The 72,089-nt window shown below is 38.5% G+C and overlaps 4 protein-coding genes across 13 annotated transcripts in view; all 4 read right to left on the bottom strand.

The window, feature by feature from the left end:
* LOC103708688 (glutathione S-transferase F9-like) overlaps positions 1–63 on the bottom strand; it is a 1,118-nt gene extending 1,055 nt beyond the window's left edge. The window contains exon 1 of the mRNA XM_008793738.3: positions 1–63. This exon is cut by the window's left edge and continues 157 nt beyond it. The gene's annotated coding sequence lies outside the window, so the exon portion shown is untranslated.
* A 3,968-nt stretch (positions 64–4,031) lies between these two features.
* Positions 4,032–17,011, bottom strand: LOC103708726 (mechanosensitive ion channel protein 6-like). The gene is made up of 5 exons (XM_026805265.2): positions 14,559–17,011; positions 11,258–11,381; positions 10,865–11,158; positions 10,572–10,774; positions 4,032–4,709 (listed from the first exon to the last, which is right to left on the bottom strand). Exons 1-5 carry the CDS (start codon positions 16,490–16,492, stop codon positions 4,424–4,426), a joined length of 2,841 nt encoding a protein of 946 aa, XP_026661066.2. The 5' UTR covers positions 16,493–17,011; the 3' UTR covers positions 4,032–4,423.
* A 6,874-nt stretch (positions 17,012–23,885) lies between these two features.
* Positions 23,886–25,476, bottom strand: LOC103708686 (hevamine-A-like). The gene has a single exon (XM_008793736.4). It carries the CDS (start codon positions 24,986–24,988, stop codon positions 24,095–24,097), a length of 894 nt encoding a protein of 297 aa, XP_008791958.2. The 5' UTR covers positions 24,989–25,476; the 3' UTR covers positions 23,886–24,094.
* Positions 25,477–25,731: 255 nt separating this feature from the next.
* On the bottom strand, positions 25,732–66,464 carry LOC103708687 (serine/threonine-protein kinase STY46-like). 10 transcript variants are annotated; one of them, XM_039123833.1, is made up of 17 exons: positions 66,022–66,464; positions 65,248–65,362; positions 62,681–62,781; positions 62,391–62,510; positions 60,515–60,569; positions 55,817–55,927; positions 52,392–52,442; positions 47,829–48,004; positions 47,615–47,722; positions 41,963–42,036; positions 41,645–41,865; positions 37,039–37,134; positions 32,591–32,671; positions 32,413–32,466; positions 27,111–27,245; positions 26,933–27,040; positions 25,732–25,884 (listed from the first exon to the last, which is right to left on the bottom strand). In XM_039123833.1, the coding sequence occupies exons 1-16, from the start codon at positions 66,189–66,191 to the stop codon at positions 26,966–26,968; spliced, it is 1,743 nt and encodes a 580-aa protein (XP_038979761.1). In that variant the 5' UTR covers positions 66,192–66,464; the 3' UTR covers positions 25,732–25,884; positions 26,933–26,965. The 10 variants fall into 10 exon arrangements, 9 of the variants coding, with proteins under 9 accessions (XP_038979761.1, XP_038979760.1, XP_026661064.2 ...); XM_039123832.1 differs by having other exon boundaries at positions 25,733–25,884; positions 26,937–27,040; XM_026805263.2 differs by lacking the exon at positions 25,732–25,884 and adding an exon at positions 26,693–26,810.
* Between the last annotated feature and the right edge of the window lie 5,625 nt (positions 66,465–72,089).

Genomic DNA, 72,089 nt, shown 5'->3' with positions numbered 1-72,089 from the left:
CTCCCTCTTGTTCAATCTCACAAGGGCTGCAACCACCAATGAGGATTACACCTCAAGGGGGATTTAAAGTGATGATGATTTGTGGAATTGGATGCTTTCTTGATTAATAGGATAAAACGAAAAGGCAAAAGAGAAAGAATGATGTTAAAGGAAAAGTTAAAGGTTCAAAACTTGAAGCAGACAACAGGCATAAGATGTATATCAGTGGATTTACCGAAAGAAGATCTTACAGCTTTTCTCTCCTTTTGAGTACCTCCTTATTCATTTCATATTATGGTATGTCTTAACTATACAATTTCTAAAAAACCGAATCCGCATCAGTTCTAAAAGATCAACTTAAGATTTCAATATCTACTTAGAACTGTTGGATGTAAACAAATATAAGAAGTCTAAGGCCCTGTTTGGGGAGCTGTTGGCAGTAGAGCTGTTGGAAGTAAAGCTTTTATAAAAAGCCGTTTGCTGTTTGGTAACTACATTTCTAAAATATTGGGGCGCTTTAACATTTGTTTGGTAAACAACCTAAAAAATTACTTTTGTATGACAAAATGACCATAAAGAACATTATTAGTATTATACAACAAAGCATAATAAAATCTAATATATATTTATACATAAATATATGATACAGTATAATATTAATGTAATATAATATAATATTATTATAATTTAGTATTATAATATTATATACTATAGGATAATAATTTAATATAATATTAAATTATTTAACATAACATATCAATGTATTATGATAAATTATAATATAATATTATATTTATAGTATAATACAATAATAAATGTATAAAATATTATAATTATTAGTATAAATTATTTTTATTCTTCTGATGACCATTTATCTCTCTAACAAATTTTCTAACTAGGTGATAAAATTGATTAAATATTTACTAATATTTATTTTTATTTATTTATTTATTTATTATTTTATTTCATTAAAATATATTTATTTATTATCTTATTTATTTATTCGTTCATTTATATACATATTTATTTATTTATTTATTTTCTTTATTTTCTTTTTCTTTCCTTTTTTTTCTTCTCTTTTTTTTCTTTCCTTTTCTTTCCTTTTCTTTTTTTTCTTTTCTTTTTTCTTCTCTTCTTCTCCTTCCTTCCTATCTTTCCTTCTTCTCCTTTTTTCTCCTCCCGCGAGGCCAGCGGCGCCGGAAGAGGGCCGGGCTGCGGCGGCCGCGGGAGGGGTTCGGGACAGCGGGCCACGGGAGGGGGCCCAAGAGGGGACTGGGATGGCGGGCTGCGGCGACCGCAGGGGGGTGGTGCGGGAGGGTGCCGGGACGGCGGGCCGCAGCGCCTGCCGGGGAGGCGACGGCCATGGCTGCCCCTTCCTCCCATTCCTCTTTTTTTTGTTTGTTTGTTTTGTTTCCCACCGCTCGACAGCTGTGGTGGGTCGCAGCGGCGAGCCGGACGTCCGTGCCGGCTCACTGGGGCGACAGGCCGCAGCGGCGGCTGGGGAGGCGACCACGGGTGGTGGCCAGCGTGGTGGCTGCCTCCCAAAACCAAAAAAAAAAAAACAAGGCCAGCAGCGTGAGAAGAAGAAGGAGATAGAGAGGGAGACAGAGAGAGAGAGAGGGGGGAAGGGTGAGAGAGGAAGAGGCACTGGGATGGAAGATTTTGGAAGAAAAAAGGAGCTTTTAAATAGAGGTATTTTTGTCAAAAATACAGTTTTCCGAAAAAGCTGAAAACAGCGTTTTCGGAAAGCTCCAAATTAGAGCTTCTCCCCAAAAGTTGTTTTCAGATTTCCGAAAAAGCTGAAACAGTTTTCCAAAATTTTTACCAAACATCATTTTTTAACAGAAAGTACTTTTGGAGAGCTAGAAAGTGCTTTTTGGCCCTCCAAAAGCTCCCCAAAAATGGCCTAAGTGATTAAGAGTTGGTTTTAGCTAGAGTTCTTACTTGTTTAGGAGTTTTATTTTTGTTAGGTTGGTAATTGGGTTAGTTTAGATTGCATTAGAATTATATTAAAAGTGGTGTCTTTGATAGTGACCCAGTTGAAATAGGATTCGAATAGTTTATGATAGGGGTTGAATAGAAGTGGCATGTGAAAAAAGTTTTAGATGAGCAAGGATTTGTTTAGAGTTGGGAGCTGGACCCATATATATATGGTATGTGGTGGCTGGTTCCCCTTTTGAAGCAACGTATGTTCTTTTAGGCTGAATTGAATTCCCATCATGGCATCTCAATTCCTCTCTCTTCTACACTATTCCACTTCTCCAAAAAAACCAATCTAGAGGCTTGTTTTTCTAACAGTGGTATTAGAGCCTTTGGAAGAACCAGGGCATGAGATTGTAGGCAGCATATCCGGCCGCAAGCATGAGCGAATTGGTGGAGATCAAGACTAGATCATAGCTTCAAATAACGGTATGATCCAGCTTCAACTGCCTCGATTCAGCAGGAAGAACTTCAATCAATGGAAGATCCAGATGCGATGTCTCTTCAAATCTCAAGATTTGTGGGATCTTGTGGAGACTGACTTTTCAGATGTAGTCGGTGCAGAGTATGAGGCTCCCACAAGCCAAGAAGGATGCCCCAAGGAGATGCGAAAGAAAGGCAGCCGACCGTTGTTCTTTCTTTTCCAAGTTGTGGATGAAATCGTGCCGGAGAGAATCATCAACGCTACCACTTCAAAAGAGGCGTGGGAAATCTCGGAGAAGAGCTTCAAAGGTGCAGATCGAGTGAAGAAGGTGCATCTTCAAACTTTGATAAAAGAGTTTGAAGGATTGAAGATGACAAGCATAGAGTTTGTATTAGAGTATTTTGGCAAAGTGATTACTATAGAAAACAAGATGCAGATGAACGGTGAAGAATTCACCAATTTGAGGATCGTGGAGAAAATCTTGAGAACCGTTCCACCTAAGTTCGATCACATTTCAGCCGCAATCGAGGAGTTCAAAGAACATTGAAAAGATGTCCGTTGAAGAGCTCATGGGTTCATTGGACGCACATGAGCAACGACTCAATCAGAGATTGTCATCATCAGTTGAACATGCTCTCAAAGCTCAATTGGTGATAGGCGACATATTTGATAGAAGATCAAAAGGAGGACAAGGTGCCGGCTGTGGTCATGGTCGAGGACGAGGTCGTGGTGAAGCACTTGTGGTCAGCGAAGAGAAGCGTTACAGTAGCACTTCATCAAGGAGAAGAGCGCGTGGTCGACAGACAAGCTACCAACAAAACAAATCACAAGTCAAGTGATTCTATTGGAAAAAATATGGCCACTAGCAGTATGAGTGCAGGAAGAAGATGACTGACGAGGAGAATAATGCCAATTTTGTTGAAAACAAGGAAGATTCAAGCTCTCCCATATTACTTGTTTGTAATGTTGCAGAGGCTTGTGAAAGCAGCACATAGTATTTGGATTCAGGGTGCAGCAATCATATGTGAGGAAAAAAAGAGATGTTTTTGGAGCTAGATGAAAGCATCACCTCTATGGCAAAATTTGGATATGATCGAAAGATTCCTATAAAAGGAAAGTGGAAGATCTTGACTCAAGCACGCAACGGTGATCATCTTTTTATCACCAATGTGTTCTATATACCAAGGCTGGAATGCAACCTGCTGAGTATTGGTCAATTTCAAGACACCAATGAAAACTATCGGTTTTTTGGATATCCTCTAATCAACCAATCCTTGCCATACACATCTACAAATCTCTATAGATACACATCATACTCACCTCTACTCTGTCAACAATGGGTGCAGATGTAGTGCCAGTGATGAGAACGCAAAGTTAGTGAGATGCTAGAAGCAGCACGCCTGGAGGGGAACTGGTTAGGGATTTTGATGCCCAGCAGCTTTGACAAAGAAAATAATAAAGAGATTTACTTAATTTTCTTCATGTTCTCAGCTCCAGCTGCCAATCTTTCTTCCCTGATGTTTGATTGTTATGTATAGACTCTTTTAAGCCTTTTTGCTCCTGAAATAATGAGGGAAAAGGAAGGGGAGGAAAAACTGTTCGCAAAGGCGTTGCAAAGTTACAAACACCCAAGAAACTGGGTGTATAATGAGTAAAAGTGAAGAGCACTTCAGATTTTTTGTGTTTGTTGCTGAAGACACTACCATAACAAAAGTACCAAAAACTCGAAGGACACATCAACTCTTGATGTTGCAGCTTGAACTATAATTACAAAAAATAAGCCCATTATATACAATGGCTCTATATGTAAATAGGCTGATCCACACAATTAATTAGTGATAATTAAACATGTGACATCAGAATTCAAGGGCGAAGGGAATGCAAGAAAGCAAAACCCTAAAGCAGATAAGAGAAAAAAAAATTACATACCCAAGCCCCTCTTCTGGTTCCGTAATCCTTCCCTAGTTCCATAGTTTGGATCATATCAAAGTTCGAGATCAACTTCAGCACAGGATTGGAAGTGTGACCAAGGGCATGGTATCAGTTGAAAATTGACCAACTGGACGGTACACGTATGGAGGTAACAGCAGGCATATCTCGGACATTCACATCAAGAGGCAACATCCGGTACTCGATGTCAAGATCCCTCAAGATTCTTATTGTCTCCTCGAGCACAAGCTCTCTCCTTTCCCACCGGAGCCCCATATTTTGAAAATTGATGCGTTGCCTCATCCAGATCGATATTTTCAATCTGTTCATGTCATCCACATCTCTGAGAACAACTGAAGGACCAGGGTACCAGTGTTCCTTCTTATTCTCCATGTATCTGCGCAACAGTGCAAGTATAAATATCACTCAACTCAGTAACTAAAATTTACATTTTTTGAATATACGAAACAAGAGGCTTGACTGAGAAAAAACTCGGGTTAGAGCAACAAGATCAAGAACAGGCAATTTCTGAGGCTGTTTGGTCGTCGGGTTTTAGAAAAACAGGTTTACACAAAACCTAAAATAAGAAGTTTATGGAAAGACTTGATTGGTCACTTTCCATAGAATTGATTTTGTATAAACTGCAACTCATAAAACTTAAAAAAGAGATTTCGTGCAACACAAGTCTTCACATGTTTTTTTTTCTTTGATAAAACCTGTTCTACAGAAAATCATGCTTTATGATAATGTGTGAAGATAACTCAGATACAAATGGCCTCTCTCTCTCTCTCTCTCTCTCTGGGCAAACAATGGTATCATGTACTGCTCTTAGTTGAAACCAGATTTACACCATCCATTTAGAGCAGATGAACTATAGATGATCACAATGATAACAATTACTAAAAACTCTGTATTAATTCATAATAATCAAAGAGACCCAGATTGCATGAAGTGACATTCAGAGTCATACTTAGGAACATATTTAGACATGAGATTTCTTATGACTGAACATTAAGAAAATTCATTGTAAGAAACCAGCAATTGGTGTCTGATGAAACTGAACCTCTTACCGGATAATTACAATTTTTGTTGTGATAATATAATGGATGTTGACATCAGGTATAGCAGAACAAGGTTTCAAGGAAAAAGTAGAAATCATGCTTACAAGAATATTTAGACATGGCATTTGTTATCGTATGAACATGACAATTTGTTCTAAGAATCAGGTGTCTGACAAAATTGAACCTCTGACCAGATAACACCAATTCTTGTTCTGATAACAGAATGGATGTTGGCATCAAGTATAGCAAGACAAAGTTCAAAGAAAAAGTAAAGCAAGGCACAGTAACAGGCTAAACTCTGAAGTGAATTCTGATTCAGTTGTCCAACAAGCTTGATCTGATATGATATGGACTTTAATGGTGTTGTGACTGAAATTTTATAAAACCATCATCAGATGATCATGGCTTATCTGATATGTCTATGGTAACTACTGGTAAGAGATATTGCATTCAATTGAGGAGTCTTATGACATACCAACCAAAATAGTTAATTGTCCTAAAATACTACTGATTATGGGCAGTACATTACATACAAAAACAGTATGACAAATTTCTGAGGTGGTTAAAAGTAGCACAAATTTGTCAGCGGACAATATGAAAAAATTATGTCAATTAACAATATCAGGATTGAGGGTCCAAGTCAAGATTGCAAGCATGAAGCATGCATAGGCAAGAAAACATTATATTTTAAAAAATTAAGTTCAAATAAATAAATAAATAAATATTATACATAAACACAACATTGATGTTGGGGCCATATTCACCAATACAAGCAGTTCTTTACTAAAGGACTTTTGGGCAAAATAATGAGTGAATCTTGAAGTAGATAAACCTTAAGATCTGTATCCAGTGTTTAATAAATTATTACATTGGTTTTAGGGTTTGATGCAGTATTGCATGGACAAGGATGTGTGAGTCAGATTTAGACACAATGCAATAAGCATCATTCTCATCCAAACTCCAAAATTAGCTAAAAGAATACAAGAAAGATGATATTTCAAAAAGTTATTTCAATGTTTACATGCTCATTCTAGCTCTATTAAAAAAAAAAAAAAACCCTGCTTATTTTTTGGACATTAAACTGTTGAAGCTAATCCAGACTCCTAGCTTCTTCAAGTTTACCTTTATCTTTATGTAGTTGATGAGGTCTATCTTTATCTAGGATTAGATGTTTATGTTTTAGTTGATCTTATCACTTGTAAAACAAATGTTATAAATACTTGTTGGCTCTCATTTGTACCTGTGGGGCCAAACTTAATAAAAGTTTTTTAGTTTCTCCTCCTTAGTTTGCTCTCTATGTGTTTGTGAGTTTGCCCCAACATAAACTACTAGCTAGAAAAGGCAAAGCCTCCATTGATCTTTAAAAGTTGCAAAAAAAAAAAAGATTGATAACTATATCAGAGTCTAAAGCACATCTGACTCATAGAAATGTTTCAACATAATGCAAAAGCCTAGATAACATAGTTTTCATGAACTCTATAGCCGTTTTCTTAAGAAAAGTTAATTGTTTCTCTTTTTCTTTTTTAAACATATATTCTAATTTGTTATGCTCTTTCTTTTTTCTTCCTAATATACATCCTACTATGACTTCTCATGTCATTTTCATGTAGAATGGCAATGTTAGTTCCAATTTGTTGGAGAGGCAATAAACCATAGTTAGCGACTCCCCATGATTTGAAATTCAGGACTCATGTTTTTATGAAGATTCAATTAGAGTGGCATGCTTGGATATTGATTGCCAGATTTGGTAGTTCGGTATATTATTTTACTGCAACTTTAGGTTAGTAATACTTGCTTTCCACATATTGATCAAAATCTTTTTTGTCTTTGCCTGATGATGACAACAACAAAGAATAGTGATAACTTCAGAAGCAAGTTATGCATGAAAATACCCTTCCATGAATCCCATATACTAGTCATATACAATTACAAGACTCAAACCTGATGACGTCAACACAATAAGAGTGCATATGATTTATGTAGGGAACACAATCAACATACTCATAAGAACACTTAAGATTACATTAATGAAAAATATGCATATGCATCTAGATTGTAATGTATACGCACAACGTATGGGCCACATTGTATAGGTGATCAAAGATCGGGAGTTGGTACATGATGCAAGACAACTTAAGGGATGACCTGCTTGTGCATCGATGGGCCTAACATGAGGAAAAATATCGAAATAGAGTAAATGGATGGTAGAAAAGAGTAGAGAAAATAAGAGAGTGGAGAGGAAGCAAGGAAAGTGTAACAGTGAGATGAGAGAGGAATTGGGGAGGGAGAGGATAAGAGAAGAAACTTTTTTTTTCTCAACAACAAACTCACAATACAAGATTCAAATCTATCCACCTTAGCTATCCCATACACCATACTTGTAGCCTATCTTCATTTAGGGATTAGGTAGATAAATTAGAAAAAAGGTAACTTGGAGATCAAGTAACTTAAAGGCTTGGCTGCCAAGAAACTTCAAGTCCAAGTTACTTGAGGAGAAGCCTTTTATTTTTTATCTACCTACCTAAGGCCGAAGTCATGTGGTCCAAGTTATGGAATAGTGAAAAGAGAGTTATGAGTTGTATTATTTGAGATTTTTTCTTGAGTAAGAAAGTGTTCTCTCCTTCCTCTCCCCCCCCCCTTCCCCCCTCCTCTCTCTACTGTCTTCTTCTCTACTATCTCTTATTATCTATTTCCTTTATCTTCTCTTCTTTATTCATCAAATTGCTTTTTTAACATGCAGAAATCTGTAGTGTGACCTGAATTTTGATGTTAGGTCAATATTAAGCTCATATTTTTAACCTTAAAATCCTAGAAACCCTCTTCCTAACACTTTCAGTAGACCCTAGGAAGGACATAGAAAGCCTGCCTCTTACATGCATTTTTATCACATAAATCACATATGTTGGAATCTAAAATAAATGCAAAATATACAAGTTTTCAAATTAAAATTAGCAATTGAAAAGCAATAAGGTTACTAGATCATTAAACTAGCTCCAAGGGACTATTGGATGGTTGCATTTAGTGGATGTAGATGAGGGAAGACCAAAAGGAGCACCAATCGACTCATGAACAAGATATTTTCTCAGCTAGATATTGTATTTTCTCTGTTCTTTATAATAAAGCTTTTTGAATTTCAATAGCAATTTTTGAAATAACTATTCATAAATAAATTACAAATCTTCTGTTTTGGAAAAAATACATCTCAAGTGTTAGATAATTATAGTCACTTTTACCACCTTTAACAAAAATCTCCAAAAGTTCTAGACTTCTTTACTATATATCAATCCATTAGTCGTAACTGTTGGTATGCCCCTCCTATATAGATTTATAATTTCTAGTAATTCAATTACTTATCAAATGCTAATCTTTACATCTATATGTTATAGATGTCATTTATATAGTGTTTGATGTTATTATTTATGCGATAAATATGTAAACTTTTAATTTCAGCATGCAGAGGAAACCATAATTAGGTTAATTAACTCGACACTCACCTATTTTCTTTCAAAAACATAACATTTGGATAAGAAAACAGGATAAGAAGCCTAAAACTAGAGTTTGGAAGTCAAAGAGGGGCATGCCCTCAGTGTTTGGGGCATATGCACGTTATTGCTGCTCTTTTTTATTTTATTGTATGATCCTCAGTTCAGCACATAGTAAACCCTCAATCAGTACAGATTCAGTCCTCGATTTTTCAATCCTCGGTACTTTCCAAACAGCATAAACTCATTTAAAGATAATCATTACCAACTAAACATTAGGATGCTAGAGACTCCATTGGAAGGAAAAGCGTATTCTACATAATAGAATACTCATCATGCAAGGTGATATAAAGCAAATCCAAGCTAGCTAAAAGACATAGTAAAAGCATATGATAGGGTGAAGAGACACAGTTAGATGTCAAGTTCCAGTTCCATTCGATAAAGAAAACTTCATGACATTGGATAGCACATACTCAGAATTATCTAAATCAAAGAAAGTATGTAATCAATAAGACTACATATTGACAACTTGAAAATGCTGACAATGATTTTGAAAGAGCTTAAACAACATTAAAATTGAGTTTGGGAGAGGAAAAAGCAAAAAAGATGTCAAAGGCCAACTTTTGGTCATAAGAGGAACCAATTTAGTTTCACTAGTTTGCCTTGGGTGACTACTATTAGCAAGGGTTGTTTCCAAATAAGAAAAGATCAAGATTCTATCTACTGATATAGTGGTCTAAATAACTTACAGGGTTTCAATTTCTTAATGTAAGATCTCTGCACAACTATAATGGATATATTTGTAAGCATAATAAAATAATGTTAACATTTGAATCATTATCATCATTTGAATCATCACCACAACCATCTAATTACTTTCCCATCAAAAGCCTGCTATAGAGCAACAGTCAAAGTTGAAAATGAAAATGTTATTCAAATGAATAAGAAGTTAGTTTGAATAATGATTTCATTGTTTTAAGCTCCAAATGCATTATCTACTACAGAGATTTCAATATTTTTATACCACTTCTTTTTTTCCTGTCCTCTCCTCAAAGTTCTTTCTAATTAAAATCTTATTGGAGATTCAATGCACCATTGGCATCATAGATTGGTGCTTGCTGCAACATATTTTACTAAAGCATGTAGTTCTACTGCTTTGAGTATAATCTTCTTTTTCTTATTCATACATTGGAAGGACAATATGAAGTAATTTATTACATTAAGTATGGAATACATGAATTTATACATTATAAATAAGAGTAAAAAACAAGCCAAGAAGGAATGTGATTGGCATTATCATCAATTTAATCAAGTAGTGTAACCGATGTCTTGGGTTCATAAGTCATGATCAGCAGTGAATAGTCCGACTTGGACATAAGACTTTTATTTATGTAAAAGTTTGCTTAATCAGTTCAGATTTCATTTACTCAATTTCTTCTTATTGTAAGTTCTCTAACAAAATAGCATGATGACATTGCACCCATCCAAAAGATTATGTTACTTGAACCACAGTTTCAGCTTTGAAGGTTTAACTAACTGGAGCAAGGATGTAGAGACAACAGAGTTATACACTCTCCAGATTGAAAACTCCTTTTTATTTCTACTCTATAGGAAGAATAAAAGTGACAAAGGATATACTAAATCTAATAAATATTAGTAACTGACAGCAGTCACCTAAAAATTTTAGGTCAGAAAAGCATTAACTCTTAGTCTTACCCTATTATCCTTTCCCTCATTTTGGCGAGTTTCTCGACTGGAGTTGCAACATGAACACAGAAGTCAATTGACTCCCCCATATCTGGGCTTCGATAAAAGTTGCCAATAAATTTGGTAGCTAGTACAGTGTTTGGATAGATTATCTTCTGGTTGTCATACCTCAGAAAAATTGTTGTCAATATATTCATCTCCTCAACAATCATCTGAAAATTAGAAAATAAATTTCAGTAACTCATGTATGAGAATTGAAACAAAGCCACAAGTAAACATGATTAATTTGGTGCCTTTTTTACCTGAACACCTTCTATTTCACAACGATCACCAACATCAAAGGGATGCATCACAAACAAGAAAATAATAGCTTCAAAGACCATCTTCAAAGTGTTGCCAAAAATAAATACCACCAATAAAAGCTGAGAACTAATGAGATAAAAGAAATGGGTGGTTGCAAGGCCCAGAATAATTAGCCACAGAGCAAATATAATGATGCCCACAGTTACATTTGCCATTTGGTGGAGTTTGTTCACTGCAGTTTTCGTGTCATTCAGTGTCAAAGAAAGGGCCCTGCGTTCTCTAAACGCATTAATCTGCACACCAGGAAACAAAATTTTATAGCATCTATGCCTAGTCTTAAGAAAACTTAATGCAATGAGATCTTGTGAAGGACAAAAGGAAGATATCATTACCACCCAACTCTTCAGAGCCTTCCTGCTAACCCTTTGTTTTTCTTGAGCTCCTTCAAAGAAGCTCATTGTCCTCAGAGCTTCATCTTCCCTCATGAATCGCTTAAGGTCCTCCAAGTAGATATACCTGAAAAGTACACCTCAACCATGCCATTGATGAAGCAACAATTGACAGCCAGATAGAAAAGGGAATAAACTATAATTCAGAAAAGATGCTAGCGAACCTTCTATCTATGCCACATTGAAGAGCATTCCCTTATGGTTTCTTCCATTTTTAATTACAGAAGCATACAAGGAATTTATGAGAATTTAAATGTCCCAAGGATTCTTGAAAATGAAGAATATCTTTAATAGTCATGTTTACTACATATTTCTATACTCACCACGAAATTTTGGACCATGTTGGCAGAGGTGATGAAACTTGTGGAACAAATGTATGGATTTATTCTCATCTCCAAAAGGCATCAATCCATCCCCTACAGTCCCCCCCTCTCACATACACAAGATCAAGGTTCACCATTTCTGTACCAGATTCCGTACATGTGCCATCCTATTATATTGTTGGTACGCTCAGTACGGTATCCAGTTTGGCGTACTAAGTGATGGTACATCTTCTGTACCACATACCGATATGAAATAGTACAGCCGTTATGCGCGATACTGACTGGTATGGCTAACAAAAAAGGTAGCATTGACTACACAATAATGAGACTTGTCGCATTCACATTGTAGACTCCACACACAATACATTTACCAATTTACGCAATGATTAAATCAAGAAAGGCAGTACTAGAACAAGCATCCGTGCCGATTGGCTAGTGGGATGGTACAGTAAATCCCCGTGCCATATCGTCCCAGTGTGAACCGACAGGCAAAACCGGAAGGAAGAAGGAGAGAGAAAAAGAGAGAGGGAATGAGAGAGAGGGAGGAAGGGAGGGAGAGAGGAGAGGGCGGTCGGAACAAGGGCGAGGGAGGGGGAGAGAGAGTTTGAAGCCCTCTCTCCTCTATGTATTGGAACGGGGTCGGAGCTCCTATTTTGAACGAAACAGAGGCTTTTGCCCCTTTTTACTTTTTTTTAATTTTTTAAGTGAAGTCGGCAACCACTGCAAACTTCACTTATTTTTTTTTGAAATTTTTTAAGTGAGTCGGCAATGTGGAAGCTGATTTCGCTTAAAAATTTCAAAAAAATAATATAAAAAGGGGTGGAAGCCCCTGCTTTGCTTCGAAATAGGGGCCCCCCTGTTCCGACGCACGGAGAAGAGAGGACTTCGAAACAATAGGGGCCCTCTGTTCCAACGCACGAAGGAGAGAGGGCTTCAAAAGCCCTCTCTTTCCCCTCCTTTGCCCCTCTTCCAGTTGCGGCCAGCCACTCTCTCCCTCCCTTCCTCCCTCTCTTTCTCTTCCTCTCTCCCTCTTTCTCCCTCCCCCCTTCCACCAATTTTTCAATCTGGAAGCCAGTCGTTCGGCATCATTGTCACATTTCTTTTTAAAAAAGAAATTGGAAACAGAAATTCTATTTCTATTTTTTTCAGATTTCTGACAACAGAAAATATGTTTGTTTCATTTTTTTTTACAATGAGGGTCGGCGATCTGATCGGCGACAAGATAGAGGGAGGAGGGATGGGGCTAGCAATGTGGACAAGGAAAAGGCAGAGCTCGACGTCGAGCGAAGAGGTAGTCAAGGGAGTGGCAAAAGAAAAGAAAGTGGGAATGGAGCGAACGATGCAACTAGAGACGAGGAATAGCTCAACGTGGGACGGAGAGATAGTCGGCAAGGCCCGAGGAGCTGGTATGGTTGGGCGAGGGCGACGGATCCAAGGATGAGATTGGGTAGAAGAAAAGGGGATGGGAGGAGAAGGATAAAAACCCACTTTCAAAAGAAAATGGAGGTGAAATTTTTTCACTTTTTCTAGAAATAATGGGAGTTGTTAAAAAACATAAAAACAAAAATAGGGTAACCAAACATATTTTCAGAAATGGATTTCATGTTTCTGTTTTTTTTTTTAAAAAAAAACATGCCCTAAGTTTCAAGGAAGTCCAATCAAGGCCGTTACCACATCAACCTAATAGATTCCCAAGACTTGCTTAAATATCACAAATTATACTAATAGTTTCCTATTATAATTCCAGCATAATCATTTAAATAAGGCATTAAATCTTAACAATATATTTACAACAAGGATTAAAGTGCCCGACACTTCACATCCCCTACCTAAAAGAAAAACAAAAAACAGGGGGCACCGGTTTCAGGTCACCTGCTTGGAATTGAGCTTCAAGGTGTGTAAACACTATTTTCCCCCTCTTGTCATCTATAGCTTATGAGAGAGGATTGCAACTGCGGGAGGCCTGGTCCAAGTTGGATTTGTGCAGATCGCTCCAAGAACAACAAGAAATCAATGTGCATAAGCCACCAGTGCATAGCTTACAACGCAGTGTCACAAATGCATAAAAAAATCAAGAATTTTGGAAATCATAGGAAGGGAAACGAGCAATGGGAGACGAACAGAATAATAAGGTGCATATTTAGCAAAACTAATAACGACTAGAGAAGAAAAATACAGTACAAAGAAAGCCTAGGTGCAGCACCAATAAATATCGGAGGAAAGGGAAATTGTTTGGTCTGATATGATAGCTCACTTTATACACCAAAGATGAGACCAGAAAGAAGGGTCTGAAATCAGGTTAAAATGTCATAACAGAGAGGTTAGCATCCAGAGAAGATTATCTTTGACATGAAACAGTGGCTAAGTAGGAACAACTAATCCAGGCTCACATATATGAAAAAGACTTGTTGTCTCTTATGGTACATTGTTTTGGCTGCGTCCTCTATTAGCCTATCAAATAATAAATAATAAAAGAGCACAAAGCAAAGCCACAAAAATTTAATTAATAACAAAGGAAATTACCATGTTGGAGCTCATTATGGTGATAAAATTAGTTAAATCAGTAAGGATACGAGGATATTATTTTCCCTTTAAGCTTGTTAAGACAGTTTCTCGCAATATGGCCTCTATATCTTGATAACTAAAGAAGCACTAGCGAACTGTGAGATTGTTGGGAAGAAGGCAGAACACATCAGATGCAATGCATGGTGATGGATTTGATGATTCACTTACCAAGTTTCTAGGAGATAAGAAAAAGCATTTTTTGTTTCGTAGGCTGCAAAAACACTTTACTAGCACAGTTGATTCGATCATTCATGAACAAGCAGGTCAACCAAATGGAAAGGGACAGCCTAACAGCCGGGTGCACAAAGATGCTTGATAAAATGACAACCAAATTAACAAGTAAAGCAAGGACTTACTTGGCACCAGGCCTGGCCACATTATTGAAGATCTTCTTGGCAGCGGCCTTTGCCTCGTACTCGCTCTGTATCTGCATTGCTGCTTCGTCCATCCCCCTCTCCTGTGCAGCCTGCTCATCGAGGGTCGTGAGCGTCCCGTGCCTTACGATCCTCATCAGCCTCTTCATATTCCAAGCCGAAACGTTTTTCTGGTTGAGCTTGTGGAGCTGGTCAATCGTGAAGCCCTCCTCCTGCTGTTGCTGCTGCTGCTGCTGCCGGCTGGCATCTTTCCTCGAAACCGGCCCCGAGAGCTTGATGCTCTTCCCGATCTGCATGCTCCTCTGCGTCACCTCACGGCTAGTCCCCCCGGTCCCGATCACCCGGCCGCTCTTGCTCGGCAGCGCAGCTGCCTGGAGGTCGCTCGGTATGGTGACGCCTGCATTCTGGAGCTTCTGGACCTCGGCCATCATCCGGTCCTCCTCGTACTGGGCATTCTGGAGCTCCACCAGCGGCGGCCCGGAGAGCGTCTCGATAACATACTGATTGAAAAGGGCTTCATGGATGCGGTCGAAGTAGGTGCTCACATGGAAGGACGACGCGAGGACCTTGACGAGCAGGGTCTTGATGAGGCGGAAGACGCAGGCCACCAGGAGGCAGAAGAGCACCTTGGTGACATAAGGGAGGGTCTTGCTCTTGGTCTCCCGCGCAACATTCTTGTCGAACATGTAGTGCCAGGAGATGAGGACGAGGCCGAGCCAGAGGCAATTCTGCACCGCCTTCCGGACGCCGTAGACGAAGTAGAGCACGCGCTTGCGGAGGGTGAAGTTGCGCTCGATGAAGAAGACGACGATGCGAATGAACCAGCCGGAGACGAGGCGGCCGCAGATGAGCACGAAAACAAGCAGCTCCCACTTCCAGAGATGGAGGCTCCACACGCTCTGCCGCTCGAGGGCGGGGATGGAGAGGCTGCAGGCGAGGGCGGCGACGATGAGGATGAGGCTCAACCACTGGAGGATGGTGAGGAAATCGAATTTTGCGCGCTTGAACTCGTCGGGGATGTCCTCGTCCGCGAAGGGGTCCTCGTCGTCTTCGTCGTAGCCGGCCTGGGACTTGCCGAGGATGCCGGACTTGAGGATGCCGGACTTGAGCGGGCCGGAGCGGGGGAACCGGCCGGACTTCTTGTCGTCGTCGACGGCGGACGGGGGGGGCGGGTCCATGAGGCGGGAGCGGGTCTTGGCGCGGAGGATGGTGGAGGGGGCGGTGAAGGAAGAGTTGGAGGTGCAGCGGAGGACCTCGCCGCCGGCAGGGTCGCGGGCGGTGGCGCTGGGGGAGGTCTTGAGGCGGCGGGAGTCGTGGTCGTCGTCGTCATCGGATGAGGAGGGGGAGCGGTAGGAGCGGCGGGAGGAGGGCGGCTCGGCGGAGGGGTTCTGGAAGGAGACGCGGAGCTCCTTGGAGCCGTTCGAGGAGGGCTTCTTGAGCTCCTCCATCTCGAGGTCCATGTCGAGGGCCATGTCGGCGCCGGAGGCCCGCTGTTTCTGGAGGAACGAGCTGATCAGCCGCGACGGCGGGTCCTCTCCGATCTCCGGCATCGGCCGCGGCTGCCGGCTTTGGAAGCTGAATCCGCTGCCGCTGCCGCTGCCGCTGCCGTCCCGCGATCCTTCTCTTGGTCCGGCGCCGGTTTCCCTCCAGAATTCGTAGCTGGATTCCCTCCATACCTTGCCGTTATTGTTATTGTTATTACTGTCCGCAATGTGGATGGAGGAGGGGGCGGAGGGTTGGTAGAAGACGTCGCGGCTGGTTCCATCGATCTTGACGACGACCTCACGGCGGTCGCCGTCGTCGGGCGGCTCCTCGAAGAGGATGGGCTGCTCCTCGTGGTCGGCAGAGGAGAAGGTCCGGGAGGAGGAGTACTTGTGCGAGCCGTGTGATTTGAAGGATCGCCGGAGAGAATCCATGAAGACGGAAGGCAATGCCTAGGGATGGATGGAATAAGACGGAAGGGCGAGGGTATTGGGATCTGGGAATGGAAAGAAAGAAGCGGTGATTGGCAATGCGGCTCTCCTATTTCCTTGCTCTAATTTTTAAATCTTTGTGGTAGGAACGCGTGTCCTTGTCATGATGGCGGAGGTCCATTATAAACACAGAGAGAGAGCTGGGGAAGAAAGGAGGGCAATGGACGGCGGCTAATACGGAGCTTGGACACGTAACTCGAACCAGGGGGAACCAAAGATTTAAAACATAGATACCACTACACGGCCCAAGCCATACATACAAACTTCTGCGTTCGGCATGATTTGCGTGAATAACTGTGGTTGGGCCTTTCTTTGGGTGCCACGTAAGAGAAGATTACTTGGGTAAGTCGGTTAAGCAGGGTAGTTTTCTCCAACAATTTTGCTACAAAATCGAATTCTTGGTACGTGTCGCACGGAGCGCACCACCAGGCGTTGCTGGGTTGACCTAACCAGCCGATCCACCTTGAGAAGCGCAAACCGTTTCCGAAAAAAAAAAAAAAAAGTTTTCGCCTTTCTGGTGATATGGAGTATACCTGGAGATGTGCAGGATATCCACCATGGGACAGACCCATGGTTCTTCCAAACAAAATTTGGGCTAGAAAAAATGCTACTGTAGATATATATAGCTTGATAAGAAGTGCATACGATAGATGTTGTGAAGCAGCCGCTTCGCATCTTACTAACCGCGTGCTTTCTATCTTGAATTTACTTGATCATTATAGTAGGATTTTTCTAAAAAAAAAAAAGTGATTCGTGCTTAATACTTAGCCTGCATAGTTGAAATTTTATCATGCTGCTCCACCACCGTGGTTTGAGATCGCGTAGAATCTTGTCATGGTTGGATGGAGGGTACTTTTTGGGGGAAAACGAACGGCATTTTTTAAGTCAACGAAGGGGGATGATGGCGTCTGCCTTTGGACCGGCTATGTGGGCCCCATCAAACACGTCAACGAAGACAGAAATCGCTTATGATGGAAAAGTGGACGGATGATCGGTTCCCGCACGTAGATTTTGTGCGGTACATGGTACGAATAATTTTGTCGGGGTCCACCGATGCGGCTCGAAGAAGCCAGTCAAAAAATTATTTGACGAATCAAATCCACCGTAAACCTAAAATGAGATGAATCCATCTTATAAGAATAAATTAAATTTAGCTAAGATGATTTCACTCTAAATTCATGATAGATTTGAGCTATCTGATAATTTCTGATGCGGAAGGCTAAAACTAACTTGAAAGCAGATGAATAAGGCCATGAATCATGGATGGGTTCAGTAGCTGTGAGCCTGTGTCTGCCCGGCCCATTTGCGGTGCTTGCTGCAAACTGAGGATTTGTATTTCCAATTAATGGTTATATTTATTTTTCTTTACTTTGCTCTTGTTCCTGCTGCGAAAGAAAAAATTAAAATGGCCAAGCTCCACATGGAAGTCCTTTTGTTTTCGATTACATATAGTTGTGAAAATGTTATACCAAATGAGAACTTATTGAAAAATAATGAAAAATTTGTATTGGACATATGATTTAAATTGTCTTGTTCTGTTCATAGTACTGATATGCTTTATATACAAATTGAGTCTCCAAATATAGTAGAATATAACAATAAAATTCATAATTATGGAAAAGATACTAAGGATCAGATATAGTATAATACAATAGCAAAATTTTATAATTTGATACAAATACTAATTTTAAATATGACAATCAGATCCTATAATTTTTGAAAATTGATCTGAGATATCATAATAAGATTGTGCATGCAAAATCCGGCGGTTGTGATATCATATCAAGATCGTGCATGCAATATGTGGCAGTTGTGATATCCAATATTGTATATACTATAATAGACGAAATTGTGCATGATTCTAAGCTGTAATACTTATAACCACACATACCTCATATGTGTCGCCAATAAATTGATTAGTCATGGATTTGAACTCGACATCACTTCCATAGGAAAAATTAGATGATTGTAAACTTCTATGGTTTTTAAAACAGTATATGATTGGTCAATCCAGCACTCGTGCAATCCAATATTGAAAAGCAAACCAAGCTTAGATCAGACCAATTCAAAAGGACTCCTTCATAGGCTAATACCAAGATGCCAGCTCAATAGCACCCAAACAAACAAACATAACCTAGCGAGGATGTAGATGCCCTCGCATGATGTCTCCAAATGATGTGCCGGTTTATCCACTTACCCTCGATCTACTGGGCACACCAAGTCTAGTCCTCTTCTCTGACAATAACTCTGGTTTCATCGAAAAAGTTTATGTCTAAGCCCAAAACTTCATTGGCCTTTTTGAAAGCTTTTAGCCATAATGGTTTGATCTTCTCGAACTTTATATTAAGATTACATGCACACAATTAACCTCTGTAAGGGGAACTCATGGTTAGCCAACATTGTTTAACCCTAATGAGGAATTGCAGCCAAGAGTGTGTGACGGATTAAACTTAATTGACATCGTAACCCCGTAAAAGTTCCCAACTTTTAGAGAAATGAAAATAATGACAATAATATAATATAAATACTTACTAACCAATACTTTTTTTTCTTGGCATATGCAAGATATATGACTACCCTTTGGGAAGTATATCGGATTGAACCAGGATCCTTCAATCAATATGGATATCATTGTCATTTTCTGAATATTTTCAGCCTTGAGCATGGTTGCTTGCCCCTGATCCTTCCTAGTCCAAGAAAGTAAACAAGAAGTGAAACCATGAACCTAGCATTTAGAAGTATTGAAATAATCATGTCCTTGTGATATAATGATAACAGTAAACAATAGAAAAAAGATTCTTGGGCACTCCGTTGCTTATTATTTTTTGATTTTGTTGGGAATATCCGTATTCGTATTGTATGAGATACCTGCTTTACTGGGGAGGGGGGAGGAAACAATAGAAAAAGATTTCTGATAAGGTATAGATGAAAGCTCAATAGAGTGTCATGAAAGGAATGAAACATAGCATGTAGAAGAGAAAGGAAGGGAAGGCTAAGTAATAAGGACGTTATTGGTTCTTTCTTCCATGTCAATCCCCTACCCTACGAGAAGTTGGGTCAACTTGGTTACTAGCTATCCTCACAGTGTTGAGAGGATCAAAATATTTGATAAGGTACCATGTTAAAATTAAAATAAACTTGTGACTAAATTGAAAGAGAGGGATTATGTATCTTCTTAAGAAACAATGGATTTGTCGTCTACTTCTCATATTAAAATCTATCAATTTTCCTTGGGATCAGACTTTGAGCCCCAAGCTTGAGTTTTGCTGCAACAAGCAGTCACACCTCTCTCTCTCTCTCTCTCTCTCTCTCTCTCTCTCATGCGTGCGCGCGTGCTACATAAAGGACTCCAATGAGAGTAAAATATGAATCTTATTTTTTTATATCTTATCCTACTTGTCCTCCTAATGGCAACTCAATCTGGAAGAAGATACGTTCACACTCCAAATATTTTTTTTCTAATATTAGATGGACTATTGGTAATGGTGAGTCTATAATGTGCTCCAAGATTCTTGATTATCTTCTATTCCTTTAGCTAGGTGGCCTACTCATGTTGATACCATTTGGCTTTTGGCAAAGGATTTGTTCGTCAAAGGCGAAAGAGATAGAATTAGCTTTTTATCCCTCAGGTCTTCGCGAAGGAGTTAAAAGATAATTTTTTTTCTATTCCAATACCGGATGGAGACAACTTTGATAGATTGGAATGGGTCCATCTTCTGGCCTGACGATTAAGGTATCTGATTTTTATTTTTTATTTTTAGTCAAATCCCAACTAAATCATAGTGTTGATATGGTTTGGAGGTTGGGTGCTCATTCCAAGGTTGGTCTATTGATATGAAAAATGGCTTGGCACTAGTTACCATGTAGAGATATCTTGCATCACGGAGGCTTTTGCATAGCGAGCCATTCTAATTTATACTCCGACGTTGAGAAGCCTATAAATAATATTTTAATTAGTGCATATTGGCGGCCCAGGTTTGGAGACCAGCCTGACTTCATGATTTTTCTATTTTTTGCAACTATTTCTCTTGATGAGTTTCTTCAAGTTATTAGAATGAAGTTCTCTAGTAAAAGATCTGAAGCAGTTTTGATGTATTATATTACCCATCAAATCAGGTGTCTAGGAATGATCGTATTTTCTAAGGTACGGGGTTGAGTGCTAGGTTGATTTTGCTAAAAGCATTTACCTATGCTCAGGAATTTGCCCAAGTGTTAGATTGGGAGAGACCTTTGATAGTAGAAAAAAATTGTGGCTCCTTTCATGTAGTTTATGCATCCCCACATGTATGTTATTTTTCTTGAGAGCTAACACCTCATTGCTTCTTAAGGTCAACTTTGATAGTAGTGTACAAGAGAAAGGTACTTTTGGTAGAGTAGGTTTTGTTATAAGGAGTGCTGGTGGAAGCCTATGTTAAGATTTTTGACACTATGTTAACTGCGGGATTACGAGCTGCATAAGAAGGATTGATTTATGTTATGCAGAAGTTGAGAGCTTCTCACATTTATTTAGAGAGAGAATTTAATTAACAGTTATTAGATAGTTTTCAAATCCACCTCTTACTTATGCTAGAACTCATCCACTTCTACATGATTGCTAGCGGAATATATGTACCCAACTCTCCATTGAGATATCATATATTTATAGAGAAGCTAATTGCGTTGCAAACTGGATAGCAAGCTATGTGGCCAATCATACTAGGACTACATTATGAGGATTCTTCAACAACTCTTCCTTCTTAATTTTTGAATATTTTGTTTTTTGATTCCTATGGTTTGTATCTGTAGTTGTATTAATTAATTCATCTAACTTACCCAAAAAAAAAGAATAAAGACCATCAAGTATCCATAATAGGAAAGTAATGGAGTAGTTCAACCCATTAGATTCTCCACATTTTTTTTCAAAATTAGTGAGGTTAAATTTCACCATATCAGGAAGGCTTTGATATCTAAGAAGTTAAAACCTTTTTATAGCTAGTACCTATAGATGAGCAAAAATCTTGTGGTGCACATACTAGAGGAGATTATATGGAGTTGTCTTTCTTTTTTTACCATATATTCTATCACATCCATCTTAAAGTGAAAAATCAAAAAGTCAAGGTGGGACGGGACTTCTACTACTAATGGAGCCTGTCCATCCCATAACTTAAGAAAATAAAAAAAAGAAATACATGAAGCATTGTTTGGGAGGCCATCCACCCGTATCTCTTTCTTCTTTCTCGTCAAGTCATTTTTCCCTCTCTATCCATCCATAAGACCTTTCACCTTCTCTCCGAGTTTCTTTCTGCTCCTTCGAATCTTCTTCTTCATGAAGGCATCCATCTCAAGTGTGTATCATATGGTCATGGACTGTATACTGATAAGCACCATATTCTGGAAACTATAACGATTTTTCTAGAGATGTGTTGGGTTGTTGTTAGGTATATACCAAAGAAACTTAAAGTATATATATATCAAATTCGTCGAGTGTGTATCACCTAGATATATATTGTATACTAATAAATACGATGCTTTGGAAGCTGTGTATCAATTGGCATGGATGTATATCAATTTTTATAGAGATGTGCATTGGTTACTATTGAGTATGTATCATGTATTAGAAACCCATCAAATGTATATCACCTATATACGTACTATATACTGGTGCATAAGATATTTTGGAAGCTATATATTAATTTGTTTGAATGTATATCAATTTATCTGGAGGTATGTATTAGGTCGTTGCTAAGAATGTATCAAAGAAGCTGTAAGTATGTATTAAAAATTCGTTGAATGTGTATCATCTAGACATGTACTATATACTAGTGAATACAATATTTTGAAAATTATGTATCAATTTACTTAGAAGTGTATCGATTTGCTAGAAGGTATATATTGAGTTACTGTTGGGTATATATCAAAGAAGCTTAAAGTATATATATGTATCAAAAATCCATCGAGTGCATATTACCTGGATATGTATTAATTGTATACTAGTAAATACAATATTATGAAAACTGTATATCAATTTACTTAGAGGTATGTATAAGTCATTGGATGACTAATTTACTAAATGCATACACCTAGCTATATATTGTGGACTGATGAACATGGTCTATGTCTAGATGAAGGGACTCAGTATTTCAAAAGAGAAGAAAGAGTCTCGGAAAGGAGAAGGAAGCCTCACAAGCGAATGGTGAGAAAAGATGACTTGACGAGGAAGAATAAAAGAATATGGATGGACAGCCTCATGGATGATGCTTCATATATTTTCTTTTTTTAAAGTCACGGGATAGATAAACTCCATTAGCTTTTTCAGTTTTTACTTCACGTTGGATATAATAGGATATGTGGCAATGAGGAAAGACTACTCCATACGGTCATCAGACGATTTTTTTGTTCCTTTTATTCTCCGAAGGTCACATTTTGACGACTGATGACCTTCTAAAAAAATCTCGGCCTTGTCCGCTAGCTTGTGTTCTCGGTCATTCTAAGGATGAGACTGTTTCTCACCTTTTTTTCTTATCATGCTCTTATTGTCTACATATTTGGAAATTCTTCAAGGATAGTACCAAGTGGGAGGTGCGCTCCTTCATTGCTTTCTGAGGTACTCGGAGACGTAAATGAATTTGAAAGAAATTTAAAGCTTCTTGGATTTTTTTTCGGTAGCTATATTGTGGAAATCGTGGAACTTCAGGACAGTAAACATATCTGCTAAAGTTTGTCTATTTTAATTTTGGAAATCATATCCATATGGGAGGAGAGCTTTGTTTTGTAATTTAAAAGTTTCCTCCTGAGTCTTTGGTTTTGGCGTTTTGCTTTCACAAGTCTCTTTGTATGGTTTTCTATATCTTTCTGTTTTATACGGTAATTTCATAATCACATTGAAATCCTAATGGGCCCTACTATATAGGATTCGATCTTTCTCTTTAAAAATATAATACACAATGTATAATATATTTTACCATATGTTTATATTGTTCAATTTATAGATTCGGGCTAAATATGAATTGCCAAAAAATTCTGTCCATTCTAGATCAATATCGGATTCGGCAGGCTGGGCCTAATTTGTTTATATCTATTCAAAACTTCCAAAAAAAATCTAGATGGAACAACCTTCACATGAGTAAGGTAGAGGTTGAAGGTAACTAAAGTGATCTAAGATCTATTATGTGGCTTATTGTCTATGAGCCTTCTATACATAAAAACAAGTATGGATCAGATTTGGACACCTTTTAATCTTTTTTACTGCTCCAGTACTGGAATATTGGAATCCCTACCTATTATTATTGTCTATGTACAATATTGTGGCAGCTATAGATATGGTGAGTAACTGAACTTCTCAAAAGTGGACGAGACATCAAAACGGAAGTGCAAAGAACTTTAAATATCTTCATGAGGAATATAAAACACACCCAGCCCGGCCATCTCCAACACTCACAATCACAACCCCACTACATATATATATATATATATATAAACTACATGAGCTTAAGATTTCACACAGTATTTAAGTTCCCCAGATTCTAAAGCAGTAGCATCCAACAAGAGAGGCACAGCTAATCCAAATCAGATATCAGGCTTGATAGCCTTGCTGTACCCCGTCTGGTCATCATAGTACTTGGACCACAGCATCACCCCTCCATACTTGGTAGACTTCTTCAGCGCCGGAAGCACCTGAGACTTGAGGTCCCCGACCGGAATGAACCCACTCCCGGCCGCATCCGGCGCCGCCGGCAAGCCAAGGAACATTTTGGTGGCCTTGATCCCCGACGTCCACTGCTTCCAAGCATCCTCCAGATTGGTCACCGCCCCCGGCGAATACTGGCATGGTGGATTGTTGTAGAATTGCACCCAGACGTAGTCGAAGAGCCCGGTGTCGAGGGCTCCGCCGACCCAAGCATCCGGGTACGGGCACTGCGGCGCCGCCGTCAGGTAGACCTTCTTCCCCTTGGTACTGTAAGCTGAGAGGGACCTCGCCAGGTCGTCGTAGTGGTCAGGGCTCCCTCCCTCGATGTCGAAGTCGACGCCGTCGAGCACCGCATCGCCTAGAGGCCGAGAAGAGGACTTCCCGCCGAGGTAGCTGTTCCAGATGTATCGAGCTACTTGCCCGGCGTCATCTTTGGAAGCCAAGGAGTAGGCCCCGGCGCCGCCGCCGATGGAGAGCATGACCTTGACGCCTTTGGCCTGGCAGGACTTGATGTCGCTGCTCAGGCCGGTGCAGCCGCTGGAGTAAGGGTCGCAGTGGCCTGCGAGGTTGAGCTGCGGAGTCCTGCCGGCGCCGAAGGTGCAGAGGAAGGCCAGGTTGACGAAGGCGTAGTTTCCGGTGGCGCAGGTCTCGGCGAGGGTGCCCTCGTTGCCGTTCTGGCCCCAGTAGATGGCGATGCGCCCGGCGTCGGAGCGGGAGAGTATTAAGGAAAGGATGAGGAAGAGGAGGAACTGTGCAAGACGGGATGGTGCCATTTTTCCTCGGTTGGGTAGTGGAAAGAAGGAAATGGGATGGCTTGGTGCCTCAAAGCAGCACCGAGCTGGGATTTTATATAGAGCGCGAGCGTTTCGTCCCTTGAATGCCAAAAGCCAGCGTGCCCATTCGGTTAGGTTGGAGTGCGAGCTGACCGCGTCCGCAGACGACCTTATTTAAAATTATTCTGATTTTGGCAGCTAGCTTGCCGCGGAGTGAGTACGAAGTGGGATTACCTGAAAGTTACATGAAAGATTAGCTTGCACACGTTAGCTCCACTGCGGAAACAAGACGAGTCGAGTGTATTTGGTTCTCATAAAAAAATTATCTTAATAAATATATTTTTTAAAAAAATGATGCTCAAAAAAATAATTTTTATACATTTAATTGATCATAAAAAATAGTATAGAAAATATTCTTTCTATTGACGCCAAAATCCTGCTTGACTGTGGAGGTTTGGAGGGTATCAATCAATTCATGGAGAGATGTTGGTCTGCACACACATACAAAAAGGCTCGTTAGAATGGCTCCGATCGATCCTCCGATGCTTAAGTCAGAAAGAGCTTTAAAACAAGAGTAGAAAAATAGCAAGTATAAGAGAAAAGATTAGTTTAGAATATTGCATTCTTCTGGCCTTATCATCTCGGCCTTCTCAGGTCGATATTCTTACCTCAACCTTTTCACCTTAGTCTTCTAGTTCTAGTCAACCTTCCAATCAACTTTAAAAACTTAGCTTTGTAGAGCTCCGCCTTTTGGAACTTTGCCTCGAGCTCCTCACCTTGGCCTTCGGCTTGGTAGCTCGGCCAAGGCCAAGTACCTCAGCCTCACTCTCCACCTCAACCTCAGCCTTTATTTTGGCTTTCTCACCTCGGCCTTGGCAACTCATAAACTTGCTAACCTGCCAAAGAAGAGCAGAATGATGAATGAGGACTTGAGAGCCTTTCACCATAAGAGCTTTAAGCTATGAGTGCCTTTAGCTACGAGAGCTCCTCCTTTTGGGATCCCTTGCCCCTACTTATATAGGTGTAGGAGTAAAGATTCATTACAACTGGTGGTGGAAATCAAGGGATGAGCCATTAACTCCTTCCTTACAAGCCATAACCATCCTTCCTCACAAGCTATAACTATCCTTTCATTTTTGGATTCTCTTAATTGCGGCGTTGTAACCATCTAAAATTCAACCTTTTCAAAATTGCTTGCCACATACCCATGCACGATAGAAAAGCCATCCACAATAGAAAGGTTGGTTTTATGCCATATCACTTTTTGTGACTTATGCTTGGTTGACTATCTATTTTTTTTAAAAAAAAAAATATTATATAAAATATCTGTTATACCATTAATAAAAGGATTACATGAAAAAAAAAACATCACATACATAAAAGGCATTTTTGGAAAATAATTACCATAATTTCCAACCTATCGGAAGCTGGCTTTCCTATACATGGGTTTTTCTTTCCCATAAGTAACTCGTTTGGCCCGTGGGAAGAGGAGGAAAAGTGTGATCAATGGGAAAATAGACAAATACCTCATGTTAGTTGGAATTTTCAAAATAGAGAGATGACAAAGTAGTTTTCCTATGGAAATATTCTCCTATTTCATAGAAAAGAAAAGCCCATGTGAGATATGGAAAAGTCCAATTCCTACCGGCTAAAAATTGAAATATTTTTTTTTCCGAAAGTATCCTTAAGCTTTTAGATAGAATGGGACAAAATACTTTCTTTTATTAAGGGCATAAAATCAAATCACTTATTGCAAGTACACTTAAATAATATCCAACACTAGACATTACGTACAGGACATGAAACTCTCGCGAGATGAACACTGTAAAAGAAGCACCAGAAATGGAATTAGAGCACAAAATTGAGGAAATAAGCCACTGATACAAACACTATACTGCTCAAAGGAAAATTTTCAGCAAAAGAATAAAAGGCCATGATACGAACATACAAACAGATTTAAGGACAGCTAAACATCTCTCAGTGACCCCGCCTGAAAACTGAGAGACACCGCCCTGATGACTTCTTGGGCCGATCCGCTTGCGCATCTAGAACCTGTTCAGCGAATTTATTAGCACAGTTATGATGCCTGTAAGGCACGCAAGAGACGAGTCTAATAACCAACCTCCTTAGCAATGAGATCTAGCATCTCAAAAATTTCTGAAAAATCTGGCCTTATAGATGGATCCTGTTGCCAACATCTTTTGAGCAGTTCAGCAAGCTTAGGGTGAGTATGCTCAGGAATGATAGGACGCAGTCCCTGAAGCCAAAGCGTAAACGGCCGCTGAGTCAGTATTTCCAAATGGCAGTGGAAGAACATTAACAGAAGCTAGATTTCAGCATCTACTAATTCTGAAACTTAATCTACTTCTTTTGAAAAATAAATATCTAAATGAGTTATGGGCAAAATAAAATTTCATGGTAAGCCAAAAATCATAAGGTATAGAGTTTGGCAGCTTGAAGTTATGGAAAAATGAATTCTGATATCTGTGTTTCCTAGCAAGTTGGCGAAAGAGTGTGTTCTTTTCTCCTCCCCATTGCATCCATATATTATTGAGCATGCTGAGGACCAGTACAATCTTAAAATGTACTGCATGATATAAAAGTGCAAAACCAAGGAAATTAGCACGTCTCATGCTACAAGGTGCTATCAAAAAACCCTTATAATCCATCATCTGAGTCTAGAACTAAATCCATTTTCATGCTCAAATAATTATACCTCATAGCTCAAAATAATTATACCATATCGCTCAAATAATTATAACTTATAACTCAAATTATGGTATTAAACATTGAGCAGAAGACATCACTAGATTTTTTTTTTCTTTTTTTTTTTTTTGCAATTTTACTTGTTTGCCACCGGAATACATGCATTTTACCCATTTCTAGCGTAAGGAAGGTTGGGCTTTTTGTGCTAAAGAGAATGTATTGGTCTTGACCACATGTATGGTAAGTGGTAACCATGATAAGACTGGTATGCTCATGAAACAACAAATGTTAGTGGTTATGTAATTACTTATCTCAACAGTAATGGGAAGGCATAGAAACTTAATAACATGAATTCACAATGTGTTTGCTGTCAAGCAAGGTTTTTAAGTGCTGAAGGAAGGTACTCATGCCAACACCAAGGCAAACTGATTGTTGGTAGAGTATGCCGGCCCTGTAACTAGCGTTGGTAAAGGGGAAATACTAAGTACTGCTTCCTTCTGGTATGTAAAGGTACATGCATGGTATGGAATGGCACCTAAAACCTTGCAATCAAGTGATAAGGCATCAAACCTCATGGACATTGCTAACTCATTTGACACTATAATAGGCCTAAACAGGACAAAATTATTCCATTGTATATAAATAACATGGAATAGTGGTGGCATAGAGATAAAATAACATGAAGGATTCGGGAATTGGCGGATTGAATCAACACTATATATACAATGTTTGGCCAAAAGAAGGTTGGATAAAGAATGTTTGATAGGAAGCTGAGACAATCCAATCTTCTCATAATCTGAATAAATCTTTTAAGTAATGCGCTAATGTGTTGGCTAATGCTCCCAGCATAGCTAGCAATAATACATGTAATGTATTCATGGCGGCCGCGTATTCATCCTTGAGTGGCCTTGGAAGGTCGCCTAGGGATGTCTGCCGACCAGGGGAGTCCTAGCCCGATGGGGGGTGCGCATTGCCCCGGGATGTTGGGCCTATTAGAAGACCGAGGAGACTATATTCCATGTACTCCTTGGTTGTTAGAGGGCGGCTGCGTTATGGAAGTGTGCCTTGGCTTGCTCTAGTTTGAGATGGAGCTGGTCGTCGACAGAGGACTTTCTGACCCTACTGGCTGAGTCCTCTCGGAGTCTCGGGCTTCTGTCCCTGGAGATTAGGGCAGCCTATCTGGCTTATCATTACTGGCTAGATCGGAATGCCTGCATCTTTGAGGATAAAGCCAAGCTATTGAGTTGTAGTTGACAGAACCCTACTTCATACGGTAGAGGTACTTGAGGTCACTGCGTCGTCGTCCCTTGGGGCGACCAGGAAAATCTGGGGCTCTCATTTTGCTCACGTAGCGCCCAGGTGTGTTCTCATTTCCTGGGAGCCCCCACACCCTGGCTTCCTCAAGGTAAACTTCGACGGCAGTACCCAGAAGGGTGGTTGGTGCGACATCGGCTGGGGGTCGGTGTATCTTCGACCAGTCTGTCAACAGTACTAAGTTAAGAGCAGCATGGAAGGAAGTATACTATGCGAGACGGATGTTGGGGGCAGACCGCATTATCATTGAGAGGGAATTTACCACGGTGATCCGAGGGATCCAGGGGACCAGGGGCATTGATGGAGGATTGCGATTGCTCCACGACATTCGCCGTCTGCTAGGTGAATGCATCTCCCATCGGGCCTCTCATGTCTACAGAGAAGGCAACAGTGCGGCGGATTGGGTGGTCTCCTATGCGGCTCATCATTCAGGCGACTTCATCTGGGTGAACCAGGCTTCTGTCCCGTCTTCCCTGCAGTCTATTTTACTTTCTGATTTTTTGGACAATTATCACACCCAAGGTACGCGGTACCTAGCGTACTGACAACCGGTAGGCTCCGGTATCGGTGCCGAACCAATACCGTACCGATAGGGCTGGTTCGGCCTGGTTTCAACCCCGTTGTCGTTTTTTTTTTTAGGGGGGAGGGGAGTTTTCTCACTTTTGGATATTTTTTTGATGTTTCTATATTTAGATTTAAGGTTTAAACTAGAAGATGCATCTTATTCCTTCCAAATGACTCAAATAATAAGATGAAAAATATAAAATATCTTCAAATTAAGATACAATCAATTACATACATTCAAAGCACTCTCGGATATCTAAAATCGGATCGAGTGGCGATGCTTCTTGTCGATATCTGAATCATCAGCATAATACAGAGGCAGATCAACCCATCCCTCTAACCAAGCGGCGTTGTAGTCTTATATGCTCAATCTCCGAGAAATGCGCGTCGGATCATAAGAACTCTCGGATCTCTCACTGAAGCTCTAGCTCTGAGAGGTGTCTTGATAATATGGTTGTGGAAGGGCCCATCCAAATATGCCGGCATCAAAATCCGACCCGTAAGACCCTCCGGGCTGCGCAGAGCAGTAGCCACCGAAAGATGACTCCGATGCACCATATCCATAGGCCGGCTGAGGCCGCAGATAATAGGAAGACTCGAAACTTGATACATCAATGGATCCTACTCCACATGGGAGGTCATCTGCAGCTGCATCCTGTCCTCCTGAACGACCTCGAGGAGCCCGTCTTCGATATGCAATGGTATCTAACCGGCCTATATCAGACGGCCTACCGTGATCCATATCTTGTGTAGCATGCGTAAACTGGAACTCATTGGTGTATCGAAAACCTTTCTCCGACTGTATCTCATAAGTAGTACCATACTGTTCTCCACTCTCTTCATGGCAGTAGATCCATCACCACCAGAACCTTTATCGCTGCTAATCCAAGTCTCCTCGACACTCTCCATTGGGGCCCTTTTCCTTTCTCGTTTGCTAGGATTGACGCCCACCTGATCGAGTCGACTGGATACTAGAGCGTCCTCGTCCTCGCATCAGAGAATCATCTCTCTAAACGAAAGTGTCGTACCAGTCATGTGGTGACTGGCTCCCCTCTAGCCACGTCCTATCAGCTGTAGGAGTGCGTGGAATGTTGCGCTCAGCCCATTGCTGTGGATCGACCATAGCCTCGATGGCTATGATGCTGGCTGGTCGTCAAGGCGATCCTGGTTCATCAAGCTCGGACTTCTACTGCTGGCCCGCAAGCCAGTCAAGCATAGCATTATCGTCATCATCTATGAAAGTCCTATAGATGGGATCTGCATACTTGAACTTCATTTCCTCCTGAATGCATTTTAGCCTCAACCGCAGATTGTACTGCACATAAACTCGGTCGTTAAGGCGCTTTTGTGTCAAACGGTTTTTCTGTTTGTTGTGGATGAGGGCGAAGGTGAACCAGTTGTGCTCAAAGCCACTCGAGGAGACCGTTTGGAAGAGGATCCAAATAGCTATCCGCTTAAGATTTTTTACGGATCCGCCAAAATGAATCCACCATTCAGCTGCAAAAATATTGAAAATAATTACATATATGATGGCCTCACAGTTGAAGATAATTCAGCTGCAAAAATGTCTTGCAGATTTGTATTGTACCTGAATTCATAGTTATCTTTCTCACGACAGCTGGTCGTTGTCCAAAGCTGTGGCTGTCCTCTCTAAATAATTTGGTCAGTGAAAAAAACTTGTTGTAGTATGTTAATAATATAAGATCCGATATATTTACATATGCTACTAAATCATAGTTACCTCTTCTATACATGACGCGGCGATTTCTGAATCAGGCTCCATTTTATAAATAACATTACGCAGAGCATCAAGAAGTTCATCATCCATACCAATTCCACTCTCGTACTGGAACCAGAGATTCAGATAGTATGCTGCACATAGACGACACCATCTTAGTATAATTATACAAATATATCCATCAGTATAATTATCAATATTATCGCTTACCTCCTAGATGCAATTTTCCACCCATTTGGGCTTTCTACTGCCGCTCAATAATGTCGATGTACTCTTGAGCATGGGCTACATTTGCCTCCATGATCTGAGCCTTTGCATTCTTCATCATGTGATACAAAAAGCCCATCTAGGGGTACCTCTCGCTATCCACGGCCCGCAGCACTTCATATAATGGTTTGATAGCCTTGACTATCGCATTGGCCCACAGCGCGTGGCAAGTGCCACATTCTCTGCATTGTGGCACTTTCAAAAGTGCCATAGCGCGGGCACTTAGCGCGTGGCTGGCACTTAGCACGTGGCTACAGCCACGCGTTGTCCCCCACTCCTACCGGTGCGAACCGAGTAGTTCCCACTGGTTTGAGCAAGTATCCGTGCGAACCGAGCGGTGCTCGTACCGATGTGAGTCGAGCCGGTTCGCACCGGTACGAGCCACGAAGCGACCGGTTCCGACCCAGATTGGGTCCGAACCGATTTCTACCTTCGTACCGGACCGGTGCCTGTCACGGGCTGAACCGACCGGTACAGGTCGGTTCAGCAGACCTTGCTCCCACTTGTTATGTGTGAGTTGCCGATGTAACAATAAAAATAATAATAATAATACATGTAACGTAGAACTACATATTTATAACCTCAAAACAGAAAACTGCACTAGGCAAATTATTTAACAAGTTGCCAATAAACTCATGTAATGCCATAGTTGAGTATATTTGTTAATGTCCAGGGTTTTTTATAGAGAATGGATGGGAGAAGGGATGAGCAAATAGTATATACTCAATAGAAAAGAGTGCAAAAAAAGAAAAAAATTGGTTCACTGTCATGTGTAGTTTTTAAGAAGTTAAATCATGAAGGAACAATTTATATTGGAAAGAAGTATGATGTATACCTTTTCAACCACACCCACTGCTGCTTGTAATGGTGTTAAGTCCTCATATGGTACCTGATAAAAGGGATTGTGATATTAAATCATATCAGTGAAAAAAGAGAAGCAAAATCAATGTAGCAAAGAGGCTTGTATATATTATATGTCAAAAGGTGTTATGTCAAGAAAATGCTGCAAATACCTTCCCAGTAAGCAACTCCCACAGCACAATGCCAAAACTGAAAACATCAGCCTTCTGATCATAGGGCTTGTGTTCGCCGACCTAGAAACCAAAATTATGTTGATGAGAAACTGTTGAGAACAGAAAACTCTTTCTGGAAAAGATATGGCAATCTATTCCAGCTGAATAGCTAACATGTAAGGAAAACATATTACATTACACATTGCTGAACCTTTGTTCTCTCTCTCTCTCTCTGTGTGTGTGTGTGTGTGTCTGTTTATCATCAATATAATTTCTTAACTGTAACATGCCAAATATCATCAACCTTTTCCCAAATTGCCGAACTTGCTTGACCTCTAGACCAACCTACTTAGACAAATTATTTTAGTAGGTGAGTCAAATGATCTAAGTGGATGAATCACCTAGTGGGCCTCACCTGCTTAGCCAACTTACCTTGCCTATAAAAAGAGGCAAGGGGGACCAGCTAAGGAGGAGAAAAGTGAAAGTGTGAAGAGGAAGGAGGAACTTTCACAAGGGCTTTAGGACTCTTTTGGCGTTACAAGGTAGTGATGACTCCATATTCGTTTGGATTTATGAGAGTTTGTGAGCCTTTAAATTCTTTTTGGATTTAGGTCCGTTCCAACCTTGCATAAATTTTATATTTCATGGCTTCTTGTATGCAATTCATCATCCCATCTTGAAGTCACATTAGATTTTGTTTTTGTAAAACTTATGTTCAAGTTTCTTTAGACCTAGACATTGCTTTGGAACCTATAATTAGCAACCTTGGAAATCCTGTATAACCCTTGAATCCAAGTACTGTTTGGTGTTTGAATTTTGAGATAAAAAATGTGCTTTTTATATTTCCAAATTAAGTATTAATTCCAAATTCTAACACATTAAATAGCTTTCAAAACCTAGGGCTCCTTCAGGCCATTGAATCTGCAATTTATTTTGGATTCTAAAGTTATTCTACATAAAAATTATGATCAGTACCAGGATCCTTACTTGTTAATCTTTGGAAATTTGATACTTGTTAATCTGAAATTATGATTTGGTCCTCTAAATGATGTTTTGAGCTCACATATGTGCATGATTGAATTAAGAATATATTTTTATGAAAACCTCATATATTTGCGGCTTTTATTTGGAACTTCAGATAAGTGTTTTAGGTTATATTTGTGAAACCCTTTCAAAACTGAGTATTATTATCATACATAAAAGATATAGATGTGGTCCCCTTGCGAGCTAGTATTTCACCCAAGGTCGGAGGAACCGGTACCGAGCACCGTACCGGTGCTCTGGTGGGACGAGTCGGTACGGGCTGTACCGGGCCCATACCGACAGAGTCAATTGTACCGTTGGAGAGAGGAAAAGAAAGAGAAAGAGGAGGAGAGAGGAAGGGGGGCTGGTGGAGGCTAGCAGATGCTGACAGAGGCGGGCGGATGCCATAAGGGGCCGGCGGAAACCGCGGCTGGTTTTTCTATTTTGAACGAAATAGAGGTCTAGTAACGGCCTCCGCCAGCGTCTGCCACCCTTCCCTTTTCTTCCCTCCCCCGCTCACTCTCTCTTTTCTTCTCCTTCTCCGGCTTTGGCAACGGGTCTAGTTTTCATTGCCGGAACTGTACTGATGAGTCACCGGTACGGCTCGGAATGGTCGGAACCGCCCAGTTTGGGATGGTTCTGCCGACCTTGATTTCACCCCTGTTTGAACAATAATGAGGATTTCTTAGGATCCCTGGCTAGGTTTATAGGTAGCAACATTCAAATTGTGGATGAGGATTCTCGTGAACCCTTAGCAAAGTGGTATATACGGACCTCAAGGAGTATGTAGCCCCATCCGAAATACTTTTTCTCCAGTATAGGATTTATTTGGCCTCATCTAGTTTACTTGTAAGGATTTTATCTGGCCTCATCTGCAATAGCAAGGAGAAGTTATGTGGATTAAGGGTAAAAGAATAAAATATGGCTTTTCTTATAAGAAAATGTCATTTATGTGAATCAGTTAAGACCTTTCCATGATTTTTGTCTCTTCCGACTACATGAATCTTTGTTAGAAGATTTTATTTTCAATACTTCATCTTGATATTGTTTCATTGAACCTTTATCTAAGCATTTTCTAAAAACTTAATTTATGAAATATGTGCTAAACACTATTTGATATCAAATTAGACTTAAATTCCTTAGGCAATGGTGAAGTTACTACTTATCAAGCTATGTTGCTCGCTCCCATCATGATCATTAACTTTTCAAAGTGATTGATAAGAGAGTTAAACTAGATTGTGAATAAAGAGGAATATATAAGGATCAACTTTGGAGGTGCACTTTTGGATTTGGTAAGCATTGAGGTTAAGGTTTGCCCGGTACTAGACTCCATATCAGTGCCACACTAGCACAATGTCGGTACAGTATAGTACAAAAATTTTTTGACATACCAAATGTTTGTATGTCATCCATACCAGATACTGTTACCAAACCGATACAGTACGGTATGCCCCGTACTGTACGGTTCGGGCCAGTACGGCATACCATAATTGAGGTAGCACCAAGCACATACGTCTTGAAGGTACACTATGTTGCAAAATGGATTTTATCCTAGAGTCGTATTGGATTATTCTAGTTTTCTACTTTAAAAAACTCTATAATATCATTTGTTTTTGTTCTAGTTTGTAATATTTTTTTTCCATCTTTGCATCCTTTTGATTGGTTATGCGAGTCACGACTCTAGATTCAAGTGAGTTCATATCTCAGGTCATTACAAATATATACTCAATTTTCCATCAATCTAGTATGGTGCACCAGATAAGGATCAATATGAACTAGATCTTTAGCCCTGATGAATTTTGAAACCCCAAAACACTAGTCAACTTTAGAAAGTTCAATTATATTGATATATTGGACTCTTATCAGCTTCAGTTTCAGCTTTTAAGATGTAAAATTAGTTATAATGATCTTATTGTATTTATTCCTTTGAGGAAATTTACACTTAACATCATTTGAAATAAGGTCTAGTTTATTTTTTAAAATTTTGGAAATCATATAGGTTTGACTTAATATTTTTTGAACCTGTATGCACATGTTACATCTTGAAATTCTACTTATATGAGTTTCTTTTATGTACTTAATTGCATTACTATTTATGTTTCATTAGAGCTTCCATGGCAGCATATTGAAATCCTATTAATTCTTAAAAAAAGCTCTATCTAAAAGATGAAAGAGGAGCTTTAACTCGGTAGTATAAGTGACCCCTTTCGAATTGTCAATCAGGAAATAAGTGGACCTATAACCAGGTGGTATGAGTGGCCTCATTTAAATTATGAATGAATATATGTGTATCGTTGTCCAATTGTTGCAACTGGACCTTTAGGATCATAGGTGGCCTCAGCACCAGCAACAAAAATAATGAGTAGCCTCATCTGAATTGCTGGCTATAGTATAAATGCGCTCAGTTGCACTAGAAATGAATATACAAATAGCCTTGAGCATATGAGTGAATCTTTCAAACAATATATGGTTCTAGACTATTTTCTATTCTTAGCATTTTAGTCCTTTCACAATATATCATGCTTAGCGTTTCATTAACCTATTGCTCAAACTTCTGAATGATGATTTGATTTATCTTATTTTTGTTGGAACTTTTTTAATGAGAAATTACACTCTGTTAACCATGCGTAGCTCATTCCTGTCATTATTAGAAACATTTAGAGTAATTGGTTAAAGTTGCAATCAGTTTTGGAGGATAAGAACAATCAATTTGTGGAGTACATTTTAGGGATCAGGTAGGTATTCAAGCAACACCAACCATATAACATTCTACATAACGTTGCTTTGTAACATTTCAAGGTATAATATTACATAAAATAGGCTATGTTCAGGATGTGATTGTATGTGTTTTCAAGACTATAATTCAAGGATTTGAGTCCAGTAGGACTGGGACGGTAGCGTTGGTACTTGGTACCATACTATTCTGAGAGCCAGGACCAAGACACCTAGGGGGTACTGATTCTCTACTGAATTGGGACATCCTGACTGTCCTAATTGCAACCCAACATTTGGGTCACACCGTGATGGTCAAAACAGATTGGGACGATTTTTTTTTTTCATTGTTGTTGTTGTTAACATCTTTTCCCATTTGTCCTAACTTTATCGTCCTATCCCAATTTTGTACCATCCCAGAAGCAAACCAAGATAGACCTGATACCGAGATTTAAACTCTTGTTTTGGTTCCTATTATGCTTTTAATTAATATATGTTCAATCATTTGGTTGCCCAGGGAAAGGCTCTATCTCAGTGTTACTTTCGAATCTATATTTGACTGACTACAATAGTTACACTTTCGGATTCATAAGTTCGAGTTTTGGTTTGTTAGACAACATTATCAAACATCAACACATTGTAAGAACTCAAAATAGACAAAATGTTGCAGTTGGAAAGTTTGAAAGTAGTTAGGATAAGTATCCAAAAAACACCTCAGGAGCCATCCAACGGTATGTTCCTGTCTCTGCTGTCATAACTCCAGATTGAGCTTTAACTCGTGCTACTCCAAAATCTGCAACCTTGACAACCTATGAAGAATGATGCATCAAAATCTGAAAACAAATGAATAAAAGAGGAAATAGTAGACATAATAAACATAGGCCAACAAAGGTCGAAGAAAAAGAAAAAGAAAATGTTCACAAGCACCACTAAGTTTTAGAAAAGAAAATTCAAGAAAGAGATAAATGCATTTAAAAATTTTAATAAAGTTATAGTGATAACAAATTGTCAAATGTCCCTTGGATCAATATTTTCACTTGTATTCCTTGAGATAATGCATTTATTGAATAATAAAGCCCATGATCTCAATAGGTCAAGCAAAACACTTCTTTATTTACAAGGCCAACTTGATCCAAGTTTTCAAATTCAAGGATGAATCAATCCTCTATTTCTCATACACAAATAAGCTTTACTTAACCTAAAGCACTAATATATACTAAGATTTTTTTAAACTAAGTTAGCTTGATCATAGCACGGATCTGCCTATTGTGCTGGTATGGGGCCCTTACTAAACCAAATTGCTTGGAACTAAGCAGTTTTGGTTGGCTTGGCTTGGTAAGGACGACGTGCACTAGATCGAGCCAGCCAAACATTGTACCAAAATTGCCCGATTCAAGGCGTACCATACCATACTAGGTCGGACCAGTTCATAAATAGTATTCAGATTGGTACAAAACCCATACTAACCTGTACTAACCCATATCAAGACGTACCGATCCGTATCTCCCAATTTCAAGCAATACCATGATAAAAGTGAGAAAAATAGCTTGAGAACTGTCTTGGTACAAGTTGCTTACTGTACCATACCGTACGGAACGATATTAGGTATCGAGATTGCGAACCTTAATTGTACCTCTAGGTGTTTTCTTGATAAACAAAGAATGATCAGCTTGGTTCTATTGGAATCAAAAGTCAAACAATGCACTATTGAACTTATCAAACTACAATTGACTTCTTCGATTAACAAACAAGAGATAAACCTTTAGCTAGAGTAGATCCAGGAGGTGGATGCATGCAGACCTCTTCAGATAAGTTTCCAGGCAAGAATGCATTCTTCACAACAAGTTGGAATAACAATAATCCACGATTCACTGTAATATAATTAACCACTCTGACAAAGTTAATCTTGGCCACTGGAGAAAAAGCCTCCAAATAGTCTACATCATAGATTTGAGAGTATCCTTAGCTACAGTTTAGCCTTGTATTTCTCAATTGAGGCATCCAGGTTGAAACTTTATTATATTCATTTTCCAGTAGGCAATGGTACTGATTCCCATGTTTCATTTTTGTGAAGTGTTTCCAGTAGGCAAGAGCAAATGACCCAGGAGAAATTAAGAGTCAAAGGAACAAAATGATTGATAAGACGTGAAGTCCAAGATCTCTTAGGCCTCCGAAGAAGAATGGATAAGTCATCATTAGGACTAGGTATAGAGGAAGAATGGATAATTGTATTTGGATCTTTTCTCAAGTCAGCTAATTAATTAGAGGTCTGTTTTAGCTTATTATTCTTGTTTCTCCTAGTGTACACAATTGTCTAAGGTGTCTCCTTGACTTGTGGGATATGAGATGGTTCATCAACAAGGACCAAAAGAAAAGGAAATTTCGAAATTCCATTTCCACCTTGAGATAAAAAAAAGTATCATCAAAAGAAAGGCCTCCACGAGTAATATGGCGTTTCTTCATAAAAGGTAACATCCAAGGAGGTATACATTTTATGTGAAACAGGAACATAACATCTATAACCCATTTAACAGTGGGCATATAGAAGAAGATACGTTTGAAAAATTTATGATGCAACCTTTCTAGAGAAAAACTAATGTAGTGAACAAAACAAACGTGTGCACAAGACATGGGGAATTATATGAAAAACAGATTCATGAGGACAGAAAACTTGCATAGGACTTTTATAGCCCAACATAGAAGATGGGTCCTATTTATTAAATAGCAAGCAATTAACAAAACATCACACCAATAAGTTTTTGGAAAAATTCTTTTAAAAAGAAAAGCACGAAATACCTCAAGTACACATTGGTTCTTTTTTTCAGCAACTCCATTTTAAAAACATGCGGCAACACATGATAACTATAATAGCATTCCCTGATCCTGAATGTAAGGCCCAGCCCTTTGGCCTAGCCTAGCACCAAAACTGGTCTATTTCATAGTCTGTCCTAGCATAAGGACAAGGCCCACCCTATTACCCTAGTCTATCACCAAACGAGCCACCCAACCAGGGCAGAGTCCTGTTCGAGTTGGAGAAGGAGACCATCTCTGACTCATTCCCAACCTCACCAGAGGCCAGGAAACCCAAGCCTACACCTATAAAACCCTTGCCCGCCGCCCGCCCGCCCGCGTTAACCACCACAGCATCTCTCTATTTCTCTCTCTTCATTTTCTTGGAGGTGCCAACACCTTTGTTCTCATCAAAGTCACTGCCAAATTTCGCCAGAGACAAGGTAAGCAGCGCCTCCATCTCACCTACACTCCCTCTTCCATTCCCTGAATGAGCATTGTTCCACCATTCCATCACCTATCGGATGTTGCCAATCCTTCGCTCGCTACCCTTCACCGTCATCACCAGACCACTGCTCTTGCCTCCTCTTCCCCTTCCTAAGAAAGGTCCTGATGAGATTCCTCCTTGTGTACACACTCTCATGACCTCTCTCTCTCTCTTTTTCCCTCTCTATGGTATTTGGCTGGACATTGACATAGCATCCCTTTCTCCCTCTGTCCCTAAGTCAGTCCAGTAGAGGGTCTCAAATTGGTGTTTTTGCAACCACCATCGTGTCGGCCTCCACCCTACCCTTCGCTAAGCACCACTGGACCCCTGCAATAGCAACCCCACCATGCTGCCTTTGCCTAACCAAACTTCTGTATTTCGATTTGGCAGGTTGTTTCTTAGAATCAGACTGATCCGAGTCACCAAATGTCGCAACCTAGTCGGGCCTTGTCCTTCCTCCAACTTTTTATCATATTTCATCACCCTTATTCCCTTTGCAATCTTCTCTAATTATTGGTCATGGTATTTTGTAGGGGTATTAAGGACTTAAGAGTTTTATTTTAGAATTTATCATGGCTATATTTTAATAAAATATAATTTTAGATAATATGTTTTGAGGGAAACTTTTAGATTTAGTTGGATTTGTTTGCTGCTAAGTGTGCTTGCAAGGTAAGTAACAATTCACCTTCCCTAGAATTTTCAATTATTACTCTAAATAAATATTAATAACAAATAAATTATAAATTTATTAACAATGAATCTTATAAACTTGTGTTTTAAAAAAGAAAGCAGAATTGTAAATTGAAAATATTATTTTATTACAAAATATTATACATGTATGTTTACAAATCTTTTGTTGAAGATGCATACCTATTTACAATTTGACATATATATGATTTATGAATAGCTTTGATACATTTCGAATTTTGGACTCTCAGTCTGATTATGTTTGGGACCCTACTAATTAGGAGTTATGCATTGATACTTTGATTGCTCCGGAACTATTTATTCTAGCCCTGACACAAGGTATAAATGTGGTATTCTAGCTCTGCCATAGGGTATAAATATGATATTCTAGCCCACTCTACAAGGTATAAGTGTGGAGTCGACTCCACAAGATATAAATGTGGTTCTCTAGCCCGGCCACAGGGCATAAATGTGGTTATAGTCTAAAAAGCTATTGAGTTGAATTACAATATTTTAAATTGTTCTTATGAATATGAATATGAATATGGGTACTTGAACAAGAATGAATATTCTTGATTATAAAAGAATTATTTTATTTAAATATAATGATTTTTCTTATATGCTTAGTATTAGCAAGATATTTATTTAATTTATTACATGAATTATCTAGTTAAGGTATTCATTACTTATTGGGTTGTTAAGCTCAGTATTTAGTCTCTCCTTTCTCACCAGTCTATAGAACAAGTTGCTAATAGGGTACTGTTAATGGAGTATGACATGTGAGAGCTGAATGTTCAACATAACCTAGAATTAGTATCTGTTTCCTTAGTATAAATAATGGAAGCATTTTTATGGGTTGCTTTCTTGGATTTAGCATTTGAAGAATGGTTGATGTTAGATTCTTGCGAACAAAATTCTTGGAGTTGGAGGTTCTTGTTAGTTTTGGACTTCTTAGTTATTAAATTTGGATTTTAGTTGCTTTGATTTTATTCCATTGCCTATTTCTATTATGATAACATGATGGATGTCTTGCATGCATGTAGGGAAACGCTCTACGAGTATGCGTTGGGTGCCATATCTCTAACACATTATTCAGGTATAGTGCGAGATGCTAAAAAGATAAACTTTTTGACATATATTTCCCTTATCAATCCTAAGAACCTTAATGTTAGAATTGAATTGTTTAACCACTACTTTATGAAAAATTTTGAACATGAAAGAAACCATCTTTTCTTTACATGAGATAAAATCAATAAGATCACCAAACCGGTTAAGAATGATCCACACCAGAATGCCTTACTTATTAACAGTAATTGGAAAGTTGCCATGACAAAAAAAGGTGCAGAAATAACTACCTCATTTTCATCCATCAGAAGATTAGCAGTCTTCAGGTCCCTATGGATTATATTATTTTGGTGCAAGTAGTTCATTCCCTTGGATACATCAGTTGCAACTCTGAGTAAAGCAGGCAGCTTAAAAACACCTTTCTGCTTGTGAAGAAAGTCATGGATACTTCCACCAGGCATAAACTCTGAGGATGAAACAGGTACCTCAGTAAAACTTCGAACAAATTTTACTAGCATACAACAAGAATGTTGGAGCATTAGTTTATGCATGATATAGTCTTGATTTCTATCAACAAACACTTTCTAAAATTTATCATATCCTTATACCTGTAACAATACACAAACATGGGGGTCTGGTGCATGCACCAATAAACTGCACAACATTTTTGTGGCGAACTTTTCTGCAAAAGATAAGATTAGAAATAATTGAAGAAGGTAAAGAAGCAGAGTCAGGGACAAAGATGTGAACATATTTTTTTCAGACAAGACTGGAGTTTAACATGCAGTTTCTCTTAAAAATAAAAAAAAATCTCAGAAAGTGCATTTATAAATTCAAAGAAGAACCAGATGGCACTGCAAAAAATTATGCATAAGCATAGTACATCATACCAACATCCATAATTAACATCCGATGGGTTTGACTTTATGAATAACGCTTTATTTTCATTCCTTCCTATATCTTTTAAATTCTTTATTCAAATGATTGGTTCACGTGAATACTTTTTACCATTACCAAGGGTCTAAATCAAAATCCGCCGTACCGGTACCGGTCAGCGTACCGGTGGCGATCTGGACCGGTTCCGTACCGGTTTCAAATTCAACGCTGATCCACATTGATCCCATACTGATTCCGTACCGGTCCCGTACCGGTCTGTACCGGTTCTCCAACGATAAACTACCGATACCGGATTCCACGCTGATCCGGTATCAATCCGAGGCCGGACCGGTACGTAACGGCCGGTACGCACCGGTACGGCAGATCATGGTCTAAATACTAGTACGTACTATCACACTAGTCTGGTCCTGGGTCTAGGATGCTACCATCCACTCTCGGGATGGTCTAGCATTTGGCCTCTGTATCATAATCCTTTCTTTAGTTTTTTTTAGTTTTTCATCTTGCATTGTATTAAATGAATTTCTAGTAATTATTTAATTATTTAAAAGTCCTCAAACATGAATTTTGAGTCCATGATAGGATGTATGGTACTGGTATTGGTACTGATACTTTTGGTTTGAATAAAATTTAAAACTTATCAGTATGTGCAAGGTCAGCATCAAGGAGGCCAGATCTCAATAAGGACAAGCTGGATCTAGGCTGAGCCTCCCTCCTTCCCCTCCTTTCTTTCTCCTCCCCCTTTCTCTCTCTCTCTTTTGCTCCTTGAGCCTGAGGCCTTCCCATGAATGAAGATATGAAAAAAGAGAGCAGCACGAGAGCCAATGGCTCTTTTTCTCAAAACAAAGGGACTTGATCTGATCCCAGCTACTACTAGTCAAACCGGCTTTGGTACCATCCTATTATAACTAGTTTCAAGCAGGATAGGCAGGACATCATGCCCAAACTGACGTCCTCCACTTCTCCCACATATCATTCTCTTTGTCAGTACAGTACCAGTAGTATGGCTCAGTACCACCAATACCTTAATCCATATTCTAGTTTTTCCTTAACTTGCAAGAGAAAAAATTCAAAAGAAAAGCATTCCAGTTATGCTCCTAGCAACCCGGGCCCCAGTTATGTTCCTAGCAACCTGGGGTACTTGAAGGGGCTAAATGAAGACAGATCTAACCATTAGCATTTTTATACACAAAGTAGCTGCCCTAAGACTCGAACCCATGCCATTGCACTTGTCAGTCCAAGCCTTTACTATTACACCAAGTAATGGCCCCTAGGAAAAAACATGTAAATAACTCCTGAAAACTTCAGCAAGAGAAGTGATCATTCTTTGTTAAAAAGGTATTAAGTAAACATTTTTTTTATTACTCAAGAGAAATATTTACTTCCAAGATAAAAGCAAAAACATATAAATGGCCCCATGAAAACTTCAGCAAGAGAACATCCTAGAGCAGTTCATAATATTTAATCAGCACTTCACCGCAGACATGCTCTTCTACTCCATATGTCAATTGTAAAGAGCACAAGTAAAAATTATAGCATGTTCCATTTGTTCATACTCTATTGTGCATGGATAAAAGGCCAGGACCATATATACAGCTACCACTAGAAAAGTACCATGATGAAGACCATAAGAATGTACAATGTAATTGATAATAGGTCCCAAAACAGCAGAAGTCTGCACATTTTTGTTATAAAAAATTATAAATACAACAGATGATGGACCTGAAAATATTAAATTGAAGAAGATGAATAGCACATAATTTCAAAATTAAATGCCATGCAACTGCACTATTATACTTTTGTTACATCATTTGGCAGGCATTGTTCTTGTTTTCTACTAGTGAAATGAAAGTAGTACTATAGTAGCATAGAATAATACAAATTTTAGCAGGTTTATTTAGTTTTTGAACAAGAAAAACTGATTTTCAATGCCATACAACATATTTTAGTTTTATTTGATTAGGTTTCTTTCTGAATTACATAACCTCCAGACCTGAATGTCTATAATGATACTAAAAGCACATTCTTCAAAAATTTAACTTTTTTCCAGGATTTGTAGAGGTGGTTATTGAAAAAAAAAACAACTGAAAGTTCTCAGAATCATCATATCATTGTTAAGAAAACAGAACTTGAAGGGTTGAGGCTTCAGGTAGGTATATTCAGTCTACTGTCTATAGTTAATAAACAAGGAACTTCTTTATAGAACAAAAATAAATATGAAAAAATCTCACCAATGAAGACGTGTATGTGACTAAACATGCCTCTTTTTTAATATCTCCTTATCCTACCAGAATTTTTATTAGTTGTGATGATTTTTTAATATTTTATTTATGGCTTTATGTAGAGAAACATGTTACTCAAAATTAAGTTTCAACATATTTTAAAAGTTTCAACATGTTCCAATTCAAGCGGTGAATACATGTTGTTTCACAGCTTACCCAGAAGACCTGTTAAATAAGAATTTAGGTGCTAGTGCTACTGGCCATAGTGTATCATATTGGTAAGGTGCCAAAACCAACATGCCTACTGGTCCATCGAGATTTGTGGTTACATAACCACATTTTTGCTGTGCTGTCACCAAAAGTCTGGATATAGAGAGGATGCAAGGCTTCATATTCCAGAATGACTATACATTTCTGATTAAGAGCAACAGGAAGCAAATAGATTGCTTTAGACGCAAAAAAAAGTTGTATTTTGTCAACAAGTCTTCAGCTTGAGACTTGAACTATTGTATCCATGAAGAAACAACCTATGACGTAGCCAAGGAAGAAATCATTGCTGAAACTGAATTATTGGTGGTTGAGCCTGAAGATGGAAATCATGATTACTTTAAAAAGGATGATGATTTTGAATGTTCAGGGTATGAAATCAACTTCTAGTAGTACCTAAGTCAAAGAAGATCGGAGAAGAGACCACATCTTCATCATAATGTCACATCTGGCAAGAAGATTTCAAGTATTAAAGAAAGTAGAAGAAAAATAGATTTAGTTTCTCAAGAATTTCCAATAATACCTACAGTTCCTCTACAACACCCACAATGCCAAAGGTAGCTGATCAGAATGTCGGCCCACTAAGAATTCTATGTGAAGTTGAGGTGAGGATTTACACTTATTTAGGTACATACAGTCAATATCTAATATGTCATTAACCTTGTAACTTAGAGGCATATCAGCATTTTATAAAGTAATTTTAAGTTTTTAAAACTCTAGCAAGACTTTCTTTCACACTATTGTGTATTATCAATGACTTTTGTGCATTTTTATCATTCTTGTGGTGCTATTATATTATTCATGTGTAATACCATGTCATATGACCTTAAAAGTAACACTGAATAGCTGCACGATAATCAACATGCAACATGACTTCATTTTTCACTATGTTACTATTTCTTGGTTCCAATTCTTGTTTTCTTTTCCTTTTCTCCAAACAACGTCAAAGAGCCTCTTTAGGATTCTCAGTTTAAATTCCAAACAAAAACCTCAAAGTTGTTAATTTACGTGTGCAATTATGTGTCAATCAAAATGGCACCAAGACCATAACATGCCAACATGAACCAGGCATTGGCATGACATGTAGTGCAGGCACGTGCAATGCAGTTCTAGTGCCATGCCAGCATGACGCTGATATGTAATACTCAGATCCTTGAACAACACAATCTATGTAGGAGTGGTTTGGACCAGATAGTGCAGAATTTTGATAAAATACTTGTAAGAAGATGAAGTTTCTCTTCCCTCTCTATCTTTTCTCTAATTCTTGGCACTTTTGTCTACTACCAAAATACGCTTTTTTTTGAAGTACAACCACAGTTGTATCCATGGTCTGCCGAACCGACCGGAACCGGTCGGTTCAGGCTGTACTGAACCGGTGCCGATAGCTACCGGTACGATTCAGCTGTGAAAACCGGTACCGAACCGAAACCGGTGCGACAGGCACCGGAAGAAGAGTAGGAAGAAGAGGAAGAAAGAAGAGAAGAAGCGGGGAAGAAGAGGAAGAAAGAAGAGAAGAAGAAGCGGGGAAGAAGAGAAGGCAAGTATCGAAAAAAGGAGGACCTCTCTTTCTTGCTCGCGGGCGGGACCTCTCTTCCTTCCTTGCTTGCGGGAGAACAGGAGGAACCGGGAAAGAAATGAGAAGAGAGGAGACAGGGGAAGAAGTGTTCGGAAAGAGGAAGAAGGGGAGGAAAAAAATAAAGGGAAAAAAAAAACCCGCACGTGGGCCGATTGGGGAACCGGGCACGAGGGGAAACCGCGAGCTCGCTCGCGCTCGTTCGCAGGGAACCGCGCTCGCACGCGGTTCCCCGCGCTGCCTTGATTCCCCGTGCGGGGCAGCGGGCCCACGCGGGCTGCCCCGCATGGGCTTTAAATGCCGCACAGAGTGGCATCTATGATAACGCGCAGGCGCGCGCGCGTCCGCGCATCGAATGCGTGTTTATTTTTCCTATCTCGGCCGGCTCGATACCGGTTCCGACCAGTACCCAACCAACACCGTACAGGAACCAGTCTTCACCAGTACACCGGTACTATCGGTACCGCATGCCTTGGTTGTATCCATGCAAGAGATTAACAATGAAATGCAAAACTTGTATTCTTATTAAAACATATGGACATACAGCAAGATGCTATAACCAGTATTACTTGCATGCTCCAAACTTCAGTTTCCTTTTTATTTTTCCATTTTTCAATATATCAAACACTTGGATATTGGAACACTTCATGACACTTCACTCTTCACACCATCAAATCATGACCTCACCATCATTACATATCTACTTTAGGCATATTTAGTCTAACATTACATATAGAAAATGTTTTATTATTTTTGGGAACTCAAGAAGCAATAGGTCCATCTCATTATTTTTTCCATATCCTGAGTCTTAAGAGGAGATCCTGTGCTAGAGACCTAAATACTTGACAACCATGTCATGTGTCTGAGTCTGAGTAACGTTGATTGTAAGAATATTATATATTTGGATGTGAAAATTTATGTTAAAAAATGAACTAAATCGGTGTGCCGACCCACTTTCTTTACATGTACTGAACATTTTGACAAAATTAACCCATAAACACGAGTTCAGGATCAACATCAAAGGGCGGTCATAATGTTGTAGTGAAGTTAACTACTTTAGGCTTTCAGCAATAGGTTACTATAAGGTGACCATACCGGGCTGCAATAGCTACTGCTTTTCTGGGTTAGTTAATTGCTTCCTATCCAAAAACGGTCCTGATAAACATGGAATAATATGTGATAACACTGATCCATAAGCTGTGATGACAATTGCATTGAATTTGTTGCCCAAAAGTTCAAAAAACATAGACATGAAAAGCTAGTATTAGAATAATGTTAGAAAAAGGATTGCACTTCCAACCAACCTCATTATATAGACTTCCTGTGCAAATTCATGCTGCATTTGGACATCGACACACTCTGGCTTGAGTACTTTAATAGCGACATCCTGACTACAGTAGGTTCCATGGTAACTGACAAAGGGAAAAGAAAACAAATAACTGAAGGCCCCAATAATGGAAAACATAAGATTACCAGTTAGCATGATTTTCTTTTCCAAGATTAACTCGTATAACTTACAGATCACAATATGATCCGGATGTCACTATACTCTCAAATTTCAAATGTCTGACATCAATTTCCCATACATCAGTCCCATCTGTAGGTATTTGGACATGATCAATTAGAGATTTCTCCCCAGCAGGTGAACTTTTCATTACAGGTGACCAAGAATGAGGCAATAATAATGCTTGTTTCTGCAGTAAATGTTAGAAGTAATTCAGAAATTCATATGATCTATTATTTCAAGTTAAAGAATAAAAGAAGCATGACTTAAGTAAAAGAGGAAAGAAATTGCATTTCAAAATGTCAAATCAAGAATTAGATAACAAGGGGATGTGGATTCACCAGAAAATGCAGCATGACCATAGATAGTATGACACAACATTTTAAAGAAATGAATTAGGAGAACAAATCAAACTCTGGCTGAAAGAACCAAAATGTGGATTAGCATGTTCAAGTGCTCTATGAAACATATCATGGAGACCATAAAGAATCCCCTGAAAATGATTACACTAATTACTTTGATGATGCCCAAGCGTAGAAATTATTAGCTACAGCAACATGGTACAGTGCACACTTCATCATTTCTATTAATCTTCCTATAAATACTTAGAACAATGAAGCCTCACTTAAATAACTTACTATATTAACTATTCTTTTACTTCAGCCAAGCATAAAAGAAATGGTTTAAATCTTGGTACTGGGCCCTTTCTCGATTTGCTTCAAGGACGATATTGTACTAGAATGGGGCAGTACAGTCGAAATGTAGCAAAACAGCCAAAAACAACAAGAAGAAAAAAATAAATAAAAAAAATGCATCCCAGTCAATCCTTACTGCTCCAATGCATCTTGAGTGTTGGGATGCAACCAAGATAGACCTAGATGGTTGAGACCAAGGTATGTGAACCAGGCCGAACCACTCGATTCACCCTATATTAAACCGAACCGGTGGGGAATTGGGTCGATTCGGCCCTAAATTTCAAAATTTCCCTCGAACCGTCCTGAACCACTTTGAACCGCCTGATTCACCCCCAAACCGCCCTGAACTGCTCCAAACCGCTTGATTCTGGGTGGTTCAGAGCAGAACCAATGCGAACCACTCGGTTTGCACCTATTTGAACCAGTTCGGGTCCCTCTACCTCTTTAAAAGGCTTAAATTATGGTCTATTGAACCAAGGTGAACCGATCGATTCACACCATATTGAACCAGCAGCCGACCGACACAAGTCCTAGTACCGGTTCATTGGACCTCAGTCGAGACATCCTAATTCACCAAGAACAAGTGTCTCATAGATGTATTTGGTCGGCTTCCTATCATAACAATACAATACCGACGATACCATCCTGTCCTAGTTGGACTCATGTCCTTGCATAAAAGTATCATGTATAGTTCTAATAACTTTAAGGGGCTAAAAACAAATACATTCATCATACCGCATCATGCCAACAATTGGTACACATTGGTACAAACAGATACACATCACTATGATGCCTATCAAGGCTTTAAATTTCGTAGAACGTAATTTTCTAGTTTGCCATGGAACAGGGTGCGCTGCCATCTCACCCCATCCTGACACTTGGGACCATAGTATGCTGTACCGATCGGTACCGGTCAGTACCGGGCGTACCATACCTGTACCGATGGGTACCGCTATTGGAACGCCAATGTCGGTACGCCAGCATACCGTACCGTACCGACATTCGATACGCCTATACTAGTGCGGCAATGGTACGGAGTTCGGTACCGGTACGGCGAACCTTGCTTGGGCAGTGAATGTTTTAAGATGTGTCGAACAAGATGCTAGGATAATAATCTGACGGCTATTTCCTAACACTTAGGATGGTATCCCATCCCGGTGTCCTGTGGGACATCCCACCGAGATTTAAGACCTTGCGCCTATGCCAAAGGCAAAGTAGAATACATCTGAGAACTTTCATTGTCATTGAGACTATTACTTATTCATTTTTAGGAACTAGACATGATGGAACACTTAAACAAAAACTCTAAGTTTCTAACTCTTCCAACTAGCATTTCAAATAGACACCAAAGTTTTTGTTGCCAGCCATAACATTAAAATTATATGAGACTATTGAGATCAATATACAATCAAAAAGAAAAGAAGACAAGCATCTAAAGCCTGAAGTGAAATCTTAGCAATCATATATATTTATTATTTTAACATAAAATAAAAACTAAATATGTAATATCCCAGCACCTTAATATCTTATTATGATGAATGGTACATGTGGGCTGAGATATATCATAGAATATCAATATGTAAATATGAAATCCAATTGGAAATATATTTTTTTGTGCAGGTCAATTTTGGAAATATTTTGTGTAGATCCCTAAGGTCCTATAAATTTTGAAAATATTTTGGAAATATGTTGCATAAGAAAGCAAGAATCATGTTCAAGGTTTTCTGGAGGCTTATTGTGGCGGGGGCGGGGGCGGGGGCGGGGAGGGGGCGGTGATTTAATTGTACCGTGGAGGGTTTTTAATTGAATTGTCCTATACACCGAGCCGACGAACCATCTTGGTTCCCCATCAATTTGGTTCAGTGCCTGATTCGGCGTGGTACGGCCAGCCATGGTCATTTTTGTGAACTCTATTCAGTAGTAAAATAAAATGTTAGTTGCACATATGCAACAAAAAATGTCAAGCAATGGCATGATTATGAATATTTAAAAAAGAAAGTGAAAGAATTTTATTCATAGTAACGATGAAATTTTTATAGAATGATTTGTTAGCATTGGTTTTTTTTTTTTACAATAACCATAGTTTCTTGTGTAGTAGGGTCATACTAGACTATCATTTTAATTGAATAATGGACCAAAAGTCATTAATAAAAATTAATTAGATTTTTGAAAAACAATTGTTTAATGGAAAAAGTGCATGGATGAACAAAAGAACACAATTAGAAAACCTCAAATCTAAGACTTGCAATGATATTCCTAGATCCACACTCATGCCATTTTATGTGACAATTAATCAATAACCAACAGGAACTTGAGACAACTAACATCAACTTGGGATACTTGCATCTAGCTTGAAGAATCCATTTTGGATAGATGTTTGAAGAGGCTACTCATCAAACACTTGGATCAAAGGATCTGTACAGATCCATACCAGCCATTGCTCGATATGGTGCCGACAGAGGCCAGCACCTATTGATTCAAATCAGCCAAAAAAAAAGGGGAAAAAAGGAAAAGGAAAAAGAGTGCACTGAGTGCTATGAGGTTGATACATGGTGGCATGGGTCGATTTGGGTCAGTCTGGGCCAAGTCAGGCGTAGTCCATCTATAGCGGCTGAACCAACAGTACTCCGTGCTAGTCGCTAGCTGGTATAATGCATCCTTGGTTAGTACAAGGATGGTACAGGGGGTACTGAAAACCTTGAATGCAGAAAATTCTTTAATTACAGCTTTTATAGATTGATGGAGAGTTGGACTGTCTGAATAATAAGTTTGACCCACCATAATGATAATAGGACTGAGCCTTTGTTCTTTCTAGATACCAGTCAAGGATATCGTACGCCTTTAGTGAAGTGCCGTTATGGCTGTCTTTAAGGAAATTTGGATGAGAACATGAATACTGAAAGATTTTAACAAATAATATTTTTAACATTCTTATATAATATTTAGAAATAACTTAGTTAAATTATTTTTTTCTCCTATGTGCCCATATCTCCTTTTTTCCTCTTGCCAACTCAAAATACTTAGTGTATGTGTTTTTATCTGATTCTTGTGTCCATGACTCCTCATGTCCATGCAACACCAAAGTTAAGTACATGAAAATAAATCTAGGTTTTGGGAAGCTAAGTGAACAGAAAACATGTTTCTTAATCTTACCAAAATGATCTTGATTCTTGAGTTTCTTGAGTTTCTTATATTTTTATCTTTTCATCTTTTTTCTTCCTTTTTTCCCCTTGAAAGACCTATACCAGCCTGAGCAGGCAACCTGTATAAGATTGCTTCCAAGTCAGCTGGTTTAGTATATACTAGTTCTTCTCATGTGCCCAAGTTTACTACTAATTTTGCATCCCTTTTATCAAGAAAAAATAATAGTCAGAAAAGCCAATATTTTGAATTGTTTTACAAATAATCTGCACCTTTCACTAAGAATAGTGGCAACAGTGAGCTTCCAAGGTATTATACTCGTATTCAAAATATGATTAAGAACAAAACCGAACCAAAAGAGTCATGGGAATTTTAGAGATTGCCTAGGTCTACTCCATCAGCTTCTCTATTGACCAGTATTTATAATTGCTTTACTACTTAATCTTCCAATAAATACGAGAAAATACCACAGACAACAGAGACAACAACACATATTATCAAAAAATGAGAAACAAAAGAATAGATGTCATATTTACAATAGCCAGAAAACATTTTCGTATTATTAGCAACACAATTCAAGTACAAAATATCACAAGCAAGATAAGGTTTACTGATGATAGGATGGTCACTACTTACTATAGTTATTGATATATTGCAGTACTTTATTAATATAATTGCAGTAATTTATTAATACAATTTAAAAGTTAAGCAATACAAGGCATCTGTTAGAAAGAATATTACCTCAATTTTGTGTATTCCCTTCTGCAGTGCATCTTTAAGCTGATTGGTCTCCTAAAAATTTTAATGAACAAGTTAGCTTAAGTTGAATTTGTTTTTTCTCAAAAAAATTGAATTATGAGAAAAAAGAATCACATTGAATCATGGAATGCCGTACCGGCCCGTACCGGCCGGTACGGGCCGGTATGTACCGGTCCGGTCCTAGACCGGTACCGGAACGGATAAAAAACCGGTATTTCCCGGTTTTTTATCCGAACCGGCCGGTACGGGCCCGTACCGGCCGGTTCGGAGCCCGTACCGGCCGGTTCGCACCGGTACGATTTTTTTTTTTTTTTTTTTAAGAACCACAGCGCCGCGCGCTGTGGTTTTTGAAACCACCGGTACCGGCCGGTACGGACCGGACCGGACCGGTACCGTACCGGTCCGGCCGGCCACCGGTACGCCGACCGGTACCGGTACGGCGGACCTTGCATTGAATCATAAAAATATTTGATGAAACTAACTATGCAAGATATCCATGATGAAAAAAAAGAGATTAAAGTTCATAACAAGTATCAAAAACAACAGCTAGTCTTTGAAGTTAAACAAAAAGGAAAGTAGTCAAAAAGCAATCTCACCTGTTTCCAATGAACTAAAAGAATCTTTTCAATGTCCATCGGCATGAGATCGATACAATGTGCAGCACATAGAGTACAAAAAATATGTGGTAGCCGCTCCACTAAGATCTCTCCGGCCAACTTATATTGCGTGCCATTATCAATGACTTACACGATATTCTTCTCTCCTAACTGATCAATCACCTCCTCCATAAGTTTGAGGATGTATGAGGCGTCGTGCATCTTATCCAAAGCATCAACTGACTTTTAGAAGAAGGTCTTTGCATCACAGTATGTTAGAAAGTTGATGATGCTCTGTCTTATCGAACCGGTCTAACCATCACACATCAAAGTGAGCCCATATGTGGGTCACTTGCTCTTGTAGAAGGTAATCCATTTTTCTAACTCCTTATTGTTGTCAAGTAGCTCACCGTAGATTTTCTTCGGGCCTGGAGGATCGACACCGAAATCGACAGCCTATATGGCGGAAATGGCAGACTTGTACGTATTGTCTACCACATTCACTGAGATGTGGCTGAAGTGGAACCAGAATCCAATAGCCCGCCACATATCCTTCTTCTCCTTTCACATTGTGTCTACCCTCTACTACTTCGAATCTCTGCTGGAGAAGATATGCGGATCTATATCATGGATTGACACTCCTAGTAAAATTCCTCTGGAAGATTTATTTCGGCTACCAAAATCATCCAGGATAGATACAATCCGGCCACGTCCTCTACTGACTGAGATTGTCCTTTGAAACTCTAGATCTTGTCTGCTTCCACTTGAACCGGTGCCGACTCATAAAACAAGGGCCCAAATCAAGCCCGATGCCTCGCCACCTCCTACTGCCACTGATCATCCAGGCTCGCTCATAGCAGCCTGAATATATGCCTCCTCATCTAGACCCTCGACCTCCTCTAACTCCATAAAGTGATAGAAAGGTGGCTCTGCGGCTTGGCGTTCTGCCTCCACCTTCTTCTTGGCAGTCCTCTTCTTGGTTGCTTTGATCTCAGCGAGGTTCTGCCTCATCAGTAGACGGATCTCCAGTGGGCAATTGTGGCACACAGATACCTCACGAAAATTACTGGCTAAGTACTGCTTTAACCTAGTTCCTCTTTCCTTGAAGCACTTACGGCAATGATTGCACTAAAACTGGTGTCGTTCATCAAGCATCTTTCCATGCTCCCAGCTAGTATCATGCTCTGGGGGTTGCCCTTTCCTTGATGGCTCCATTCCTACGAGAACATTAATTTATTTTTAAATTTTAAATTAATTTTTAATTTTTTAATTATTTTAAATTTACCAAAAATAATTCTGCCTCCAAAATGACTTCTAAATTATGTACAACATGCTACTATTTTTATTTTTTTATTTTTTATTTTTATTAAAAAATCAATTTTTAAACTTTTTTTATTTTTAATTAAAATATAAATTATATATTCTAAAAAAATTAATGTCACCATGCACATTGTCCATAGATCTATAACATATAAAAAATTCAAGACGAAATGGAAACATTGGGCATCATTTTCTTTTTTTTGAAAATTTTTGACATATTTTTTTAAAGTACATTAAAAGAAATATTTAAAAAAGAGGTCACTACTTATGAGACAGCCACAAGGTGGTCTTCAATTCAACAGTAAATCCTAGTTTATGCATACGACACAAGATAGGACTACGGTGCACGATCTGATAGAGCCCGCGAGGATACGATTGCATATAGGCGACAGGCTCCTCAAGGTCATTCAGGAGAACACGATGCAACTGTAGATGACCTCGGACATGGAGTAGAATCCATAGATGTATCAGATTCCGAGTCGTATACTGGATCTTATTATTTACAACCACAAGTAGCCTATGACCCATACGGATATGGATATGGTGCGTCTGAGGCATCTTTCGGTGGCTACTACCTTAAGCAGCCCGGAGCATCTTACGGGTCGAATTTTGCTGCCGGCATATTCGGATGGGCCTCTCCACAATCGTATTATTAGCCAGAAGACACTTCTCAAAACTAGAACTTCAGCGAGAAATCCGAGAGTGCTTATAACCCGGCGCGCGTTCCTTATGGAATGAACGTACAAGATTACAATGTCGCTTGGTTAGAGAGGTAGGCTGATGTGCCTCCTGACCATGCTAATTATCCGAATATCTATGAGAGGCATTCACCATTCGATCCGATTTTAGATATCGGTACATGTGTTGGACTTTAAATATAATTAATTGTATTATTTTTTAATTTTCACGTCACTACTTAATTTAAGAATATTTTATATTATTCATTTTATGATTTGTATCATTTTAAAGCAATAAGATGTATCATCTAGGTTTAACCGAAATCATAAAAACATTAAAAGACATAAAAAAATCAAGAAAACATAAAAAAAACATCATATTAGACTTAAATTCATTAAAAAATTTCAAAAAGAGTAAGTACCAATTAAATTTTTTTAAGAATTTTAAAAAAAATTGGATGTGCTGGTCCATGAACCCGCATGTCCTACCAGTTCGGTACGATACCAAACCGTATCAGGCGCCGATTGGTACGGATCCTGATACCAGTTCGGCGAACCTTGGTTGCTCTTTTTCAACAACTACTTTATATCATATTACTTTAATAATTTCTGCAAATTAAAGCAAATTTTCCTAGAGAATATGTACGTGTAGCTCACATATATTATGAATGAGCAAATGTGCATATATAGACATGTATATATAGGGCAAGGGTTGCCTAGGCATCTCAAGGACAATCACTCTCCATGCGACAAGTTGCAATAATAACACTAACTACAACATGAAGTGTCTGAAACAAAAAATATACAGAATTACCTCATATGGCCAGCCGTCGACAACAAAAACAACTAAAGAGTAACCGTCATTTGTTGAAAATGCATGTGCTTCTTGGATATTAAGGCCAATTTCAGCAAGCAAAGACGTCAACTGGAAAAAATGAAAATGAAAAAAATCAGAAAGCATCTTGAAAGATAATGTCAGATGTAAATAGAAAGAAAACCTTTTTAGCTAAAATGACAAATAAAATTCAGGTCTGCTTTTTAGCTAAAATGACAAATAAAATTCAAGTCTTCCTATGCATGGTTATGTTTGAACATGGTAGTCTATGCTCCAAGAAATTACTATGTAACATTGAAGTAGATATTATGAAGTAGAGATAAGTGGGCCTATAAAAGTTAATTGGCATCATAGACAATTTCAATCTGTACCAACAATTCCTTCAAATGATTTGCAAGGAGATCATATTGTCTTATCACTAATCATACAAGTTGATTTTTCCAAAACGAAGTGGTGATAACAAGGAATTCACCAATAAAACATGATTGACTTCTAAGCAACACACTGCCATCCAGGTCATGTAGAAGGCTCATAAATGTTTTTACATGTTAAGAAGAGCGCTAGATCAATAGTAGGTGTATCTGAAAAAACACTTACATTTCCTGCATTAAGAACTTAGAAGCAAGGTTCGTCGTTTCAGTACCGGACTTTATACTGGTACTATTCTATTACTGTGCCGGTATGCTCGGTATGAGGGCCAGTTTGGCTTACCTACACTCTATATACCTCCTATACAATTCGGTATGGTATAGTACGGCATAATCGGTAAGGTATAGTCAGTATGGTTGGTATGCATCGGTATGGACTGGTACAACAAACCATGCTGAGAAGACTACTCGTTGCATGGGAGCCATCTAACTAGTTGCATGGAAGCCATCTAACTGGTGATGTGAAGCCAGCACTAAAACTGTGTATACTTGCATCACACATCATGTGAAGATGTCTCTCTACAACAACTGTATGTAAATCTAGCATTTCTCTTTCGGTAATCATACACACACAACTTTAACTTCCAATTTGAACATGAAGATTACTTAAAATTTATCAATATTTTATTGACCAAGCATGTTCATCTAGTCATGTTATCCATTAAACCAAGAAATTTTTATTTACAATTGAAGTCATTCAGATATCCAAATACGGCAGTCGTACTGGCCGATTTTTCAATGAAAAGCTTCTAGTACCGGTCCTTGCCCGAACCGGTTCGTATCAGCCCGTACCGGCCAGTACGGGCCGGTACGGCATACCCTGATGTGTATGATCATTACAATACATACCGATACCATATCAAACCTTTTGTTAGCTAGTATGACCCTTAGTACTGGTCTGGCAAACCTTAGGTACAAAGATGTAAAACTTCACTATACCTTATTTGATTAGCTAACTTCATTTATTTGTTATAATTATCATTTTAGATTTCTATTATGTATATTAATTTTTTTTTGGGGGGGCCACATTGACCTCTATGTGCCCACCAAGGTAACCACCTAACGCCTAGGCATCATAGGCAGCCCCTTGGCTGCTATTCTACCACCTACAATCTTCTAAAACAATTGATCAAGCTTTAAATTTCAAATGCCAATCATGTTGACATAATAACACAATGCCCTTAACTACTTCAACCTCTCCAAACATCAAGGGGTTGATCATGAGGTTGTGCTTAATATGGTCGACAAGGCTGCTGATCATGGTAAGGCTTCAGTGCCAACACAAGCTAGATCAATGGAGATCAAGCCATGTGAAGTAAGCCACTTCTGATCAACCCAACCAGGAAAAGGATGCATCAAAGATCATGAAAAGGGCTTATTATTTCTCAAGGCCATTAAGCTCCCCTCTCCTTTAGGAGACTCATACTCAAACTATATTACTCACTCAAGAAACCCATTTCACTAGATCACATTAGATATAGTACTAAAAGTCAAGCTCTATTTTATGTTTCACAACTACACAGGAGACTATATACTCAAACTATATTTTATGTTTCACAATCTTAATGAGTGTTGTGCGACCACACCAAGCTACTATTGGCTCAAACAAGCTCCTACACTACTTTCTTCTTGAAGTGCTTCCATGAGTTCTTAATGCAGTTCTCGTTGAGATCAAGCTTCATTGAATTGTCCCGAATTGCCTGATTTGGGGCATACCAAAATAAACTGATCTAAAATTAGGATGGTTTGGGCACTCAAAATGGGACAGGAGGTGAACCAAGCCAAACCGACTGAACTAACTGGTTCCACCTAGTTTCTAGTGGTACTGACCCCAAATTGACCCTTGCTTCTTATAAAAATCTCATCCCCTCCTCCTTTAATCATGATCCCAACCCCCTTGTCTCGTCACTTGTCTCTTTCCAATCATTGCTATGCTAGATGATCTCATTTATGACCTCTAGAGCATGAGCTTTGGATCATCAAAGCACCCCGCCTCCAAGAGGACCAAGACCATCTCCATTGCCTCCACTGGCTCTATCTCCCACTTCACCTACAATCCTTCCCTTGAGGCCTTTCAAGCCATCCAACAACTCAAATCCAAAGCCCGTGTGTGAGGACCCATGCATGCACGTGTTTAGTCCCACATCGACTATGCGCTAGGGCCTAGGTGGATCTTGGATGCTTGCATAGGGCTAAGCAACCCAAATAACACCTTCGGACTAGCATTTTTAGATGAGGTACTAGGTAGTTACAAATGATATTAGAGCAAAGCAACCCATAGCTCGTGGATTAGAGGACACCGCATCACATTCCCTTTAAGGGCTAACAATAGGTTGATCATGGTGTTTGTGATTGGATTTATTTGAATTTGAATTCTTAGCCTGGCAAAGACGTCATGGCTTGAATAAGAGGGTGTAAGGACCTGTGTTGACGTGTGTTTAGTCCCATATTGGCTATACACCGGTAAATCTTGGACACTAATGCAGGACCAAGAAACCTAAATAACATCTTCAAACTAGCCTTTTTAGCTGAGGTACTAGGTAGTTACAAATGGTATTAGAGCAAAGCAACCTATGGCTCATGTGGACTAGGGGATACTACAACAGAGATCCTTTAAGGGCTAACCACAGGCTGATCGTGGTGTTTATGATTGAATTTGGATTCTTATCCTAACAAAGACGTCGTGGCTTAAATAAGAGTGTGTAAGGACCTGTGCTGGTGTGCGTTTAGTCCCACATTGGCGATACACTACTAAATTTTGGACACTTACGCGGACCAAAAAATTCAAATAACACTTTTTGACTAGCCTTTTTGGGGTGAGATCTTGGGTTGTTAAACTATGACAAGCCCCTTATCCTCGATCACATCAACCTCAAGCTAACTCTACCAAACTTGCCTCCATTATCGATGATCGCCTTTAATGCAATCAATCTCAGCCAAGCTCCTCCATGTCCACCATCCACCATCTTCTCCAGCAACCACCAGTAGGACATAAGGCAACTATGCCTTCCTCTCTCCCCCTCTCTCTAGAATCTAGATTAGTGGGTAAAACCCTTGATTAGGTAAACTTTGTACCTAACTGGTATGCTATTGTATACTGTGAGTTAGTATGGTGGTTTCATACCATATTGTCCCAATACCTGACTACTATGGGTTATTGTACCAATTCAACCAACCTTGGTTGAGATGTGCAGGTATTGTATTCACTTTGTACAATGGTCCTCTTATTGGTGCTCCATATCTGTTGGAGCATAATCATTAATGATGATGCTATCACCATAGCTCATATAAGGGGAAAAAAATCTCAAACCAGTTCAAGCTAAAAGATCTAAATTCCATCCAGTAATATTGGCCTTTATGTTTGCCTTGTCTTGCTAACAATTTTTTTTGATGAAAAACAAGTCAATTCTAGTTATGAATTGTTTCCTCTACTAATCTAAGACCCACAATGCTAATTTACCAATAGGCTTCACATGAAACATCATAGCAGTCGCAGATGGTAAGTTACTATTCAGTCTTGACACTATCAGTTTGTCTCATTTATCCAATTGTATCAAAGAAAGGAATTACACAAATGGCATATATGCATGCATTTAGCGGGCTAGCATCTTGTGCATTCTTCCTTAATGGATTTCATTTGCTCACTCTTCTCTTCCACCTACAGACTATAGTCATGGCCTTTACAGATGTTTAACTTAGTCGGCAATCCTATTGTAAATCAGCACATATGATGTCTCTAACTTAGTCATCCTGGGAGAACCCTTTGCTTGCATTTCCATGGAGGGCTTCAACCTTCAAGCTTCATTCTCCAACCATCCAGTTAGAGACATCAAAACAAGGCAGGAATACAATATCCTGTGGCACAACCTAATGTTCTTTGTGATCATACAGAAAGTTCATCCCTGAATAAATGAATCGATGAATCCCTTTAAATTAAGAAAATTTTGAGAAACTGAATTCAACAAATTAAGTATAGGAAATGATAACAGTTAACAATTTGCCTGGAAAGCTGGAAGTAATCTGTCCTTTAAAAAGGGGGGGGGGGGGGGGAAGCTACTGGCTAGAAACTAAAAAGGCTCCAACAGATCCACCTGACTTATTTACATGAATAAATATCAGTCAGTAAAAATAAAAGCATTTTCCAAGAGAAACAATTTTCCAACATTTTGACAAAACCAATCCACCAAAATCCAAGCATGCACAAATCAAATGTGTCACAAGTCTAAATGAAGAAAAGTTCATTACCAACCTGACTGAGAAGCTTTGGCTTATCATCTGTTGACAAAGTGATCTCATGCATGGGCCTGTGGGATTATCAAATTTCACATTGAAAAAACAAAAAAAAAACAAAATGCTTCCTAATCTGGATAGAAATATTAACAGAAGATTGAAGAAAACAAATGCAATACGAAACTTGATGATACAACTCTTTGTTGAAAGAAAGTGTATATAATGCAAACGAAATCATGTTAGACATACCCATACAAAATGTAACTCATGGCATAACATATTTGAATAGCTTAAGTATATCAACACCAAACATGCACCACCCAAACTTGATATGTTTGATATCCTTTCTTCCAACTCCAATTTGCATTGTTTTTCTCCCATTTCAGGTTCCCTTTTCCTATTCTTTCTAAGAAATTAGTCACATCCAGCATTTCCAAGGTTCCTTACACTCTAATTTAATCTGACAATGACATCTAAGTTTTCCTTAGTTTTATCCTCAGTTAGCGCTAAATTCCTAGTGGATACGCATTTCTTACATGACCATTTAAAATTTACTCAATAAGAGTATTGTACTGTATTAAAGCCAAAACAAATTAAATGAATACCAAAAAGGTTATCATTTATCTTAAGGATGCTTTGTTCATATTTTTGCACCATACATCTAGGAGCATATCCTTCCTCAAGTTAAAGCTTATAATAGTCTTTCTCAAAAGTTCCTTCAATTGTCTATGTTATTAGCTAGACCAAATTCAACTAACGTCCAACTCAAGATTGTCTTTGGTCAAAATTCGAGATAAGCATAACATAATAGTTGTCTTCGATAGATCTGCTCATAAACTAGTTTTCAATGGGGAATAAGAGCACACAAAAACTGAAAATGGCTTGGTGCCACCTATTTCCAATTTCATTGGACATGGATGTCAAATATCACCTTTATCTTACAGGAATCAGGTACAAAAGGTGCCTCTCAAAAATAAGTTTGGAGCTGATTGCACATTTGCTTGTTGCAGTACAAAGAAAAAGGTTCCGATGGTGCAATGTAGCACACCATAATAGTTTCCATCCTCACAACCATTACCCTTAAATCTAGACAACAAGTCAGAAATTCCCACTGTCCCTTAATTATGATGTTGAAGCCTCGTGACAAGTGTCAGACAAATGGACTCAAAAGCAGGAAAGCACTCTCGTTTACCCTTCTCTAAATCAATGTGGAAGACTCAGACTTATATCTCCAGCATTTTGTACCTAAGGGAAAAGACAATAACAAATTTTCATTGGGGTGGAATTATCGAAGTCCAATGGTTGTAGGTAAATATTGTTATGTCCTTAAATCAAGTGTATATATACCCAGACGAGTCATGTTAATTAATATTCACTAACTGTATAGTTTACTATGTACATGCTAACTATGAATATTCAACGCTTGCTGATCCTGTTAAACATATATATGACACACAAAAAAATATTAACTAAGTGCCTAGATCACACATACAGATGAGTGTCTGTGTGTAGACAACCCATGTTTGGCCACTCTATCGAGTAGCCAAAATATCTATACATAATATGTCACATCTTTCCTCATAAATATACTCAAAGTCATTTTCTAAGGGCCTGTTTGGGAAATTCAGCAAGATTGCACTGGATTTCCTGCTGCATTTGTGGATTGGGAAGCTCGTTTTAGCATGGCATATATCAGCCCAACACCCTCCAGCCCGAATCCAAGGGAGGCAAAAATCTCTGCAGGCTTTTTTTTCTGATGCAGAATGCGGAGCTGATATTCTCAGGCTTGATGGTATACATTTTGGGTATACATTTTTATTTAAATTTTCAAATTAATAATACATGTGAGATATCCAACCAATTATTTCATAAATAGTCAATGGACAAGAATAAACCTGGCTGGACAGAAATTCACAGCATTATTACTGTCTTGCCCAGGTCGCTTGCTGAATTCAAAAGCAATGACTTCAAGATTTGATGATGAACCAAAGGCTGGAGGAGGATGGATGCTGGAACTTTGATAAAATAAATGAAGAAGCAAACTTATTCAAATTTATAAACTAAAGAAATAAAGAATGGGATGCTATAAACAAAGCATTTTGAGAACATAAGCAACATAAGTTGCTTGCACTGTAAGAACAACACTGGATGGAAAAAAAAAGATGGATCAAATAACGAATGACACCTTTTCTTAATTGATAAACTTGAAGAGCATTGAGCATCTTCCCTCCCTTGTTGGTTGGAATCTAAACACTTATTTTGGTTTGCATCATGTAAAGGAGATACCTGTAGAAGAAAGACTTTGCCATGATAACCACAACTGCAAGTTACAGGATTACAATGCACCACAGTAAAACAAACACCAAGCAAGATGGAGCCAAATATAAAACAAAATGGCATGCTAACTAATGACTACTATCTTCAAATTTGATTTTGTTGGACTTGTGAGGTCCAACCAAGAACTTGATTACCAAACTGTTCCATGGTCATATATCTGGGGATAGCTTATATCACGATTATCTATGAAGCAGTCTCTAAAGAAACAAAAGAAGACCATATCTTCTCTTCCTGGTCTTAATCTTGATCCTTATCTGTATGTAACTAAAATAACCTTAGCAAGTTATTTGACTATGTATGTATGTATGCATGTCTCTTTCCTACTTGTTATTTATCAATTTATGCAAAGTTGATAGTTACTTTTCTATGACAGGTCAAGCAAGGGTTGCCTTAAAAGTTCAAATGCATGAATAAATACTATAGCAATACCAACTATATGGAATCAGTAGAGTACTGTGTGGAATATTTTGAAAATATACTCGAGGTCAAGCTGTCAATGTCTGAAATTCTCTCCACATAGCTGAACATGAACTATATTGAGCTGATGTTACTACATCTGCTATCTAGGTTCAAATGGCAGGCATCACAAAGATAGAACATTAAGACACTCTAAGAATCATATTTATTGAGCATTGAGAAAAACACTGCACAAACCAGCTAGGGTATCAATATTGGATGTTGAGAAAGATTAACAACTGACCTACACAAGCAAGCCAGGGCCCTTGGACTAAATGGAGATTGGAAGAGAAACTAACAGCAGGAGAAGTTGCTTTACTGCAGTGTGATGTTTAGCCTCCTTCAACAAAATAGATATCCTCTAATTTGTATTTTAATTTAATTTCCAAGACAGCAAGAGTCACAATAGACATCATTTTAGCACTTAGAAACAAAGCAAGCATTTCTGAGCAAATTACAACTTTGGATGGCCTTGTCAAAATGATTGTATATAAGCTAATACCGGAAAGAAATGGAAGCTATGGTTATACAAAAGAGCGATTATAAATAAAAGCTAATCCTTGAAAGAAGTGGTGCGAGGAGAATTACTCCACATTGACAGTTCATCAAAGAAGACCACCTGAAAGAGCATGTGCATCAAGGAACATGCCCAGCATGTATCATGGTATCAGTTTACTGGATTGCATCTAAGAGGAGATTCAGTTCATTGCTACATTGGACTAACAAAAGCACCATCTACTCTGAAGGTGCTTCTTCTCAAGCAACCATCTTTTAATTTGAAAAAGGAATATATTTAACTTCATGACAGCCATGTGTGAATCTTGTTGAAAGACTGCTTATGCATAAATTCTTGTATATTTACTATTGAAAAGAAGAAAATCTTTTAACAGTTCTCTTGTTAAAACCAAACTGCATATTTAGCTAGAATTTAGGACTATGTTTTGTCTCAAATTGATTTATCAAAACTGAGCAATCAGCAATAACTATGCCGGAAAAGTAGATTAGGATTTGCACAATCCAAACTAGCATCTATTCAAATAGCACAAGTCGTGGACAACTAGATGGGATCTTAGTGATTGAACTATCAAGCTCAAGATGCCAAATGATGTAAGGTCAGAAGCCCTGGGTGAAACAAATGATAAACTCTCAAGGGAAATCAACTCCAGCATTTATTAAGAAGGCTCTGTTGGTAAGCAATCAACTATGGAAGGTAAAATTATATCCTAACCCATGAAAGAAAAGATAGTAAGCATCAAACTTTCAACAAATGGCTGCAATTTATATCTATGTAGATCATGATAAGACAAAAAAAAAAAAGACATAAAGAAGAAATAAAGCCTAAGGGTATAAGAAAGTTAATGTCCTTCACAATGGCTCTGCGCGCAAGCTATGGCAATATCTAATTGTGAGATATGGCAGTCACAGACATCTGCATGAAGGTACTGGTGACAACATATTAGAAATTCAGTAAGTATCCATCACGCGATCATCAGATCAAACATTTTAGACTTGGAGCTGCCAATGATAGTCGCCAATATTCAGAGTAAATAAATTTGCGAGTCCTGAATAAAAGAAATTTCCCATAACAAGAACCAAATATCAGCGAATCTTCTGTCATACATTGCAGAATAATGCCATCAAAACCAAGAACTCAAGATGCCTCAAAATGCAAATAGATTAGAAAGCTGTTTAGATTGTGGATATGAAGTGTAGGTATAGCTCAATTATCTGAAGAAGTGAACTACAAACATGTGATCCGACAAGAAAATATGAAAGGCACAAAAATGTTATACGTGACCAATGGAAACGGACGAAATGATCATCAGAGGCATCAAGAAGTTGATCAACCTATAGTAATAAATTAAGCAGGCAAGCACAAGACATCATGCACAGAAAACAAACAAGAAAGCTAAAGGAAGAAGCATCTTATACATCATCATCTTGCATGTCATCCCTTACCTGAACAAGTCGGACCTCGAAGGCAGGCCTGTTGGCAGGGTCACGTGCCTGTTGCAGTAACCTTTTGTGGGTTAAAACATCCTCCGCTCTCTCCACATTCACATCCAATGCATATCTATCCAGAAAACCATGACGACAACTTAAAAACCAAAAGCAATATAATTCCTAGAAACCCATCATCTTGATGCATGGAACTCTTGATCAGATTCTCATATCACTCCCTCATCATTGAACCAATTCTGACACAGAAAGGTGTATCAGAGCTACAACAACAACATGCAGCAAGATCACGAAAAAAATTAAAAACGAATATTGGGCGCTTTAATCAACTCTGCTGTCTCATCTTGGACACTTATATCATCTCCCAAGCTGCCAAAAGGTACATAAATCAACAAGAATCAAGAAACTGGAACTTGAAATGAGCAAGAGCAAGGGTTCTGAAATCAAGAATCCAGAAAAGGACATCTTTCAAGAATCAAGAAGAGAGCAAACAAAAGGACAGCCTAATAAACCCATTATCATGTTTTCCAGTCATCATTGAACAACTGTACGATAAATTAGTAAATCAGAGCTAAGACAATGGTATGCGGAAAGAAAAGATCAGAGTATGATCAGCTCTGCAGTCTCATCCTGGTCATTTATATAATCTACCATGCCTCACCTAAAACCGGAAGTTGGACGGACAAAACAAAGGGTTTGGAAATCAAGAATCATAATAAAAATATTTATCCTTCAAGAATCAAGAAGAGAGCAAAAGGAAAAAGTCGAGACTACCGGGCGGGGAGGCGTTTGAAGTGGGCCCAGAGCTCGCCGTCGAAGGCGGGGGAGAGGGCCTCCGGGCAGCCGGAGTCCTTGAGGCGGCGGAGCACCTCGTGGTAGACCTCCAGCGGCTGACGGCGGTGCGCCGGCAACCCCCAGCCGCCGCTGCTCTCGGCGTTGTCCATCGCCCGTCGACGCCAAGACTCGCTGCAATCCAATGCCAAGAAGAGAAAAAGCGGAACGCTAGGAGATGGCTCTCTCCCTCTCCCCAGTCTTCTTCTTGGTCTCTCTCTCTCTCTCTCGTTCACACCATGGCTCGCTCTAAGGGAAGGAAGGGACGGCGTTTGTCATCGGCTCACAAGAAAAGGGGTTGGAGTTGGCGAGAAAGAAACCAACGGTAGGGAAGAGTGAGAGAGACGTAAGGCGAGGAAAGGAGGTGAGACGGAGATGAGAGAGAGGGAGGAGGGGGAAGAGTAATAATATAAGACAAGGAAGCTTGTCGAAAGGTTAGTTTGGATACGGCGGCAATTTTTTATGGACAGATGGGAAGTGCTTCGTAGATGTGCTCTTTTGTATAACGACATGTTCTTGGTCACAATTTACATGCGCGCCATTGAAAACCTTGGAATGATGTAAAAAAAGAAAAATAAGTTTGACTTGAGGGTTAGAAGATAAGCAAGTCTGAAATTTAAGGAGCAGCAAATATCTTAATATTTTTGTTAAAATGGTGTTCCGTCCAAACCACTAGAATTCAATTTAAGAGATCATTTTAAGCTCTCTCTGTATTTCAAACTTAAGCTTGCGAAGCTCAAAGAAAGAAATGTTAATCATCTGATTTCATTTTTTCTATCGGTATATCATTTTATCCCAACCACCCTCCCCAAAATTTTCTCTCCATCCCTAAAAATAAACCAAAAAATGAGTTGAAACATAGCCTTTTTCGCTTTTAATTTCAAGATTAATTGAAGCATTTTAGTAGATTCTTTTTTTTTTTGTTATATATCAACAGTTGGATTGATCTAAAAGCTAGAATATATAATGCCACATTTATATGATATTCTTAAATGTGAACAATTTTAACCTTGAAAGTAGATTTCCACTAAAGATTTATTTTTATAAATATACATATATGAAAATCTATTAGAAAATGATGGATTTGGAATCTTATTCTCTAGGAGGCATCAAGTGCAATGAATGATTCATAAGCATTTATCAGTTCGAAAAATAACTTTTTGATGAACAAAAGAAAAGGCATGAAAATCTCCGCACAAAGAAACAAGGTAACTCATAGTTTTTCAAAATAAAAGCAAGTTGTGGATCGAAACAAAGTTGCTCCAAAGCCAAGTTATACTGCATGACAAGGTGTTTCAAAACCTTATCAAAGCAAAGAAAGTAAAAAATGAAAGTAATGAGGTCAAGTTTAAAAAGTAAAAAATATATTAAAAAGAATAAAAAAAAAGTGATTAACATCTGATTTATGATTGCTTTTTCATTTTTCTAAAAATAAAATAGAAATAAAAATTACTAAGGCAACTATTTATCCACTACCATTATAATAATTTTCTCCACTACCCTTACATTATTGAAATAAATAACATGAAAAAAAAAACAAGCATCATTTTCCAATATTTGATATTCTAATGTATGGTTATAACACAAACAACGGCCATTATTTTCATTAATATATTCTTTTTGATGAAATAATATTCATTTCAAATTTCAAATTTTCTCTTAAAATTCTCTAAAAAAATGATTGTATGGTACAAAAATATATTATTTTATCTAATAAAAAAGAACAGAAAGATAACACTGTTTTTTTTCATTATTCGTCATTATTTTTCATTAGATATCATTATAATAGCCATTATTTTTGTAATTATTTTAAAATTTCAAAAGGTTCTTTTTGAGACAAATAGCAGCTACTATAACTATTATAATAGCGAATAGTGATTTTGTTGGGAGGCTATTATAACATGATAATGTGCTTTTTTTAATGATGTTCATGATTTTCTTTAAAAAAAAATAGAGAGAGTGACAAAATGGCAGCCATTTGCTATTATAATAGAAGAAACAAATAACGATGGATTAGCAAAGATTTTGATTTTATCATTTTCATAGTGTAAAATTGTATTTGCTAAATTAACTCAATATTTCAAACTTTAACTATCATTTCACTACGCGTGAATAGCAAAAGAATCAATTAATGACTTGTAATAGTACAATAGCTAAATCATAATTGTTATTTAAATATTCATTGTGTGCGTGTATAATGATTGTGGGATGTTTACATTGTTACGTTGGCCTTGTAATGTTTTAGTTTTTTTCAACAAATTTTATAGTTAGCTACCATTATTTTCTATTTGTAATATAATGGATCTATTTGCTTCTAGAAGGGATTTGATTGCAAACTAGAATAATATGAGTATACCTAAATTCATGGTTCTTATTTCACACACACAGATATATATGTATATATGTATGTATGTATAATAAATCTTACCTCATCTCCTAAGGGTTGTTTTGGTTAGAAAATAGATTTTTAACAGGATATATATCCCTTGTATAATTGAAGGGATAGGCAAATAGGTGTATGTTTTGGTATTTGGTTGAAGAAATAAGTACAGAAAATAATTAGATAGAATAAGGTACATTTAATACGCATTGAGTTTGTATATATTTTTGAATCTTTATCACAAAGTTGAATTGCCCTTCTACTTTTATATATATTCATATAAATAAATCTAAAATGTTATTTGGTGGAAATAGGAGCATGTTTATTCCCCTGTATAAGTTTATTCTACATTTTGGTGGAATAGACTTATATCATGTGGACTCACTTATACCTCTACATGTAACAAACCCCTGTACCATGGTTCTTTTTGGTGTTAGACAAGAATATCTTTTTCTATCTGGGAGTTATGCCACATTTATTCCACAACCAAACACTCCGCTAGAGTCCTCGAGTAGGCTTCACAAATTCTACTTATTAATCAATTACAAAAATGAAAAGATAAAAGATAAAATGTTTCTTTGGCTTCATACATATTCTATTCAAGCTTTCAGTAATTATAATGATATTTCCTTTGAACCAAACCATAAGACAAGCATTTTAGTATTGTTTTCTTGAGAACAGCATATTAGCATTGTTAGATTGCAAATGTATGGATCAAGTCTACTTAACTGTAGCGTGGAAAAGTAGAAGTTAGTTTAGTCTCTGGACTAACATATGCTCGGGAATATGCTCCAATAACATAAGGTTGTGGAATATGCTTGGTATTACCCTGCATGAGTACGTAGATATCCAACAAAAAAAAAAACTATAGTACAGAAAAATAGAAGTTAATTTAGTCCTGGCTCTGTCTCAGTGGACTTACATATGCTCGGGAATATGCTCCAATAACATAAGGTTGTGGAATATGCTTGGAATTATCTTGCACACTCACACATATCCTCTGTACGTGGTGTATGGCTTGCATCATAAAATACTGTGCAGTACTCGATAGCCACCATCAGAAAATAGACAGCAATCAAATAAGGTAGCTTTACATATCATACACGACTTGTCTTGTTTGATAGCTGTCCATCTTTTAATGGCAGCAGCTAATGCTGTACAGCATTCTGTAGTACAAATAACGCACTACAAAAGATTCTAGGTGAATGTTTATAGGCTCGTTTGGTTCGCGGAAAAAGAAGGGGGAAAGTGTGGTCAATGGGAAAGTAATGAGATACCTCTTGTTTGGTTGGAGTTTTCAAATAAGAGAGACGGAAAAGTTGTATTTCTATGGAAATATGATTCCCATATTTCATGGAAAAGTCTTTCCCATGAGAAACATGGGAAAGTTACTTTTCCATGAGACGGGAATCACTTCATTTTTACTTTTTCTCAAAAAGGCTCTTCAGCATTAAAGGAGCATTAAAGAGGCATTAAAGATCTAATTTTTATTAAGGGCATAATAGGAATTATACATAACTTTTCCAGAATAGTGGATGACTAACCAAACATAAGCACTTTGTAAATTTGTCACTTTTCCATGGTCAACCAAACATATCAAAAGTACTTTCCTACGCATCCTCTTCCTAATAAGAATTTGTTTCCCAGGAATCATATTCCTAAGAGGGAAAATGCTTCGCGTGAACCAAACGAGCCCTATATTTAAGAAGGAAAGGGTCATGTCCCAGACAATGAACAACTGACATTCTCAAATATTTTTAAGTTCAGTTAAGCTAGCTCTCAGTCATTCGATATGATGTATTACAAAACGGATATTCCTAAAATGTCTAGCCCTAAAAATTAATCGCAGGATGCATGGCATATAGTGGCAAAACTTTCGTGTTATATGTAAGGTTGTGATGGGGCATCACTTGCCACACACCTTGCAGCACTTCAACACATGTTGTAGTGGATGGAGCGTTGCCTAGCAGGCATTGACCTAATATTTTTCTAATAGATTAAGCCTCAATTGCTTCCCGGAGTAAGATCCTCAAATCAAGTAGTCAACTTGCTCAAATTAGAGCTTAACGCACAATTCCTATGGGCATTTCCTTGTCTGTCAATAGAGTTTGACAAATTAGCTTGAGATTATTGATTTAGATGACACAATTGAACTCTGGCTCGCGTGTGAAGATCCAAGTTTATCTATAAGTTTGTTGTTGACACTAAAATAAAGTTAGTTTCTCTCGCACAATTAGATCATCAGCCACTAGTTTCTCGCACAATTAGATCATCAGCTACAAGACCGAGCATGGTATGCAATGAGATAATAGATGACTTCAAATCCTTCCAGTCACCATCTTAATAACTTTGCTATGGTGTTGACAGTGCAAATGGAGTTACCATGGTTTGATAATATACTTTGGGATATCAATTACTTCTATTAAATGTAATGGCTCGTTTTGATCTCACTGTAATAGCCATGTTAATGGTTATAATGATGCATGTAAACAACAATGCATCATTTTCTCTTACATTTTGCCAAGAAAATATTGGCCAAATAGCATTGGTGCCCACTAAATATTCCTTAAACTGATAGTGAATATCAGAATAATGATACTGGAAATACTAGATGTTCCACTGTATGAGTAATGGTCATCATGCTATCATCACATGCAGGTATATCAAGCTCTGCATTTCTTAATTTTATAGTACCATTATGCATAGGCCATGATATTAATTTTTTACTTCTTCTTCCTCTAAATGTCATTATCTTAAAACATGCATGACATCCTCCTAATGCCTAATATTGATTGGATGCATACATGTGATTCCAACCACAGTTGGTCCCAATGTTAAAACTATAATACAAATCATCTGTTCCATTGATCGAATCCTTATATAACACATACGCTACAATGTATGTACCAACATAATTGTGCACCATACCAATCAACTGATCATTTCATTTTTGTGAGCCAATCATCAAGATAAGTGTATGATGAATGGAGTCTACAGGAAGGAGATAAGGTGATTGGCATGGTGCATGGCTATGTGATGTACATGATGTAGGGTACGATATATATAAAGAGAGATTGGATCCAGAGACGTGGGTGGGTCGATTTCACGGTGCATGTGGAAAATCGGCGGTGCACGCAGAATTTTGAAAGAGGGATGGGGAGGGTGCGGATGAGGTCGCGTTGTCAACGGAGGTTGGCTACACTCCTACTTGTTATCGTTTAACGTTTTGCTATTAGAAACCTGGCTGTGGATAAAGTAAATAAACCTAGTCTCCTAGAATATGCATGCCTATTGGCTAAAACGATAAGGAGGATAACATAAACAAAAACACAACTGCTTCGGTATTCTTATCTTAATAGTAGCTGTGATCCAATTTTAATTAAAACTATATATAGCTTGGCATTAGAGAAGGACTGTTGATTAGTTTAATCATGGTTGTAGCATGGATACGGGAATCCAGGAGGAATATGCCGTCCGATACAAGAACAGCTTAAACGGATGATATACTGAGGTTTATACCGACCATTGCGTTCAAGCTAGTCCAGAGAAGAAAAGGCAACGATCCATGAACGAGGGGAACCGTGCTCAGCAGCATGAAGTGTACCACTAGAGGAAGAAGAGAAAAATAAGA

Source organism: Phoenix dactylifera, chromosome 2 (assembly GCF_009389715.1).
Source record: "Phoenix dactylifera cultivar Barhee BC4 chromosome 2, palm_55x_up_171113_PBpolish2nd_filt_p, whole genome shotgun sequence".
In the NCBI taxonomy this organism is placed as follows: Eukaryota; Viridiplantae; Streptophyta; class Magnoliopsida; order Arecales; family Arecaceae; genus Phoenix; species Phoenix dactylifera.
The sequence above is the reverse complement of the archived record's forward strand: the minus strand, read 5'-3'. Positions and strand labels throughout refer to the sequence as shown.

Coding starts and splice junctions, on each gene's coding strand:
- LOC103708726 (XM_026805265.2), bottom strand. CDS start 16,492: ATGGATTCTCTCCGGCGATCCTTCAAATCACACGGCTCGCACAAGTAC. Junction 10,775..10,864: donor GTGAAATAGAAGGTGTTCAG/GTAAAAAAGGCA, acceptor TCTAATTTTCAG/ATGATTGTTGAGGAGATGAA. Junction 4,710..10,571: donor ATGAGGGAAAGGATAATAGG/GTAAGACTAAGA, acceptor ACTGTTGCGCAG/ATACATGGAGAATAAGAAGG.
- LOC103708686 (XM_008793736.4), bottom strand. CDS start 24,988: ATGGCACCATCCCGTCTTGCACAGTTCCTCCTCTTCCTCATCCTTTCC.
- LOC103708687 (XM_039123833.1), bottom strand. CDS start 66,191: ATGGACAACGCCGAGAGCAGCGGCGGCTGGGGGTTGCCGGCGCACCGC. Junction 52,443..55,816: donor TCGACGGCTGGCCATATGAG/GTAATTCTGTAT, acceptor TAAAATTTTTAG/GAGACCAATCAGCTTAAAGA. Junction 42,037..47,614: donor CAGGAAGTCTATATAATGAG/GTTGGTTGGAAG, acceptor TATCTTTTGCAG/AAAAGTTCGCCACAAAAATG.